Raw genomic sequence first — 72,089 nt, 5'->3', positions numbered from 1 at the left:
CATTTCAATTAATTGAGCAGTTAATCGAATTAATTGATATTTGTAATTTTTTGTACAAACAAATTTAATAAAAAATTATCTTCTTTTATTTGTTTTAATTCAAAGAAGTTTAAAAGAAACAAATAACATTAAATAACACAATAACAACGCTAAATTAAAAATATAATAACAAATGAAATGAAAAAAGTGTTGAGTGTTTAACTAGGAAATTTTAAGTTGAAAGGAAACATGGAAAACCAAAAACTTGAAGGAGAAAAGATAGAAGTCGATAACTTGAAATTAGAAAGAAACACAAGCACAAGTTGTTTACTATTTAGGGTTTCTTTCTTTTCTTTTCATTTTTAAGTTTAGTTTTAGTTTTTTTCAAATAAATTTATTTCTCATAATACTTTTTAAAGAATATTATAATAATGTTCATAAATTCATTAATTTTTATATATGGAGCTTATATAATACATTAAATCTATCTCTAATATACTAAACTTATCTATAATATAATGGGCTTATTATATATTATTAATAATTTTGGTTAATAAGTTAGTGTAGTTAATTATTCAGTTTCGAATTTAATTTGTAATAGGCCCAATTAGCTCGGGCCCATATCAAATAAATAGACCAAACAAATAAATAAAAAATAGAGTCCAAGTTACAGAGGCCCAAAAATTAACAAATCCCAGTGGCCCAAAACAATTTCAGAAACCCCTAGGGTTTCTGAGGAAATCATTAGCGCCGCAGCCAAGCTCTTCGCACGAACCAGATCTTCATGCACGCGCCTTCACCTGCACGACAAGAAAAGAAACAAAACAACATATGGAAAGAAAAAAATCAAAAGATTGCGAATCAAATCGATGTAAATAGATTTGTTTTCTATGTTATTGTTTTGTTATGGCTATAAAAAACCATTGATATTGTAATTAAAAGGGAGGAACAAACAGATACAAAATAAATAAATAAAAAGAGAAAGGATTAAAGGTGAAATCACGTCTCTGTTTTTTTTCTATTTATCTTCTTTTTTTCATAAACAGTAATAAAAGGAGAAGATTTTCAAAGAAAAAAGGGATTTTGAAAGGATTTTCTTTTTGATTTCTTTTTTCGGTTCTTAGATTCTGTTTCTCTGTTAAAAAAAAAAAGAAGGAAAAGGAGACCTTACCTGATACCGACGTGGTGTTCCCTTTGCCATCGTAATCGATGACTGGGGCAACAACTGAAGCCGTGGGACGGCCTTGCTTGGCAGCGGAGGCAATGCAGACAGCAAAACCCTAGCAGAGGGCTCCTCTGCTGTTTTAAAACAAGGGAAAAAATGAAAATTTTTTTTGTGAAAAATTGGTTTTATAATGGTCATGAAACGACGCCGTTTGAGGTCTGCTTCAGTGGCCTCAAAACGACGTCGTATAGGCCAAAACTCTGCGACCCGACCCGAAAGACACTAGATCCGCGTGTTTTTAAGCGGTGGGGTAAATTGCACTTTTAGCCCCTCCGCCTTTTAATATTTTTACAATTGAGTTTATTTTATTTCTGAAATTCGCCTTTAATTTATTTTTGATTTCAATTTGGTCCATATGGAACGACGCCGTTTAGAGAAAAAGGGTAAATTTCCCTTCCAGTCCCTCCATGATTATTCGCGCGTTCAATACGGTCCTTTGGGCTTTATTTATTTGCGGATTTACCCTAGATTTTTTATTTGCAATTCAATTTAGTCTTTTTATATTTTTCTTAAATTAATTAATTATAATAATGTAATTATTATTATTTTATTTTTATAATATTCATATGTAATTATTTTTTTAATATATAAATATATGTATATTTATTTTTTATGTACATATTTATATTTTTAACTAATATTTTCTCATATTTATATATATACACATATTTATTTATTTTTATTAATTTTGATAATGTAGATATTATTTAATTATTTTTAATCTATATATATATATTTTATATGTACATGTATACATATTTATTTTTTAAATGAATATTATTTTATATTTATATATATATACGTATATATATATATTTTTTGAAAATGTTTAACTACCTACTTATAATTTTAACACATATTTTATAATTTATGTATATGTATATTTATATTTTTTCTTTGTTTTCATAAATGCATTTCGTATTTTATATATAAGTTTTATAACCCAAAATTTTAAGTGTAAGTTATGTTTACGTCTTTTATTCTTAATTTCAATGTATATATTCGTACCTTTTTTCTTTATATTTTTTGTTTATTTCCTTCATTTGTTTATTGATTTATGTTTTTATTTATATTTTGTTCATTTATTTGATACTTTGCATGTCGTTGGTTATTTTTTATCTACATTAATTTCGTTTATTTATTTATTTATATTATTTCTATGTCATTGTTGTATTTATTATTGTATTTTACATTTAATGAAACATTATATCGTTTTTTACTCAAACTCACAAAAAATGAAAAATTTCACAAACAAAGGCAATGCTCGTATTTAGAATCTTCGAAAAGATTGAGCCCTAACATATTGGGCTCCAATTTTCTTCGTTGAAACTAATTATCGAGAATGTTTTTTTATCAAACAAAAAAACTTGTTGTCGGGAATTCAATATGTTGTGTCCTAATGCATTGGATGTGACGTATTGATTTCTCGAGACAAAGATTGAAAAAAAAATAAAGGAGCTGTTCAAAAATTAGGATTTTGAGAAATTGTGCCCTAATGCATTGGACTGCGATTTCTTCATAAATCCTAAACAATTCAATATTCTTTTAAATTTTATTACACGAGTCTTTTGGACAAACTTATCTTGAAGAAATAAAATGTCGTGCCCTAACGCAATGGGTGTGACGTTTTCTTTTTCAAAATGAGAGAGTCTCTATAAATAACTTAATTTAATTAAGGATTGTATTTTTCAACTCTCGACATTAAGACATTAATTAATCAATTTGGTTCCAATTTTTGGGCGTTATGAGGGTGTTAATCCTTCCTCGAACGTAACTGATTCCCGAACCTACTTTTATAAAAACTCGTAGACCAAAGTCATTTTAGGTGATCCAATCACACCTTAATAAAAGATTGGTGGCGACTCCAAATTTTCATTGACAACAAATTTTTGTTTTTTTCAAAAAAATAAAAAATGGTTTCGACAGCTTGGCGACTCCGCTGGGGACTAAAATAAGAGAGTCGAGCCACAAAGTTGATTAATTTCTGTCTTATGGTCGAAAAATAAATTTTAAAAATTCATAAGATCCTTTTGCATTCATTATTTTCTTGCTTAATTGATCTAAGTATTTTTGCATTGTACATTACATGAGTTGAATGATTTTACCCTTCTAAGTGGGAGTGACAAACTATTCTTTCATGAGGTTTTCACCTCCGTATAGGATAGTGGATCGCTTTCAGGATACATCTGTACCTATGCCATCGTGAGATTTTCATCTCCGTATAGTCATAGGGAAAATGTATTCCCCTGAACCGAACTTGATCTATATGAGCCTATAATGGGTGAAGATCGAGGAATCTGCTGGTTCGGGTACCTTTGCCCTAGAAGTCAAACCTCATATAGTGAACCTTTGGAATTCACTCTAGGTAGAACTACACTGAACCCTAGTAGATACCCGAATTGGTGTTTTATTATTTGTTGATTGTATTGGATTCTATGTTTATACATGATACTGACTTTTTGTGTTTTGCTTTGATTGCATGGCATTCCAACTACATGGAATTTCATTCTGAAAGGCGCTGGTTCATATTTGGTTGCTAGATAGAAAGCTTATCATGGAAAAAGGGTTTCTTGGTAAAGTGGAAGAAATACGACTACCCGAATATATTCCAAGAAATACAACAAAAGAAGGGTGATGAAGAAGTATACGACTTTGCTTCATGGCCCTACAATTCAAGTTGATTATTCAAGAGCTACCGACATCTAAAGAAGCAGATGAGCATTACGAAGACGGACAGATAATGGATCACGCAAAAAGGAGTTAGTAGTAGCGTCCATTGGAAATTTGCGTGATTTGTCTTAAACATCCAAATGAAGGAAAGATTGATGTTATTTCTTGGAATATGAGGGCGAGGCCATACATGCATCTGTTTTATGTAAAGAAATTTACTTTCTAGTAAAGTTTTCTAAATGAAATCAAATTAGAATCGATGCCTTTTTGCATTCATTTCATGCATCACATCATATGCATTAAAGACCATTAAAAGACTCTAATTGAGTAAAGTTATTTCAGCTAATCAGGAAAACTAACAGCCTTACGATACCCAAGCAAAAACTAGAGAAATGGACCAAAGTTTGGAGAAATTAGAGCGAATGCAAATGCAGATATAGGAGCAACTGACCAAATTTCAACAGGAAATGAGAGATCAGATGCTAGAATTACAGAGAACTATGATGAGCCAATTCAACCGATTGCTAGCTGGAGAGTTAGAAGAAGTGAAAGACTCGGTGGTCCACTTTGAGAAAGATAATGAAGACCCTGTTTATCCCTCAGGTTTTACCCCGATAAATGTCCAGCCAGATATGCATCCACAAGGGGCACCCCTTACTATTAAATCCCAACAATATCAGACCGGTACCTTATCACCAATGAATCACCCGATAGGCTCAAGATCCCATCTGAGGAACAATCTGGCTAATCCTATTGCTCTTAATAATCCAACAGAAACAAAACAGGCGAGGATAGAGTACCCGATACTATAAAGGCCCCAAAGAGGAAGGGGAATAAGGGGGATAATGCAGGCAGATATAACAAGGGCACTCAAAACCAATTGCTGTGGACCGGCCAAAGATAGAAACCACCAGCCATCAGAGCCCTTTAAAGCGAGAATCTTACACGAAGGAAAATACAAAGAGGCCTCAATTTACGCCTATACCGATGACATATAGCGAGCTATATCAAAGCCTATTTAATGCACTTGTGGTGTCCCCTTTCTACCAAAAACCAATGTTGCCTCCATTTCCTAAATGGTATAACGCAAATGCTCAGTGTGAATACCATACAGGAATTGCGGGGAGCTCGATAGAAAATTGCACCGCATTCAAAAATATAGTTGAAAGACTCATTAATATAGGCATTGTCAAGTTCGATGAGGCCTCCAGTGCAAAAAATTCGCTACCCAACCACATTGATAATGGGAAGAATGCAATGAATGAAGAAGTGTTGGGAAACATTTACATCAATGCCGTATATGAAGACGCAATTGAAAAAGGACCTTGTTAGATATCCACCCTTATAAACTTGAGAGTGCTCTAAATAATCAGATTTCTGTAGCATCTACAACTTATTTAGAGTAATGTTCAAAACACACTTGTTGCTTTTAGCCTAGAGGCAATAAGAATTCTTTTATGAAATAAGCTCATGTCTGAACATCGTTATTCTAATAAAATACATCTTTGCACTTATTTTTGAGCCAATATTTTCATTCTTTTTGAATAATTATTCTTTCATTCTTTTGGATTTTCGTCCACAATCATTCTTTTATAAATCATATTGTATAAATAATTATTCATAAATTCATATATTCTTTTGTAAATTCTTTGGTATTTACTAAGGATCCCCAGATATCAATGACATAAGTGACACTGCTACAGATTTCGAACCTCCTTTTGAGTGAGACAGGTGTTTAAAGGGATCTCATGACTTTGAAAATGACATAGATTGTAGCCTATTTTCTAACTTGTTGAGGATGGTAGAACAGGAGGACAGACAGAGCCTACCTCACAAGGAATCATTAGAAATTGTAAGCTGGGTGAATATTAGAATTAACCTGACTGCCATGCCGAAGCAAGACCTTGTTGAGTTACTTCTAAAGTTCAAAGATGTCTTTGTATGATCATACTGGGATATGCCCTGGGCAAGCACTAATAATGAATTCTACACAACAACACGATGTCAAAAGTTTGCAGTGTGAACAATGCAATGAAAATTCTTTGCTGGGGCAATGCCTTTCTAGTTGACTCAGCATAGCTTTGCCCATTTAAAGTCGAGTTTCCACCTCTTTAAGTTTTGTTGGATTTTATCTTGATTGAAGAGGAAGATCCAAAGTTTTCTGTCATAGTTTCACCCTAGGAGGCTCTATGAAAGAAACCTGATATCAAAGAAGATTCTTCGAAAGGGATAACAAGGACTTGCCTAACCCTACGAGCTCAGATTCGTAAAAAAAAAAAAAGAGGTCAAGGCGAAAACCCACAAAGGGCGCTTTGACCAAAAGTGGATTTTGAGATGAAAACCCGAAAAAGGTGACTCAAATTTTGAGCAAAAAGGGGCATGGACGTCATCATCATCAAGGGTTTCTTATGGGCATTGCTTCATTTTGAGATCATTAGTTACTTCAACAAACGGGCATTACCAATATCATCATATGCCGATAGAAAATTTCAGAGAGGATTATATTGGATAATGCATTGAGCTTGAACAATAGTACGACAGCTGAGGTCTGTAATCAATTCAAAATTAGACACCACGATTCATCACTAAATTTCCTAGAGGTGAATATCAAAATTGAAGGAAAATGGCTCAGACTTGCAATGACTGGCATGAGAAATTACCATTTTACCTTCCTTGCTTGTCGAAAATCTATCAAGATGTTCATCGAGGCAACATCTTTCTCTTTGGTTTACGGGATTGAGGTAGTTTTACATATTGGGATCCCCTCTCTCTGGGTATTAGTTGAGCTAGAGCGGGATGAAGCAGAATGGATCCAATCGTGATGTGATCGGTTGAACCTAGGAAAAGGGTTAAAAGCTATTTATCAAGGTGAGATGTACCAGAGATAAATAATACGAGCCCATAATAAACAAGGTCATTTTAGAGAATTCCATGAGAAGGCTGGATGTTGGAAAAGATCATTCCTCTACAAAGGGATTTTAGAGGGAAATGAATGCCAAATTGGAAAGGTCCTTATGCTGTAAGGAAGACCTTTTCCGGAGGAGCATTGATTGCCTAATCTTGAAAACTCAGATTCAGTCAAGAAACACTTCACTTAAAGAAAGAGAAAGAACTAAGGTGAAAACCCACAAGGGGCACTTTGAGTCGTAAAAAAATGGAAAAAATAAAAATGGAAAATTAAAAAGGAGAGGCTAGTGTGAAAACCCGCAAGGGCACCATAACCCAAATGGGATTTGAGTTGAAAACCCAAAAAGGGTGACTCAAATATTGATCAGAATGAGGCACGAGGTGATCAGAGCAACTCGAATATTGATCAGTATGGGGCATGCAGTAATCTTGTTATGCCTGAACTAGCAAGAAAGGGTACTCGACATCTTGGGGCATCGACAGAGTACTGTAGATCTCCTAAACACATGTCTTCAGAAAGTTTGTACAGAGAAGCTCAAGCTGCAATATCTGGGGCACCCAATTTTCATACTATTGAATTTGTTGTCCTTGGAATACTTCATTCTTTTCTAAGATACACATTCCCAATCAATTTCTTTGTTATCATTCTTTACTATTTGTTATAATTTATTCCTTTCGAGCTATGCTCAGAACTAAATTTATTCTTATCCATTGTTATGACCTTTTTGCAAGCATGTTGCATTGGAATAATGATTAATGGACTAATAAAACTTTCACAAGGGAAGTTTTGTATATTACTCTAGAAGTTTCTAAATAATACAGGAACCTGAAACAGGGCTATTGTTTAGAACGCACCATGTTTAAAGGTTGGAAATCTGAAAAGGAAGAGTTTAAATTAGGACTTTCTCTTTGGATTTTGTTGTCAAAAACATTGATTGAACAAAATGACAAGATGTCGTGTTGATGACAAAGCTTAAACAAACAAGAGGTTTCCTCGGAGAAGAAAGCCTTCATTTATGCATGAGCCTTTGGTACGATACACTGGAATGGTGTAAAGGACCAGAGAGATTTAGATTTTGTATCCTTAAATTGTGATAGGAGAGGATTGAGGAAAAGCCATATATTTCTACCCTTGCGTTACAGTGGGAGAACGGTGGTACAAATTTTTGTGCCCCAATGGATTGAACTTTGAGGTTTACAGTGGGGGGCAACCTGACTAAATGTTTCTTCAGAAAAGCCAGCCAAGCAAGAAGGCGTTGTAGCACGTCAGTGTAAAGCCTTAATAAACTTTGAGTAATGACAACCTAAGTGGGATCATTCTCGAAAAAAAATTATGCATTCATGCAAACACCATTCACACATGTTAGGAGCATTTAATTCATTTTATGTCATCCTAATCATTAGACATAATTAGGTTCATTATAACAGGTCATGTTCCCCAGAGAACATATTAGTGAAGATAACAGATCTTGCCCTCCTGCGTCAACAGCGAAGCAGATCGAAGACACCAGCCATGTCCCTAGGAGCAGCGAAGTAGATTGAGTGGAATTGAATAGCTAGGTGGAGCAGATTAAAGCTATGGGCAGCGAATCCTATCTCTTTGGCATTATAGTGGAACAGATTAAAGCTAAAGCTAGCGAATCTTATTTCCCTAGCGTTGCAGCGGAGCAAATTAAAGCTAAGGGCAGCGAATCTTATCTCCCTGGCGTTAAAGCTGAGGGCAACCAATCTTATATCCCTGGTGTTAAGACTTGGAATAGCTGAGGTGGAGTGGATTAAAGCTGTGGGCAGTGAATCCTATCTCTTTGGCATTATAGTGGAACAGATTAAAGCTAAACATAGCGAATCTTGTTTCCCTAGCGTTGCAGCGGAGCAGATTAAAGCTAAGGGCAGCGAATCTTATCTTCCTGGCTTTAAGACTTAGAATAGCTGAGGTGGAGCAGATTACAGTGGTGGGCAGCGAATCCTATCTCTTTGGCATTATAATGGAACAGATTAAAGCTAAACATAGCGAATCTTGTTTCCCTAGCGTTGCAGCAGAGCAGATTAAAGCTGAGGGCAGCGAATCTTATCTTTCTGGCTTTAAGACTTAGAATAGCTAAGGTGGAGCAGATTACAGCGGTGGGCAGCGAATCCTATCTCTTTGGCATTATAATGGAACAGATTAAAGCTAAAGGTAGCGAATCTTGTTTCCCTAGCGTTGCAACAGAGCAGATTAAAGCTGAGGGCAGCGAGTCTTATCTCACTGGCGTTGAGCGAATTAAAGTGGTGGGCAGCGAATCCTATCTCTTTGGCATTATAGTGGAGTAGATTAAAGCTAAAGGTAGCGAATCTTATGTCCCTAGCGTTGCAGCAGAGCAGATTAAAGCTAAAGAAAGCGAGCCTTATCTTTCTGAGCAGCAGTGGAGTAGGTTGAATATTGAAGACCTTATCTCCCTGAGCAGCAGTGGAGTAGGTTGAAAATTACAGATCTTATCTCCCTAAGCAGTAGTGTAGCAGATTGAAAATGGTGAATCTTATCTTCCCAAGGTAAAAGGGAAGCAGATTGAACCCACTAGTCCTATCTCCCTTGACAGTAGTGGAATAGATTGAAAATTACAGATCAAAAACCCTAGTCCTATCTCCTTGGACAACAGAGGAGTGGATTGAAAATTACAAATCGAAGACCTCAGTCCTATTTCCCTGGACAGCAGTGGAATAGGTTGAAAATTACAGATCTTATCTCCCTAAGCAGTAGTGGAGCTGATCAAAGACCCCAGCCTTGCCTCCCTGGGTTGCAGCAGAGTAGGTTGAAGATAACAGATCTTACTGTCCTATACTGACAAGCAAAGCAGATTGAAGCTGATAAATCCTATCTCCCTAAAGTTGTAGTGGAGCGGATTAAAATAATAGATTTTATCTCTCTGAAGTGGCAGCAGAATAGATCACATCAGGTCTTATCTCCCTGAGGTTACAGTGGAGCAGACTAAGTAAGCAGGTCTTATCCCCCTGAAGTTGCAGTGGGGCAGACTAAAGATGGCGGATTTTACCTCCCTGAGGTTACAGTGGAGTAGATTGAAGCCACTAATCCTATCTCTCTGAGGTTACAGCGGAGCAGATTAAAATAACAGATCTTATCTCTCTGAAGTCGCAGCAAAGTAGATCGCATCAGGTCTTATCTCCCTGAAGTTGCAGTGGAGCAGACTAAAGATTGTAAGAAGCTGCAAGCCCCATGTCCCTGACTTTGCAGTGGAGTATGTCCCTGACTTTGCAGTGGGGTATGTCCTTGACTTAGCAGTGGAGTGGATTGGAGCATAAATTCCTATACTTCTGAAGATACAGTGGGTTAGAATGAGGCTACTTAATACTAGACAGGGCAAATTGGTCATTCTTAAAAATCTTTGCTTCATTCTCGTTACACGATAACGAGCAAAGAGGGGCAGCTGTAATAGGCCCAATTAGCCCGGGCCCATATCAAATAAACAGACCAAACAAATAAATAAAAATATAGTCCAAGTTATAGAGGCCCAAAAAGTAACAAATCCTAGTGGCCCAAAACAATTTCAGAATCCCCTACAGTTTCTAGGGAAATCATCAGCGTCGTAGCCGAGCTTTTCACACGAACCATATCTTCATGCGCGCGCCTTCACCTGCACGACAAGAAAAGAAACAAAACAACATATGGAAAGAAAAAAATCAAAAGATTGCGAATCAAATCGATGTAAACAGATTTGTTTTCTATGTTATTATTTTGTTATGGCTATAAATAGCCATTGATATTGTAATTAAAAGGGGGGAAGAAAACAGATACGGAATAAAAAAAAGAAAGGATTAAAGGTGAAATCGCGTCTCCGTTATTGTCTTTTTTCTATTTATCTACTTTTTTTTCATAAACAGTAATAAAAGGAGAAGATTTTCAAAGAAAAAGGGGATTTTGAAAGGTTTTTCTTTTCGATTTCTTTTTTCGGTTCTTAGATTCTGTTTCTTTGTTAAAAAAAAGAAAGAAAAGGTGTTCCCTTTACCGTCGTAATCAGTGATTGGGGCAACAACTGAAGCCGTGGGACGGCCTTGACTGGTGGCCGCAGCAATGCGGAGAGCAAAAGCCTAGCAGAGGGCTCCTCTGCTGTTTTAAAACAAGGGAAAAATGAAATTTTTCTGAGAAAAATTTGTTTTATAATGGTCATGAAACGATGCCGTTTGAGGTCTGCTTCAGTGGCCTCAAACTAACGTCGTATAGGCAACCCGACCCGAAAGGCACTAGATCAGCGTGTTTTTAAGCGGATGGGTAAATTGCACTTTTAGCCCCTCCGCCTTTTAATATTTTTACAATTGAGTTTATTTTATTTCTGAAATTCGCCTTTAATGTATTTTTGATTTCTATTTGCTCCATATGGAACGACGCCGTTTAAAGAAAAAGGGTAAATTTCCCTTCCAGTTCCTCCATGATTATTCGCGCGTTCAATACGGTCCTTTGGGCTTTATTTATTTACAAATTTACCCCAGATTTTTTTATTTGCAATTCAATTTAGTCTTTTTATATTTTTCTTAAAATTAATTAATTTTAATAATTTAATTATTATTAATTTATTTTTTAATTTTCATATGTAATTATTTTTTTAATCTATATATATGTATATTTATTTTTATGTACATATTTATATTTTTAACTAATATTTTTCTCATATTTATATATATACACATATTTATTTATTTTATTAATTTTGATAATGTAGATATTATTTAATTATTTTTAATCTATATATATATATATTTTATATGTACATGTATACATATTTATTTATTTTAAATGAATATTCTTTTATATTTATATATATAAATGCGTATATATCTATTTTTTATTTATTTTTAAAATGTTTAACTACCTACTTATATTTTTAACACATATTTTATAATTTATGTATATGTATATTTATATTTTTTCTCTTTGTTTTCATAAATGCATTATGTATTTTATATATAAGTTTTATAACCCAAAATTTTAAGTGTAAGTTATGTTTACGTCTTTTATTCTTCATAATTTCAATGTATATATTTTGTACCTTTTTTTCTTTATATTTTTTTGTTTATTTCCTTCATTTGTTTATTGATTTATGATTTTATTTATATTTTGTTCATTTATTTGATACTTTGCATGTCGTTGGTTATTTTTTATGTACATTAATTTCGTTTATTTATTTATTTATATTATTTCTACGTCATTGTTGTATTTATTATTATAGTTTACATTTAATGAAACGTTATATCGTTTTTTACTCAAACTCACAAAAAATGGAAAATTTCAAAAACAAAGGCAATGCTCGTATTTAGAATCTTCGAAAAGGTTGAGCCCTAACGGATTGAGTTCCAATTTTCTTCGTTGAAACTAATTATCGAGAATGTTTTTTTTATCAAACAAAAAACTTGTCGGGGATTCAATATGTTGTGTCCTAATGCATTGGATGTGACGTATTGATTTCTCGAGACAATGATTTAAAAAAAATAAAGGAACTGTTCAAAAATTAGGATTTTGAGAAATTGTGTCCTAATGCATTGGGCTGGGATTTCTTCATAAATCCTAAACAATTCAATATTATTTTAAATTTTATTACACGAGTCTTTTGGACAAACTTATCTTGAAGAAATAAAATGTGGTTCCCTAACGCATTGGGTGTGACGTTTTCTTTTTCAAAATGAGAGAGTTTCATTAAATAACTTAATTTAATTAAGGATCGTATTTTTCAACTCTCGACATTAAGACATTAATTAATCAATTTGATACCAATTTTTGGGCGTTACAAGGGTGCTAATCATTCCTCAAACGTAACTAACTCCCGAACCTGCTTTTCTAAAAACTCGTAGACCAAAGTCGTTTTAGGTGATCCAATCACACCTTAATAAAAGATTGGTGGCGACTCCAAATTTTCATCGACAACAAATTTTTGTTTTTTTCAAAAAAATAAAAAATGGTTTCGACAGAATTAATCAATAACTGAAATTTTAAAATATCTTTAATTGTTCTATGTCGAATTAAATTCAATGACCAACTGATTAACTGTAGTAATTCGGTCTGACTAGTTAACTCGGTTGTGTTGAGTATGCCTTATATTTCATTCAAATAAGAGATTGCTTGCAAGTCAAGTTAAACAAAATATATTTTCTTTCTAGAATAGTTAGAATTTATTAGTATAATATATTTAGCATTTATTAGCATAATTTATTTGACCTATGAATGTAGCCTATAAATAGGCTCTTTTACAACCTTAGAAAATATACCCATTAGAGATTAGAACTCATAACACTTTTGGAGAATTTTGTATTTATGTTTTGAGGGATCTTTGCTTTTGGGTTTCGGAGTTTAGTTGTATCTCCATCTTTTGTACTCTTCGTTCTTTTCCCTTTATAGTAAAATCATCTTTGCCCATGGTTTTTTATCCTCTTAAGAGGGGTTTTTTCACGTTAAATTTGTGTGTTCAATTTCTCAATTTCTTTCAGTATTTTTACTTGTTCGTCGATTAATCAAGTTAATCCCCAACAAGTGTTATCAGAGCTAGTTCAATTTTCACAGATCAACCCATTCAGAGATGGAAACAATAAGGTTTGATATTGAGAAATTCGATGGTGTCAAAAATTTCAATTTGTGGCAAGTTCGGATGATGGCAATTCTAGTTCAGAATGGCCTAAAAAAGGTTGTTACCGGGAAAAAGTCCGAGAGTCTAGATCAGTCAAAATGGGAAGAGCTTGATGAAAATGCCATGTCTACAATCTAGTTGTGCCTCGCTAACAGGGTATTGCAGAAGATGTTGATGGAGAAGACCTCATTTCCTTGTGGAAAAGGTTAGAAACTCTTCATGCGACTAAGTCTCTAGCTAACAGTTTAGTTTTGAAATAACGCCTATTTACGTTTTTCATGAATGAAGGTGAGCTTCTTAAAGATCATATCAGTCAATTCATTACCCTTTTAAATAATTTAAATAATGTTGAGGTTTAGATTGACGATGAAGATCAGACTATGCAATTATTGTGTTCTTTACCCCCTTCATACAAGTCTTTCAAGGAGACCCTAATTTATGGGAGAGACAAACTCTCGTTTGAGGATGTGAAGGATCATTTGTTGAGTAAAGACAAACTCGACAATGAGTTTGGTTCAGATAGCAAGGTAGATAGACAAGCTTCCATTTTGGTAGCATAAAAAAAGCGAGACAAAAGGTGCCGCTATTGTGAGAAGTTAGGTCACGTCATAGCAATTTGTTATAAATTACGAAATAAAACGATTGCTGAGAGTAACGAGGAAGATGTAGCTGGTGCTAATTTGACTGGTGAAAGCGGTGGTGATTTTCTTGTTAGTGTCAACGAGAAAAAGCTCTGAGCTTACGTTCGAGTGGATCCTAGATTCGGGAAGTTCTTTCCACATGTGTCCCAATAGAGAATGATTCTCCACATGCAGTTCGGTTGAAAGTGGATTCGGTATTTGTACTGTTAAAATTAGAATGCACAATGGGATGATTAGGACACTCTCAGATGTTTGGTATGTACCTAATTTATGAAAGACTCTCATCTCTTTGAGTATTTTAGACTTGAAAGATTGCAGAATCAACATCGAGTCAAGCGGCATTAAGGTGTTTCGTGGGACTATCGTTTTGTTAAAAGGTAAAAGGACCAGCAGCATTTATATTCTTGAAAGTTCTACAATGAGTGGAAGTCAATTTGTTTGGAGTGGAGACAACTTGGTCATATGAGGGAAAACGGTATCACTGTTTCGTTGAAGAGATGTTCTCTTTTGGATGTAGGTTTTGATAAGTTAGGGCATTGTGTTCGTGAAAATTAGACCCGTGTTAGTTTTAATTTGGTAGTGCACAAGTCGAAAGCTAGAAGGCTACAAAGTTCTAACCACTTATTCGATTTAGTTAATTCGCTGCATAGTTCAAGATAGGCCCGTGGCGGGTTTTGGCAAAGATGGCATTGTGGAAATACGAGTCAAGGTGGATATTTGTTGAGTATGCCTAATATTTCAGTCAAATATGAGATTGCTTGCAAATCAAGTTAAATAAAATATATTTTCTTTCTAGAAGATTTAGTATTTATTAGTATAATATATTTAACATTTATTAGCGTAATTTATTTGACCTACAAATTTAGCCTATAAATAGGCTCTTTTACAACCTTAGAAAATACACCCATTAGAGATTAGAACTCATAACACTTTTGGAGAATTTTGTGTTTATGTTTTGTGGGTTCTTTATTTTTGGGTTTTGAGATTTATTTTTAACTCCATCTTTTGTACTCTTCATTCTTTTGCCGTCATAGTAAAATTATCCTCTTTGGAGGGGTTTTTCCACGTTAAATTTGTATGTTCAATTTCTCAATTTCTTCCGCTATTTTTACTTGTTTGTTGCTTAATTGGGTCGATCCCCAACAAGTTGAAACTGAAAAACATGCACACCCCTAGCTTTAAGGTGAGTTCTAAGGTAGTACTTTTACTTTTAAAATGTCAATTTTGATACATGAAGTTTCATTTCATTTGTCAATATAGTATTTGACCCTATATGGTTAAAAAATTTTATGATGGGGTACATTGGTCAATTAAAAGAAGATGTAACACTCAATACTCATCTTGATGACCCGAATGGATAGGAGATACTACCAAAGCATTTTCTTAATTAGTACAGAATTTTCCTTTTTATAAAACATCATTTGAGGTCTTAATAAAAATTCTTTAAAACAAATATCAACATTTAGGAAGCTTGAATACCTTTTTAGAACCATTTTGAAACACTTCATAGATGTTTGGACAAGTCCACAACATAAAACAAATGTTTGATGTTCTTCGGTTTAAAATGAGGTCGTTTAGATTGAATGAAGTATTAATTGTATCATAATTTAAAATTTTAAAGAATTTAAATAAAATCATAAAAATATATTAAAAATAATTCTGAAAGCTTTAAAATCATATTAAAAACCATTTAGAAAATTTTTACGACTGATCAGAGGTAGTTGGAACCCAAAATGGCCCCGAAAGATCAAAACAGCTTAAACCAATGCAAGGTTAAAATAGGGTGCAAGTCGTGACATTGAGACATCTAATCATATTTACCATCAAATCATACTTACCATTCCAAAACATCTAAAAAAATTCAAATCATATTTAAACATAATTCCAAGTCATAAATATGTTGAAACCAATTTATAACTCAAAAATTTCTCTTAACCTTTCAAGGAAGTCATAAGCAATACTTGGTTTTCTCTATGTACATGCAAATAACTTGTACAAATAAAATTTAACAATTAAATAACAACCTTGAAAAATTTGTAACACACCTTAACCAACTTGATAATTGGATCCGGAATGGTATATCACAACATAAAATCAAAAGAATTTAAACAAAGATTTTTAAAATAATTTATTCAAATAAAGCTCTGTAATACTTTACAGGTTTATAAATCTAAAATGTGGGATAGCCTATTACTTTAAAAAGGTTTCAGTGTATGTCCTTGGTAGTTAAAACAATAATCAAACCGTTTGGCGTATAAATTCAAAGTGGTAATCATAAAACCAAATATAATAACTTAAATTCAAGCATTTAAGTATAAAGATTCTTACAAACAAATATTTTGACAAAATAGTATATCATTATACAAGTTGATCACAAAATACAAATTTACATGCCACCCCCAGAAGATCATGCATGATACAAAACTAATTAGACGGCTGACAATATTAACAGTGCTCTCATGTAGTTCCTTCACAAAAATCCTTCCTTTAGTCAACAAGCCTGAAAAGGAATAAATAAGAGAGTAAGTTCATACGAACTTAGTGAGTTCCAAAACATAAATGAGTATATATAAGTCTTACTTTTAATGCTCAATTCAATATCAAGCATTTTAGAAGGATTTACACAGGATGAACACAAAACACCCAACGGCGTATATAGAACACAGACAAACTTAATACATCAATATAAATAACACATGGACGACTACTGTACAGCAACTTAACACGACATAGTCAACTCATCCTCATGCCAGCCTCGTACCTAGAATTCAGAATCATGAGCATATCTTACAGTCTTCTTCACATACATACTCCCTCTTAACTCCTCATATCATTTTCATTTAAAATAGCATTTTTCTCATGATTTGCTAGTCCAGTTGGCAATATAGCTGCTCTATCAAAGGCATCACAAAAATATCTCCCCTTCCATCACCACCTATCACATCTCATATATCACAAACCAGTGGTACTAACTTGGGCATGAATGATGGTTTTTAATTCATAACACATATAGACTAAACTTAGACTAGTGACACAATTTTTCATTACCCATACATATACTTTTCATATGTTACTAAGAGAGGTTACGCACCTTTCATAATTTATAATAATGGAATTTACAACACATGAAAGTAAAAAGGAATTCACAAGAAAACTCTAGTATAGTGATCTACACAACAAGTCGTTTGCCTTTGTCGTTGGGACCCTCGTTAGTTTCTTGAGCTAAAATAAAGATACTTATTCCTATCAGATCATCAAACTATCAAAACTTAACATGCATGCAAGAATCAATAACACGTGACCTAGAATCAGGAAGTTTCCTTCCTTACAAACAAATCTAATATATATGCATATCATTCAATACACACGTGAATTACATCAATAATAACCTAAAGGTTCACTAGAAATTACCAATAAGCTGGTACTAATGTGGGTGCTATCTAGGCTCTGCGAACTCTCTTCGAAGAAGCTCTCCATACTAAGGTTTTTCATAAACTTACAGAAAAATTCAGGGACAAGGGCAAAGGTCCTTAATGTTGGCCAGCTATAACCTTATATACACAAGCACAGAGACAAGGTTTAGTGGAAAAATCAGATAATTCTACTAACACCCTTGATTCTCGTGATTAAACGCACTTAACAAGTTTTAGATCAAATCATCTACAGTATTCTAGTTTGGTTCTAACTAAGTCTCAATTAAATCCCAACATGATTAACTAAGTCATTAAGCTCTAAATAAAACAAGTTTATAACAATTGCAAACATAACGAGTTCACTCAAAACATCTGAGGTGGGCAGATACTTAATAGAATAGTCCTCCACACCTTAGTGCTAGCCAAATGGTGAATCCCACAAAACACTCTACTTAGCCAAAACAAATACTTCACTTACTTAATTCTACCCTTAACTTTACCATCTATACACCAAATAGTAACAAAATTGTAAAACTCCTCACCCGGCCCAGTTGTCGAACTCGAGTTATAGAATGCTACAACAAACACCGTAATATTCACACAAAAATTATAACATTGAATTCAATTAAAATAATCAAATTAATCCAAATTCATGCATAATAGAAGTTATTGGTAAAGTAGAGACTAAATCTAACATAGTTTAATAGGTTCAAGTAAGATTATGGAGCAATTTAAAAATTTTTAAAACTTTAGAACTAGGTATCGATACCAAAGAAATAAGTATCGACATTTTTATGATAGATATCGATACTTATATAAATATTGATACCATTCTGGCGTTCTGTTTGTTTTAAAACTGTTCATATGGTCAAGTATTAATACCAAATATCAAAATATTGATACTGGAGCTAAAAAATGATTAAATACTATCTTTAAAATACCTATTTCATGCCCAAAACACCTAAATACTATAACACCCCATACCAGGTCCGATCGTTGAACCTGAACTATAAGGTGCTATAAGCAAATACCAACACTTGATTTTATTCCGTAGTCCAAAATATCAAATCAAAACCACATCACATAGCATAACATTTCCTTAATCATTAAATCATTAGGCATATAAACCAAGCTACCTAATAAGATAACGACATGGCTATTTCTATCACATTCATATACATTCATATATATAATCTTCAAATTCCAAATGAACAATGCAACCATAAGACATTTTAGGTACATGCCAAGTCCAAAATGCAATCATCATCAATACTTGAGTCCGCAATTGCCGCTAGATGTTGAATCGATGATCGTACTTGAGATTTAAGGTTCCAAACATGCATAATATACAAATAATCCCCAATACACCTTAACAAAACCAATATGAATGTCTACCACATTGCCTTTTTATTTCTTAGAGCTAAAATAAGCAAAACACCTACTATAATGAATAAAAAATAGCTTGGATCAATCCCTTGATGGCCACACCACTCACATTGAGAGCGCAACTACTCTACAAAGGATAAAATGGAGTGTGTGAGCTTAACAAGCTCAGTGAATGCCAAGATCAACCACTACGCAAACAAATTGTCATGCATCAACTAAGCAACATACAACATATTACCCAAAACGCTATTATATAAGTGCCATAATTCACATATTTCGTCATATTCCATGCATACTTTTACACTCTATTTATACAAACGTTAAGACATACATATATATATTCCGACACATATCAATCACATATAAGCACATATAATTACATACAAACACATTTAGTCATAGTGTATGATAATTGGCTCTTAAGTTTATGAAACATAAAATAGACCACTCATCGGATACACGGATCTCCAACACACCACACATAGACTTGTAGAATCAAACATATCCCATAAGTGACGCATATAGCTAACTCTCTCCAACACACCGCACATACATATCCTAGTGAAGAGAGCTTGACTCGCATTCCCTTATCTCTCCAAAACTGTCCATAGGCCTCAGCGCCCCATATATCACAACATAAATAAGTGAGTACACACAATCCTATAGCATGCCAACTGTTTCCAATGGTTTTATCAAGTCACAAGGTCAAAATATCTAGAATGTCATCAAATATTACTTATCGATTATCCACACGTATTCACCACATAATCATATAAATAGCACATTATACACGTTGTCACATGGCATGAATAACATACCCTCATATTTACCATCACAACAGTCATCAGAACATGTTCATATTTCATCACATTGTAATTCTCTTTATCAAAAGTCACAAACATATTTATCAAATATTTAGCATAAGTAAAAGAACACTTATACTCGAAATTTAGAGAAGGGGTTTAGGCTACCTCTAAATTCCCAAATACACAACGAATCATCTACGAGCAGTGATCCTAAAACACTCACCAATTATCATATTTTGTCGAAAACTGAAACCTTGAACTAGCTCTTCCTTCAACTCGTTGTAGGCTCTAATGAATCTGAGGCTTCACACACAACAATCACAAGATATACACAGTCAAGTAACAAACAATGACTCATTCAAACCAACTAAATCGTAAACACTCTAGTGGAAAACCTTGACGAGCTAGAGCAGTGTTGGCGATACGTTGTAGTGCTCCTACCATCTCAGACATGAATTGCACGACACGGCCCATCTGAGCATCATCCCGCGGCGGCGCATCGTCACCCATACTACCCCGATCTTGACGCGGAGGCATAACAACTACCGTATACTGAAGAGAAAGAGTAAAGAAAACATACCAAGACTGAGTAGCGGCAAGAGATCCAAGATTTAACTAAGTGCAGTTCCTATAGGGCATTGTGTTCCCAATCCTACCCCAAGAACAATTTATATCACAAAGATCATTTATAGACAAAAATACGAAATTTTTAATCAACACAAGCAAGCAAACATCATAATCCAAGATCATTAATATTCAAGCAACCTAGGATAACCTAAGTTTTTAAACCTAGAGCTCTGATACCATATAATGTGACACCCCAAATCCAACCGGGACGAACCGACCCGAATTCGAAGCAATACATTAGCCACTTCACTGACCCTTTGGCTAACGACCACCCAAGACACACCCACACCTTATAACACCTCAATCTTATCTAATTATTAGTTATATATAAATGCAAAAGCAAATTATGAGCCAATTTTAAACTTTTCCTATGTAATTGAACCTAAGAGCATTTTCGTCATTTTACCACGTATGGTAAAACTAACCTGATTTTAGATATAAGTGTTTAACGCCTTTATTTAGTCAAAGTTATGCAAGCCTAAAAATTTTAGCTTAATTTGAGTTCGTTTACTATGTCTAATCCAAGTTTTATTATTAAGGACTAAATTGTAACAAATAAAAACTATCAGAACCTATTTTAAATTATAAATTAAGTGTGTTTCTATCGAAACGAGACTATTCCTATAATTTTACCAAGTTTCTTTATCATCTAAGGCTCTAATTAGACTAGTCAATTTTCAAAACTAAATTGTAACTTAAACAAATTAGAATACCAAATTAAAAAGACAAAAATTCAAACCCCAAAACCCAGACGGCCATGTCCCCCAGATCGTGTGTCATTAAACGACCATGTTAACATTGTGAAAAACTTTTAGATCGATCGCACACGCCCGGGTGGAAATCCCACACGCGAACGTGTGATAGCTCGAGTCTCCACACGCCCATGTCACTTACCCACACCCGCGTGTAACCCTTCACACGCCCGTGTGAAAACCACTACACCTATTTTTGGAAAAACTCCTTTTAAAACTCGATTTTGCATATTTTAATGGCCAATTAAACCTGATTTAACTACGATTAATTAACAGACATATACACACACCTTTAATTGAATTTATCGACATCAATTAAGCCTCAATTATATAGAATTAGACAATAAATTTCATGCATAACAAACACCGGATAAATCAAACAAGTGGTGTACCTTAGTTGCTAGTAAACCACTCTATGGAAGCTTCATTTAAACAATCGTTAGTATAAATTTCATGCCTCATGCACCGTATTACCAATCATAGTGTTATCAAGCAACAATACACCGTAAATCATTCAATAATTAAACTCAAACACGCCTCATAAAACCATCCAAAATAAAATGTGCAATGTCCAATGTCCAACTACTACCAAAATTAAACTAATTCCTGAGAGTTCCACAATGCCTGATTACAGTCTCTAAAACGTGTAATAAAGTCTCTATCAAGCCTAAATCTCTTGGAAATCTCTTGCTCGGCTCCTCAGCTCCTCAAGCTCGATGATTATTTGCACGAATTGTGAGGGTGTGAGGTTTAAAAAACTCAGTGAATGTTAATAAAAATGAGTAGTAAATCAACATCCAAATCATGCTTAAATCACATCCAATCAACCACTAATTATCAGACATAATAATGAAACATGTCAAATTAATTTCCATATGCTTTATCAATATCAAGAATCCATTATTCGTGGCTTACAAACATCGAATGATATAACAATAATCAGACATAAATATATTGCCATACACTTCTCATGGCTTAATTGGGTGACTATACATCGGATAAACGGATCTCCGAACTCCCACAAATATCAAATACAGTCCACCGAGTTAAGTAGGCTGAAGCACATGCTCGTTTATAGTGCCTAAAATAACCTAATGTGTGGAGACTCATGCTCAACACAGCCTTATCTACTCCAAACAAATCAATCTACCTAGAGCCATATATTCATAATGTCACAAATAAAAGTGAGTACTCCCAAATCCTATGGCATGCCAACTATATCCAATGGATCCACCATGCATGTTGCCAATATATTCAGTCAAACATAGCATATAAATCAGTCATTATTATGCTCAATTTAATGTGACAAAATGCTTATGTGTAACATGTAACATAGCCAATTAACATCTAATTAAATCAAGCATTTCATTTGCCATTTTCCAATGTTCAATTACCAATTGTAACACCAATATATCATGATCAAAAAATCCAGTAAACATGCTTTAATCATCAATTATTTAGCCTAATTAAATTACACAAAACCACTTAAATGCTTACTTACCATTATTCAATAAAAATTAAACTTTTGTACATATAATATCAATCTTGCAAAAATCAGCCATTCAACCATAATTAATCAATTGACATCATCAATTAAGCTATTAATTAAACATAAATGAGGGTTAATTTACCAAATTGCCCTTAGAAACACTTACCACACAATTTATTCTACCACAAACAAGTGATCAACCAAGCAAACTCAAGCTTCAATTCTGGTTAGCTCAGTCCTTTTCAAGGTTTAGAGCTTCAACAGAGATAAAGTAACCATTACCATCTTTCCAATGATATAACGAACATGAATTTTAATTAACTATACTAACTGAAATCCTTTCACAGAGTTACCTTATCAGATTTGTAACATCAAGTCAAAAACTCGATTCCTCATAAAATCGATCTCCCTAGCCCTCCTAAACACTTTCAATCATGAATACTAGACCAAATACACTTATCCTAAGCATCAATTTCATCTTTAAATCAATTTCACAAAATTTTAAAAAATCAGTTCATGAAGATGATGAAATTTGGGTTTCTTTAAATTACCTCACAAATCATGTTTAATCTTGATAAATAAGATCAAAAACCTTCTAATAGATCCATTTTGAGTTGGAACATCTATTGATTTGTAGATTTCCTCTCAAAATTCAAATTCCACCATTAAAGAACCATGTGTTCTTAGAAGAAGATGACATTGATAAAATCCTTTAATTGACTCTCAAATCAAGTAAAATGTTTCTAATCATCATAAAAACAAGTTTAGGATTGAAGATTACCTTTGATTGACTTTAAATTTGTTGATTGAAAATCTTGATTCAAGAAACTTGAGAAATTTCAGAATATTTTTGATTACTTTTGAGAATAATTTTGGGTGAATTGATAAAGTATTTTGAGAAGGAAATTGGTTGGATCTATTCTTTGGTGATAAATCTTTAAAATCATGCAAAGAAAACAAATTTTAAAGATCTCTAATCTAATGTAAAATGTGTGAAAAATGGGCTAGATACATTAGTTTTAAAACTGAAACCACCTGCCAAAAATTAAAAAATTGGGACATTTGCCTAATGGTCACTACCACATTTCCCTTACTTTACCATTTAATCCCCTCCCTCTAAAAATTCAAATTTTAAGGTTTATTTGCCATATAAATACTCTAAATTTTCCCTTGTTTTACAATTAAATCTTATTTAATTAATATTTAAATTTTAGTCAAATTACACCTAATAAAAATTATTTTACAATTCTTTTTCAACCAAAATTATTTTCACTAATAATTATTTAAAATCTTTAAAATTAATTTTTCAAAAATATTTTCTTTTAATCGATTTCAGATGAAATTAACTTCCTAAATTAAATTAAAAATTACAAAAAACCCTATAAATTCCTAATTTCACACTCAGAACCCAAAAAATATGCCCGAAACTACTAGACTCGATTTAGGGATATTATAGATGCCAAATTGGTATTTTGACTCCCTGCACTTTCGTAAATACAGAGGTATCATTTTAAAGGCCTTTATATCGATACCTCTACTTTAGGTTACATAAATTCAATAAATAAGAACATTTAAAACATTCAAACTTAGTCCCTAAACATCATGCTTTATTCACCTAGTCACATAAGCACCAAAATGTCTAAACAATAAACCAAACACTATCTCCAAGTTCTCAAGCTTCCAAACTTACACAATATGCAAAAAAACCCAAATACATCTTAAAAAAACCAATAAAAATGTCCACCACATTGCATTTTCATTCCCTAGAGCTAGAATAAGCAAAACACCTAATATAGTGAGTAAAGAATGGTTTGGATCAATCCCTTAACGGCCACATCGCTCACACTGAGAACGCAACTACTCTGTAAAGGATAAAATAGAGTATGTGAGTTTAACAATCTCAGTGAATGCATAGAACAACCACTATGCAAACAAGTCGTCACGCATAAATAAAATAACATACAACAGATTCCCAAAACACCATTAACTAATTCTCATAATTTACACATTATCTATACGAACGTTTAGGCATACATATAGCAATATTCTGACACGTATCAATCACATATAAGCACATATAATTACATAATATCACATTTAGTCATGGTGTATGATAATTTGACTTTTGAGTAAATGAAACATAAAGTGGACCCTATCACCATTCGTCTGATACATGAATCTCCAACACAGCACACATAGACTTGTAGAGTCAAACATATCCCATAAGCAAAGCATATAGCTAAGGCTCTCCAACACACTAGACATACATACCCAAGTGAATAGATCTTGGCTCACATTCCTTTATCTCTCTAAAACTTTTCTTGGGCTTCAACGCCCTATATATCACAACACAAATAAGTGAGTACTCACAATCTTATTGCATGAAAACTATATCCAACGGTTTCATCAAGTCACAAGGCCAAAATATCCATAATGTCATCAAATATTACTTATCGATTATCTGCACGTATTCACTGCATAATCATATCGTTAGCACATTATACACACTGTCACATGGCATGTATAACATACCCTCATATTTACCGTCACAATAGTCATCATAACATTTTCATATTTCATCATTTCATAATTCTTTTTATCACAATTTACAAACATATTTATCAGATATTTAGCATAGGTAAAAGAACACTTACACTTAGAATTTAGAGAAGGGGTTTAGGCTACCTTTAATTTCCCAAATACACAACGAATCATCGACGAGTAGTGATTCTAAAATGGTCACCAAAATATTTTCTTTTACCAAAAAACGGAAAGCTGAGAAAAGCTTCCTGTTTCTTTTATCTCTACTCGATAAAGGTCCTATCTACTCCGACACTGTAACACCCTATACTCGAGCTAAACGGAAAAACCAAGTCTAGGATGTCAAGTGAACTTACCAGAAAACAGATGCACTTAAAGTCGATTTAATCATTACATAGATAAGTCATAAAACCACCTACATAATTCAATCTTAAAACTTAAAGTAAAAAAAATAACACTTTTAAACACACACACATATATATTTAAAATGGAATCATTAGGTGACCAAGTCCCACGTCCACGGATTGCTTGGATCTGGGATGTTCCTGAAATGCATTCAATCTAATTAGTACGTTGCAACCTAATGTAAAATATAAATACTCAACGTACATAAAATAACTCAGATATTATTGAGAATTCAGACAACACACTCAGTCTTATGCAATTAGATTAATAATTCACAATAGTTTCAGATACAGAGTAGTTCAAATACACAACAATCAGATACAGAAATATATTCAGATGTAATTACAGATAAAGAAATAGTTATCCTACCCCCATCCACTACACACCATCTCCGACCAACCCAACACACTAGTAGGTATATAATACTCGTCCAGCCCTACACACCTCATATTGTCAATACGACACGTTGCAGTGTTTACAGTTTCACTACCAATTCAGATATAAGTATAGGTTATTTGACCACCAGATTAGTACAAAACACTTCCTTAAATTCATAATTCCTACCCCATGCAAATGCAGAGTACAGATGACCTATATATATACTTATGTAGATACAATCATATAGTTCCAGTATAATAGAGGGTAGGAATTCTTGTGAATTGTCTTATACAGATATGTAGAACTAGTTTATAATCATAATAAAGCAGATCATACAGTTGACTTTAGTTCATACATATCTTATAGACAACTTACACTTGCCCATACAGTGATTATAGCGTTAGCAAAAATTTGGCGATTTAGGCTCACATGTTTATGCGAGTGCCCGTTTGACCCCACACGACCATGTGGTTCCCTGCGTGCCCTTATGTACCAAGTTAGAGAGTCACACAGTCTGGGCACATGCCCGTGTACCTCACAAGATCCGGCACACGCCAATGTCCCTTGCCCGTGTATTCCTGATACAAAAATAATGAGTCACACGGTTTAGACACATGCCCATGTGTTAGCCAGTGTGACCACTGCACCTTAATATCTCATGTACGGCTTACCACACGCTTGTGTAGCTCATCTGTGTGTCTCAAATCCAAATTCAGTCAGGTACACGGTCCACCACACGGCATTCCACATGGCCATGTGACAACCCATGTGCCGTCAACTATCCCGTTTTCAACGACAAAAATATAGAAAAAAAGGGTTTTGATACCCTACCTAAAAATAACGATGACCCTGAAACAACCCAGGACTCCCAAAGCTTAAAAAATCCAACTACTTAATTAACAAAAATTCAAGAGATACGTTAAATCGTAACAACAATCAATTCCAAAACCTTCAATGTACAAACCCGAAATGAACAAAACTTACTTACCGAAAGTTCAGTGGTGCACGATTGCATTCTAGATGACGATAAAAGCGTTAGGCATCTGTTAACCTTCCCCTAAGCTTCCGTAACCACGAGCAAACAAAGCAAAACAAAATTGATCAATGCCATCACCTCAGAATTTTGAGAAATTCGAAATTCATACATAAAAACCAAAATTGCTACGATTAAATCTTATCTTTAGGCACAGAAACAACCAACAGTACAATACGATTCAACGATTAACCCAACAGAACATTATACGAAGTGAAAATTCAAGAACGATGCCAAAAGAAAGAAGAAATGGAAAAATAAAAATAAAAATAAATAGTGAGGGAGTGTAGTTAACGTATAAGAACATTCATTTCAAATTCTAAGATTTATGGAGAAGTGCAAAAACATTAATCCTTAGTGCACACGCAAAGATTCGAACACAAGACCACTAACACAAACATATGCTTAACCATTGAACAAACAGACTCATTCTTGGAACCTCAATGCACAAAATCTAACTTAAGTGATACATGCAAGTCTAAAAGTTCAATTAAAGAATACGCAAAACTTCAAAAGATGCGACTTGAACCTCAAACCTTCAGTGAGCAACAAAAGCACATTAGCACCAAAACACCCACATTTCCATTGACATAACCTAAAAAGAAAACTCACAATTTTTGCGCTGTTACAGACACTTCAACAAGACAAACCATATATATATCTAGTCAACAATCAGTCAATAACTCACCTCAAAGAACCACAAACACAAGCCTAAGCTACATTCTTTTCTAACCAAAACCTTTAGCACAACAAACCTAAAATTCGAATAACTCAGTCTATACTTAATCTTTTTACATGAAACAAATTCCATTCATCTTCATATTCATCTACAACTAATTCCCAACCTTTAAACTTCACAAAATTACGCATTTTAAGGTATCAAAAATTTTTAACAAGTTTTGGCCATTGCAACGAAAATTCATTAAAACCCGAGAAATCCTTGATGAAATTTCAAAGTTCCTTTAGAAAGCTTCTAATTAGATTAAAACTAATTTTAAAACACTTTAAAACCAAGTTTTCATCCACAAACTCGAAATTCACCATTAAAGACCTAATTTTTGGCTTTTAATCAAAACATGCGACTTAACATCTAAAAATTCAGTTTTAAAGACCCAGTAACATTAAAAATTAATGAGAATGGAAATGGTTACCTTTAATGAGAGGAATAACTTGTTTTCAATACCGATTTGGGAAACCCACAACTGGAGAAGATTATGAATTTTGTAAGATTTTTGGATAATTTCTTGAAGATTTAGAGAGGTTTAATGCTTGGAAATGATAGAAATTGAAAGTATTATAGTTTGGGAGTCAAAAATCAATTGGGAGAGTGAAGAATAGCAGGGGATGACAACACTAAGGAGATAGGAAGAAGCATTCGTGAAAATAACTGAGAATGGGGGTTTATTAGGTTGATTTTGAAAAATTGGTTTAATTGCTTTATAAAGAGTCACAGTTTTGACCCTTTTACAAATCATACCCTTTTCTAAAATTAAAGACATTTAAAACTCATTTCCAAAAATTAACTTAACTTTACGAAAACCTTTGTCGAAAACATTATCGAGTACCAACGTTACTAAATTCTAAGCTCATATAGGCCAAAATTCGTAAAATACCCATAAAACTCTTAGGCCTATTTTGGGGTGTGACAACTCTCCCCCACTAAAAGGAATTTCGTCCTCAAAATTTACTTGAGCTAAAAAAATATAGATTTTGACATCTCATCGCTTTCTCAGTTTCCTGAGTAGCCTATTCCAATTTGTGGTTGCGCCACAAAACTTTAACCAACGAGACTCTCTTGTTTCGCAACACTTTCACTTCATGGTCTAAAATCTCTACTAGTTCCTCACCAAAAGTGAGATTAGGTTGAACCTCAATCTCCTATACTGACACAATATGTGACGGATTTGAACGATACCTCCGAAGCCTAGACACATGGAAAACATCATGGATTTGCTCAAGTTCCGGTGGTAACTTGAGTCGATATGCTACCGGTCCAACCCTTCCGACAACCTCATATGGTCCAACATACCTTGGACTCAATTTACCCTTCATACCAAATCTCAAAACCATTTTCCACGGGGAAACTTTCAAGAACACCTTATCGCCAACTTGAAACTTTATATCTCGATGTTTCAAATCCACATAAGATTGCTGCCTATCTGTTGCTACTTTCAACCTTTAAAATATCAACTTTACTTTCTCTTCAATCTTACGAAATAGATCTAGTCTGAAAACACACTTTTCATCCAACTCCGTCTAACACAAAAGAGTCCTACACCTCCTACCATACAACGCCTCAAATGGTGCCATGCAAATACTTGCTTGGAAATTGTTATTGTAAGCAAACTCTGCTAAGGGCAGATATCGCTCCCAATTACCACTGATCTCAATCACACGGCTTCACAACATATCTTCTAATACTTGAATTACCGTTTCTGATTGACCATCAGTTTGGGGATGATAAGCCATACTGAAAGTAAGCTTCGATCCCAAATCCTCCTACAAATTCTTCCAAAACCATGAAGTAAACCTCGGATCCCTATTAGAAATAACCAACTAGAACCTATTTAAGATGAACAATCTCAACAATATACAACTCCGCCAAGTTCTGCAATGAGTAATTGGTATACAGTACTAGGAAATGTGTACCCTTCAAAAATCAATCTACTATAACCCAACCCGAATCTTTCTTTAATGGATCAATGACAAACCCGAAACAAAATCTATAGTAAGCCTTTCCCACTTTCATTCAGGAATCGTAATAACTTACAACAACCCCGAAAGAAATTGATGTTTAGCTTTCACCTTCTGACAAACCAAACATCGAGCCACGAAATCCGTAACGTCACACTTCAACTCAAGCTACTATGCACCTTGGTAAGGATCGCTTGCCTTAAATCCACATCTTGCAGCCTACATAATCTACCTCAAAAATTTAGGATAGCATCGTCGTCTACATGGAAATCCCCCTTAATTCTTTGCTCAACCTTCCGAATCCACTTTACTAAATCCCAATCTAAGGTTGTTTTTCCTTAATCTATTGCAAAAAAGTCAACCTTACTCGAAGTTCAACACACAAACCACCATCACTAGCTACACTCAAGCATGCAAACATAGCTTTCAACTCCGTCATTGATTTCCTACTCAAATCATTAGCAACAACATTCGCCTTGCCAGGGTGATACTTAATCACACAGTCATAGTCCTTTAAAAGCTCAATCCAATGCCTTTACTTGAAATTCAACTCCTTTTGGGAGAGGAGATACTTAAGACTCTTATGATCGATGTAAATCACACACTTCACTCTATGAAGATAATGGTGTCAAATCTTAAGTGCAAACACCACAATAGCTAACTCCAACTCATGAGTAGGATAGTTATGTTCATGCGTCTTCAACTGCCTTGAAGCACAAGCCATAATTTACCCTCTTGCATCAACACACAACTGAGCCCTGTATACAAAGTGTCACTATAAACCACAAAATCTTTTCCAGGTTCATATTGAATCAACATAGGTGCCATTGTCAACACTGCCTTAAGCTGATCAAAACTCTTCTGCATTTCATCAGTCCATTCGAATACCACACTTTTTTGAAGTAGTTTCGTTAAGGGTGCAGCAATGAAAGAAAACCCTTCAATGAATCTATGACAATAACCAGCTGAACCTAAGAAACTCCAAACTTCAGTAACACTCCTAGGCGGCTTCCACTCATCTCACACTTCTATGGGTCCATACTAATCCCTTCTTCCGAAACCACATGACCTAAGAGCGCCACTTCCCTAAGCCAAAATTCACACTTACTTAACTTTGTATATAGTTGTTTATCCTTGGAAATATGCAAGACAACCCTTAGATGCCCGTCGTGATCCTCCTCAAAACGAGAACACACCAAAATATCATCTATGAATATGACCAAAAACTGATCCAAGTACGAATGAAATGCTCGGTTCATCAAATTCATTAACACATCAGGGGCATTAGTTAATCTAAAAGGCATCACCAAAAACTCATAATGCCCTTACCGAGTTCTACAAGCAGTTTTCAAAACATTTGACTCATTCACCTTCAATTGGTAATAACCAGATCTTAAACCAATCTTTGAAAATACCATTGCACCTCAAAACTGATCAAACAAGTCATCAATTCGAGGAAAATGATACTTATTTTTAATAGTTAAGTTATTCAATTGTCTATAGTCAATTCACATCCACATCATACCATCCTTTTTCTTCACAAAAAAATTGGTGCACCCCATGGAAATACACTAGGTCAAATGAACCCTCTATCCAACAACTCTTTCAACTAAATCTTTAACTCTTTGAACTTTTATAGTGCCATGCAATAGGGTACAATGGACACCGGTACAATACTAGGATAAAGCTCAATTCCAAACTCCACTTCTCTTTCCGGCGGCAAGCCAGGAAACTCTTTAGAAAAATCTCTAATGGTTCGAATATCCTGAACTCTCAACTCCTCACTAACTAAATTCATCACATAAGCCAAATAAGCTTCACAACCTTTACCCATCAACTTCTCATCCTTCATAGCCAAAACAATATTAGACATAAAACCCGATCTTTCACCCACAACAACAATTTCCAAACCATAACTATCTCTCAAGGTAATTCACATAGTCTCAAATTCACCTTAGCCTTATGCTCAGTTAACCAGTCCATGCCCAAAATAACATCGACCCATAAAATGGTAGTTTCATGAAATCAACAGAGAAAACGTGCCCTTGTATCATAATAGGACATCTAAATTAAACTCTATTCACAATAACACTATCTTCAAAGAAACTAATTACAGTCATCCCAAATCAGTTATCTCTACAGAAATCCCTAGTTGACCAACTAATTCACTCAAGATGTACGAATGTGTAAAACTAGAATCAACTAAGGCAAACAATAGGATAGATCGCAAAGTGAAAGTACATACAATAACATCAGTCGGATCTTGATCCTCAGGTTCCCTAACAGTATAAACCTAGGTCAGACCACCACACTCAACCTGTTAGGCAACAATGTGAGCAACAACCCGCTGCCCAACCAGTCTCTCATTACCTCTACCAAGACCTTAAGCTCTAGTAGGTATAAAAATAGGTGTCGAACTCTAAGTCTGCGAAACCTCTACTCTATTTGGGTAATCCCTCAAAAAATTTTCCTTCAAACCATACTTATAACAGACACCAGTCAACTTACAACACTCTCCAGGATGCCTACGATCACAATGAGCACAAAGCGGCCATCTAGAACCACCAATGCTATTCACCACTTTACTCTGTTGCCTAGACTGACTCGATCGAGACCCACATCTCACACCTCTACTAGAACTATAATTATCACGTCCTCTCTTGGGTACACGTCCCAAAGCACCATCAAAAACTGTCTTACCAGTCTTAGTCACCACAGAGTGAGCTGGCTCAGCCAAAGTCTCCTCAACTGCCTTGGCTTTTTACACAAGCTCATCAAACAACTCTGTACTCTAGGCCACTAGGTAATCTCGAATCTCATAATTGAGCCCAAAAAGGAACCTCTTACAATGATCCTTCTCAATCAAAACCATCTCATAACCATTATGACTAAGGCGCACAAACTTTGCCTCATAGTCAGCCATAGAAAAGCTACCTTGCACAAGATTTAAAAATTCCTGCATACGAGCTTCCATATACTACTCGCCCATAAATTCATCCTAAACACCTTTAGGAAATAATCTCATGTTAAACGAATAATGATTGTACCTCTCTTAATAGTATTCCACCAATGATGCACCTCCCCACCAAGTAGGGACACAATACACCCCAACTTCTCCTCATCAGAACAGGACATCTACTCGAGGATCCTTTCCACTTCTTCTAACCAGTACTCAACTATGGTCGGATCAGTCCTTTTAACCTCAGAAAACTCTTTACCACCTAACACTCGAAGATGTTCAAATATAGCCCATGATTCACAAGTGCAGGATTGGCAGGTGCAAGAGCAGGGTTAGCACCAGCAATCCACTGAAACGCTCCAATTATTGCTTCCATCAGAGGGTGTATGCACTCATCAAGTATATTCACCCTACGCGACAGCACATGAGGTGTAGAGAATGTACCATCCTCTTGAGCAGTAACTCTCACATTCATATGTCTAGGGGGCATATCTAATTATCTGGCATACACACACAAACAAATAAACGATGTGAGTGGTGGGGAGATGATCCAAATCTCATTCCTACAAGAAAGATTTGAAATTAAAGGCAATGTGTACCCATTCCTACACTACATACATTACAATCAAGAGTTATCACATGCATTTCAAACAGATTCATATCAGTCACTTCATGAAAGCTAGGAAATTTAAACTCATGAGTTTCAAAACTCCAAACAAAAAACAATCACCTAGGTCTGAGAGTTATTGAACCTAGGCTCTGATACCACCAAATATAAAAACCCATACTCGGTCTAGACACTATGCCAAATATCAAGATGCCACACTATCGTCTTACATCAATTTTATTGTAATTACCAGAATTAAAATACACTTATTTTCGTTTTACTTTAATTACTCTAACATTTATGAGAATATCAAGTTATGCAACCTTAGTTTAGCATTTAATCATACTTAGATACGAAAAAAAAAACATAAAATGTACATATCTCGAGCATTGGGGCCACTTAGTAAAATTTCCCAAAAATGTTACGTAGGCATCTATACCGCCTTTGTAGTATCGATACTTCCTTTAAGTAGTATCGATACCACCTGGAAAATCGATACTAAACTAGCATTCTGTTTCTCACCAAATTTCAAACATCAAAAAATATTGGTACATTTCGTAAGGTATCAATAATTACACCCCGAGTATCAATCCTCGGGCTAAGGTATCGATACCAATATTCTAACTCCCTACAATTTTGTAAATACAGGTGTATCATTTTAAAAGCCTTAATATCAATACCTTTGCTTCAGGTTACAAAATTTCAACATATAAGAGCATTTGAATCATTCAAACTTAGTCCCTAAACATCCTACTTCATTCACCTAGTCACATAAGCACCAAAATATCTAAACAATAAACCAAACACCATGTCCAAGTTCTCAAGCTTCAAAACTTACACAATATGCAAATAGTCCTAAATACGTCTTACCAAAACTACTAAAAATGTCTACCACATTGCCTTTTCGATCCCTTGAGCTAGAATAAGCAAAACACCTATTCTAGTGAGTAAAGAATGGCTTGGATCAATCCCTTGATGGCCACACCGCTCACACCAGGAATGCAACTACTCTGGAAAGGATAAATGAAGTGGGTTAGCTTAACAAGCTCAATGAATGCATAGAACAACCACTACGTACAAAAATCATCATGCATCAACCAAACAATATACAAAATATTCCCCAAAACACCATTAACTATGTCCCATAATTCACATATTTAGTCATATTCCATGCATTCTTTTAAACATTATCTATACGAACGTTTAGGCATACATATACCAATATTCTGACACATATCAATCACATATAAGCACATATAATTACATACAATGACATTTAGTCAGTGTATGATAATTTGGCTTCTGAGTTTATGAAACGTAAAGTGGACTCTATCACCACTCATCGGATACACGGATCTCTAACAAACCACACATAGACTTGTAAAGTCAAACATATCCTATAAGCAATGCATATCGCTAATGCTCTCCAACATACCACACATACATATCCTAGTGAATGGAGCTTGGCTCACATTCCCTTATCTCTCCAAAACTGTCCCTGGGCCTTAGCACCCCATATATCACAATACAAATAAGTCAGTACACAGAATCCTATAGCATGCCAACTGTTTCCAACGATTTCATCAAGTCATAAGGCCAAGATATCTATAATGTCATCAAATATTACTTACCGATTATTTGCACATATTCACTACATAATCATATAATTAGCACATTATACACACTATCACATAGCATGAGTAACATATCCTCATATTTATCATCACAACAGCCATCACAACATGTTCATATTTTATTACATCGTAATTCTTTTTATCATAATTCTTCATGTTTATTCCTTATATCAAGTTTATATTATTTACTAGATCCATGAGAAACTAATCCTCCTATGGGGAATTAGCGAATAGAGGAATGATTAATTAACTATTTTGTAGGGGTTTTTAATGGATCAATTGTTCAGGAAAAGAAGAACCTAAAACCCTAGTCTTGACAACCCTAGGAAGTCATTAAGGTGAGAATTAACCCAGATTTGGTATGGCCTATTCTTGAACACCTTAACTCTGAATCGGTCTGGATTGTAGGGTCGAGAGATAATTAGTTCTTACTGACTCAATATTCTAGTAAAAGAATCAAAAGATCCTGTTGGGGTATTGACTAGTTGATTGAACAAGAAAACCTGAGATGACAATTGATAATGATTATTGAAGCAAGCTAATAACTTATACCCAGATTTGATACATTTTACTTTTTGATTTCCAAATTTAATTTATTTTCTTTCTTTCTTTACATATTATTTTTAGTATAGTTTACCATAATCATTCTTTTTTATTCTTCGTACTATAATCTAATTAAAGTACTAATTAGATCTATGTATGTTTAAATTAGAATTAATTTAGTGCTCGCCTCCCTTAGGTACAATCCTCAAAGTACTTACCTACTTTATTGTAACTATATTAAAGTCTTACCCATATACTTGTAGATACCACTTCTCATATCTTTTGTGTAGGATTTCTACTCTAGACATTAGTACGTCTGGAGGCAGTCAAGTTATTGACGTCATTGCTGGGGAGGTAACGTCACTATATTAATTTTAATTTTTGCATGTTAATAGAATAATTAGGAAATCTTTAAGTTATAGCAACGAATTTATTTTTCTTATTTTCTACTAAACCTGTATTTCTAGGTTTAGTGTATGACTCGAAGTAGGGAAACACCTATAGAGCCAATCATAGATCCAGATACAATAATCTGAAGAAATCGTCGACAGCAACAACAATAGCAGCAACAACAAATGCAAAATCAGTTACTTGTTGGAGGCAATCTACCTCCACGTGAGAATCCATTGTTCGAAAAGGCTAACAATAATAATTTAGAAGATCCACCATAACTACCCATAAATATAAATATGGATTGTAACAAGAAGACTCTGAGAGTGTATGCGCTACCGAATTCAGACATGGTTCAAAGGAGTACAACGAGGCCAACCATCATGGCCAATAATTTTGATATTAAGGCAGCTATGATCCAGAATAATTTACAGTTTCACGGAACAATGACAGAGGATCTGAGCTAACATCTAAAATAGTTCTTCTAGTTTTGTGATACTTTCAAATGTAATGGGATCATTGATGACGCTATTCGTTTTTGGTTGTTCTTCTTTCCATTAATTGATAATGCATTTTCTTAGCTAGATTCACAGGCACCAAGATCAATCACAACATGGGATGAACTCGTAAGGAAATTCCTACAAAAATTCCTCCTCATTAGCAAAACAGTCCAACTAAGAAGGGAAATTTTGATGATCAAACATTTAGAGGGGGAAAGTTTTCATGAAGCATGAGAGCATTTTAAAATGTTAATTCAGAAATGCCCACACCACGGTTTGCCTGAGTGGTTACAATTGCAAATTTTCTATAATGGGTTGGATGTGCATTCAAGATCAGGATTAGATGGAGCAGCAGGAGGTGCCCTAATGAGAAAAAAGTATGAAGATGCGTACGAATTAATAGAAAGTATGCACTGAATTCCTACCAGTGGCCAATTGAATGATATACATACGGCCAAAGACCATCTACGGTGAAGGTTGTCCAGGAGTATGATAGATATCAACAATTAGTGAATAGAATCAACCGAATAGAGGCTAAGAAGAATACATTATTTTTCTATGAAGGACTCAAAATGATCTTCCACTACATCAATAATCCTACAAAGGATGTGAACTACATCAGAAATAGGGGTAGAAATCCCCATTCGAATACATACAATCCCAGATGGAGAGATCACCTTAACTTGAGATGGGGAGAAAATAAAAAAGGAGGTAATAGTTCTAACCAAACTATCAACCTCCTTATTTATAGAAACCTCAGGAAAGGGCCAACCCAAATGACCATACTGTATATGGTTAATGTCTTGATAAAATCAAGGGGGAGATGCAGTCAATGAGAACAAATGTGAAGCAGGTGCAGTCTGAGTGCACCAATTCAAAGAGAGCATTGACTAAAGTTGAATATCAGATGAACCAATTGATGACCATTATGGGTGATATAAAAAGATAAATTGGCACATGTATTCCTAGTAATACTAAAAATAATCCTCGTAGAAAAGGGAAGGAGCATGTGAAAACAATAGCATTCCGATCAAGTAAATTACTGAGTAACCCAGAGAACCCAACTCAAGAGGTAAATATGGAGAATACTAATGATCTTCAAGAAGAACCCCTAAAAGCTGATGATGAACCAGAGTCAGAGGAAGTAGTTACAACAGCAGTTGAACCAGAAAAAGATACAATTAAAGATTCTACTGTTGCAAAAATATCGTTCCCTCCAAGGTTAGAGGAAAAGAAAAATCGAGATGAAGACAAGTTTGTAAGTTTTCTAAACTTGTTAAAAACATTAAATCTCAACCTGTCTTTGATTGAATTGATTTAAAAATTTCCCAAGTACACTAATTTTTTAAATAAAATTATGTCTAGGCGTAGAAAAATTAAGGTATGTGAACAAGTTAATATAAGTGCTTCCTGTAGTACTACTATTTCGAGACAGGTTCCCCAAAAGTTAAAAGTTCCTGGAAGTTTTACTATTCCCATAAAGATAGGGAGCATTCATTTTAATAGAGCTCTATGTGATCTAGGAGCTAGCATTAATTTAATGCCTTTATCTATTTATGAAAAAAATCAGGTTAGGGAACCTTAAAAACACCCAGATAACACTACAGTTGGCTGATGGATCCTCAGTGTATCCGAAATGAGTACTAGAAGATGTGTTAGTCAAAGTGCGCAGCTTTATCATTCCAACTAACTTTGTAGTCCTAGACTTTAAAGAAGATCGAGAGATACCAATCCTGTTAAGAAGACCTTTCTTAGCCACTTCAAGGTCTACCATTGACCTAGAAAACAAGGAATTAATAATGAGGAATAATGGTGAAACCAAAATCTTTAAATGTGGTCACCAACAGAGTAGGGAAGGTAGGAGGAGTGGCATAACGGGCAATGGACTTCCTCTAATCCATGCAGGTAAAAAAAAATAGGTCCAAGGAAATAGATAACTGTGCAAAGGTGGAGTGGAGCGACGAGCGATGGGCTAATACTAAAAGAACCAGAGAATCATCCTTATATTTTTTAGAAACCATAATACTCTAGAAATTAGAATTTTAGGTGAAAATAGAGCCAATATTGCCACACGGTAACTCCGTGTCGCAACACCAAGGGCAGAATTGATAAAATTGAGAAAATAATCTTGTTGTTGCGGCATAGACTTTGCGTGTCGCGAAACCAAAGCCAGTATACCCAGAATTTAAAATTCCAGAGTGTGTAGCAACATTGAACCCCTGATGTCACGACAATAGTAAACTTACATGGATGTTGTGACACGGGACCCTCGTGTCGTGACATCGCTGTAATTTTCTAAAAGGTTGACCCGATCCGTTTTCATAACCCATTGGGCTAACCTAATATTATACCCAATTTTTAACCCCCAAAGTATCAAGTTTTCCCTAAAAACAACCTAACCCAACATTTTAACCTTTCTTAAAACTGTAAACACCTTAAAAACTCTCTCATATATAAAACCCCTTTTGTATTAAAACTTTAAATATAAAACCCCTTTGCTATTAGTTAAATATAGGATTACCACAATCGGGGGAAAACAAAGCACTAGAAGGAGTAACCACAAATGAATAGTATAAGCAATCCATTGCATTTTCTTCTATGGTTAAGGTTTCCTAACTTTTATTTTTACTATTTCATTGGAAACTTTGCTTGTTAATTCGTTAGTCATTGAACTTGAAGAAATATTCAAAATGCCTCCATGAAAGGTTAGAAGAACTAATGAACTAGAACCTTCTACGGTTCCAAACCCTTTTAATTTTTTAAACCCAAACGTTGAAAAATAGTTTGTAGAACTTCAAGGAACAATGTTTATTCAAGAGAGGGGCTTTGAACCATTGATTGTTCTCTGTCAGGAAATATGGCATTTAGTTAGATATCATAAATGGGAACGTTTTTGTATAATCCCAAAAGACTTTGTTGTGGTTCTGATAGTTCAGGAATTTTATGCATCATTACGGGACCAAGAGCCTAGAAAAATCAAAGGTCATACATGGGAATTAATACTTGTGTGAGGGAAAGATGTACGAATCAACCCTCAAGTTATTTGTGAATTTTACAATGCTCTATTCTATGAAAAAGATTTTATAGAAGAAACTGATTTGGAATATTTCCAAGACATAGATATGGGTAACATTATAAAATTTTTAACATAGGGAATGGGTGAATGGAAATGTCACCTAGGTACCGATATCCCAACCTCCTTTAATCAAGCAACAATATTTCCTGAAGCAAAAATGCGGCTACAATTTCTGTTCACTAGAATAACTCCTGCTTTGAACATTTCTAATGTCAATACTTTTCGAGAGGTTTTGCTTTACTCTATTTTGTAGAAAAAAAATATGCATCGAAATGTTGATTTACCAAAATATGAAACGATGTGTTAGCGGCTGTGTTACCAAAATAACTATAGTTGTAGCACTCGATGCAACACACGACTACTTTCATTTCCTGAACTGCAGTTGGTCTCTTCATTGTTTTGATCATATTATTTAAAGATGATACCTAGATAGTCAATAAAGTGATTACATCAGGTTCCATGGTGCTAGCAACTTTCTTGCCAGTCTCAACTCGCATGGTAGGATATTAATAATCATTGTTGGCAATCCGTTCTAAAATATCATACGCTTCATTGTAAGATTTACCCAACAAGGTACCATTGGTAGAAGCATCAACTATCATTCTCATATGTTATTCAACCCATTATAAAACATCTCCATTTGTGTCCAGTGATGAAACCCATGCATCAAACAATTATTAAGTAATTCCTTAATTTGTTCCCAAGCTTCATATAGTGTTTCATCCTCTAATTGCCAAAAAGATGTGATGTCATTTCTATGCTTAGCATTCATATTTGAGGGATTATACCGTAGTAAAAAGATCTGGCAAAGATCATTCCATGATGCCATTGTTTCTAACGGCAAAACATTTAGCCACGCTCTTGCACGATCTCTCAAAGAATATGGAAATAGTTTAAATCGCAAAGTGTCTTCAGGAACACCCTGTTGTCTAAACGAGTCACAAACCTCTAGAAAAAGTCTTAAATGTAGTCTTGGATCTTTAGTGGGTAATCCACCAAATTGTCTTACTATTTGCAACATTTGAAACATTACCGGTTCAACTCAAATTGCTAAGCTTGTATGTGCAATCTGACTATTCCTGGATTCAAATCCTCTAAAATTGGAACAACATGCTCTCGAATTGGTCTGTCACAACCATCTATCACACGAGGAATAGGAGGATTAACATCCTGACCATTTGTATTATCATTGAGAATGTGATCATTCAGACTAGGATCATTCCCTTCTCTAGCCATGTTTCACAGTTTTTTTCTCCTTCTTCATAAAGTTCTATCGATATTTGGGTCAAAAGAATATTCTTCATTAGTAGGAATGCCTCTTCTTATACACTGATGACAAACCTGTAAATATTAAATACAACTAAGTTAAATAAAGCTAATGGAACTAAGTAAAATAACAAAACCAAATTTCACCAAATTGTTGATGCTCGGCAATGGCGTCAAAAACTTGTTGCATGTGAAATGGTATGTGAATTGTGCAAGTATACACGTCGAATCAAGTAATAAAGTGATAAGTGAGATCGTCTCCATAAGGATCTGTTAAGTATAAAATGGTTAAGTTATTATACTGAAGTACGATTAATGTTATGGCAAAAATAATGTTAAGACTGTAGTAGTAATTTGAAAGAATAATAATGTGTAATAACTGATAAATGATGGAAAATGCTATGACAAGACAAGAGTAAAAATGTAATGGTAATTACGAGAATAATTATGTTAATAATATGCAAACAAATAAATAAACAACTGAGAATGCTATGGCAAAGATATTACGACAAATAATAGAGGTTAGAGGGTTTACGATGTTGAGTTGAAAGGTCGAGATTACTAAGAATCTGCCCTTACTGATAGTAATGCCTTGGTAAAACTGTACTCAATCTACTACTCAAAAGAGTTCTAAAATGGTCTTCTTCTTTCGAGAACAAAAGCTCGAGTTACCTTGCCTTAAGGGATATATGTCTATAGGCCTTTAACACGGTACCCTGCATTGATTTGTTTTCTTTCCATATGAACGCTACTCTATATCTAGATGCTGCTACAAGTATTCGGTTGAACACTTGCTCATATCATTAAATTTCAATCTCATTAACCTAACCTTGTCAGAATTAGATTAATTTAATGAACATGATGTACACCCATCTATGTCAAGAGTTTGCAAACATGCAATTTTGTAAAGAACCATTGAATGAAATAGTATATTTAAAATAGATCCATGCTTCAGTCATTAAAGAAAATAAAGGTTTCATCTAGTAAGCTCAACCTAATGAGATTTAGCTTATGGTTTTGCAGTCAAAATTCAAATCCAAAATATCATTCAACATTGTTTCAACAAATCAATTAATGAAGAGCAATCAAGAAATAATGGAAAAACTTTGGGATGATAGCTTTCGCTTATCCAACCTATACTCTAGCGATACAGTGTCCTGTGGTGGCTGAGAGGGTCTACCTCTGTCTTCCTCTTCTCGACTCTACTCAGCCACGACCCTCTATTTTTGCCTAAGGATCTCCCCTTTTTGTTGTTTTCCCTTCTTTAAGGTGTCCTCTTTAGGCTTTTTATAATCTTTTTCCCTAGGGTAAATCAAATAGCCCATGATTTTCTTCCCTCTTTTATAGGCAGATTTTTCTGGTATAAGTACAGTTGGGCTGAAACTGATATGCGTTGAGTATTGACTCAGTCTTCTTCCTAGAATTGTCACGGCATCCATGTTGACAAACTATCCAACCTTGTGCAACGACAAACCTTCACTCCTCTACTCCCTTTCCATATCTTGCACTTGTCGATTACTACAAAACAAATCTTTCCTGCAGACAATTAAAAGTAACATCCAAGCTTCTTATACAACATTCTAAAAATGCTAAAGTAATATCCTAAAATGCAAATAAGTTAACTTAAGTACAAATAATTGACCCAGTCTAAAGGCATGAATTATAACTCTTTTCAAGAGTTATTAACTATATTGGTTTCCATAGCCGAGCCATGGTCTTACACCTTAAACCTCTTGGAGGTGTCACTCCGAATGACCTTACTGCCATCACGGTGTCGCCCCATAAAGCCTGCTAACTGTCATCACAATATTGCTCTATGGAACCTAATAGCAGTCAGTATCATCTCATCTTGTATCCACCTTGATGCTCGAACACCAAAGTGGCCCTCCTCCAGCAAGGCCCGGAGCTTCACACATCACAGTTTGCTCCTAGCATTCACAAATAGAAGAATCTTAACGAAATTCAAATTTCTCATTTTCCTCAATCAATTCATCCATTTGTTGTCCTAACCTTAATGCTCGAACATCGCAATGTTCCCTCCACAAGGTCTGAAGCTTCGTACATCACGGTTTACACATAACAATACCATATGGTGGTATGTAATAGAGTTACACTTTTTCGCATCCTAACTTCATCTATCCCGTCAATTATTTCCCTACATTTTAATAATGTGATATATGCATTTCACTTACATACCAATATAGAATACGTTACAACTTTAAACATGCTACGTATATTGCACTACTTTGGTGAATACCCATACATCAAGCAAATTTCATGCAGACTTCTCATACACAGCCAACAGAGTTCATTTATCATCACCGCACTTATCACAAAGTAAAGACAGTTGCTAACCGTTTTAACAATGGAGTACAAAAACTCACCTTGCTTTCTTGGCCTCGACAACTTAGCTTGTCCAATGCTAGAGCTTCTTTCGTTCTAGCAGCTAAACGTGTCAACCATTCATCGGTTAATCTAATGGTGGTCAATCTTTAGAAACCAAAATCCTTAAATTATATAGACGCTTGGAGAGTCTTACTCTACTCATTTCTTTAATACATAAACCTGGATAGAGAAAACGAAGCATACTAGTTCCTCAATTTCTCTACCACCAGACTTAGATTCACACCCTGACTACGACATGCAGAACTTTCTTCATCTGCCTCCCCTTCTTCTTCAGAACGACTGAAGAAGATGATGCTACGGGGAGGAGAAGATTTATAAACAAAATTGAGAAAATTTTATCTCCATTCACGCCCTTATATATACTCCTTAGGCACAGTCCTTACTTGCCTTTCCCACCATCCATTCCTAATCATTTTGTCTCTCACTTTGGAACCAACTAGTTCCAATCTAACTGAAGTGGAATCAAATTCCAACTATTTATAATTCAGCTGCTAAAATTTTCTAATCTCCCATTGGAGTCCCACAATTTACTAGTCCTTTCAATTTAATCCTAGCTTTCCCAACTTTCGGGGTAATTAGGATAATCGGGAGTTACACACTCTCACTGTACCAATTGTTGATACAAAGTATAACAAAGGAGGAAGACAAGATGGAACAAGGAGGAGATCAAGGTGATCTAGTGGAGGCCGGTTCATCTGTAGAGATCGAGAGCCAGAATAAGGACAAAAGGACAAACTGATTGAAAAGATAATGTTTTTGTCTCTCACTTTGGAACCAGCAAGTTCCAATCTAACTGAAGTGGAATCAAATTCCAGCTAGTTATAATTTAGCCGCTAAAATTTTCTAGCCTCTTATTGGAGTCCCGCAATTTACTAGTCCTTTCAATTTAATCCTAGCTTTCCCAACATTCGGGGTAATTAGGGTAACCAGGAGTTTCACACTCTCACTGCACCAATTTTTGATACAAAGTATAACAAAGGAGGAAGACAAGATGCAACAAGGAGGAGATCAAGGTGATCTAGTGGAGGCCGGTTCATCTGTAGAGATCGAGAGCCAGAATAAGGACAAGAGGACAGACTGATTGAAAAGGTAAATGCTTAGACTAACTCTAGGGTATAAAAATGGTTGATCCCTTTTCTATCATTTTTCGGGGTATTTATAGGAAAAAGTCTCCTTGTCTATTGGTATGATATTGGCTAGATAAGTATTTAATCCCGTTAAACGTGTAATGAATAATCATGGACACATATTATGGGATTCTATCAATATGAGGTAATTAAGCCTAAATAGACTCCTTATTGTCTTAGAAGTATGTTCACATTAGGATAACATTCTCCTATGAACACGAATAGTAGGTTCCGTTTGAAGTGGGTCGAATGATTATACTTAAAAAATCAATGCAAAGTCAACAATACCTTTAAAGTTCTACACATGGCGAAAGGAATACCAAAGTTAAAAGCCTGCATGTTATCAAATATTACTATAATAATCAGTCAATCGAATTAATAGGAATATATATTTTTTAAGAGAAATGATATATGTATACACACAAAATACAAAATAAAATGCTTTTTTTTTTTTGAAAACAAAGGAAATGTCATTATAAAACAGTTATATGCATATATTTAGGTGATTGTGTACATATAAGATGATCACCTATTTTTGCTTACATACATTACAAGTTAGCCTTCAGAAAAAAAAAGTAATTCAAAAGAAAATAATTGAGAAAGTGTTTTTTTCTCTCAGCATAAAAATTAAATAGAAATGGAAGATGACCACAGGAAACAGTGGAAACTGAAAGATGATAAAACAGTTCACTCCAAAACAAAAATCACCCATCGATTAATTAAAAATTTGTTTTTGGTGTTTTATTAATTAGTCCCGAATATTAGTCCCGTGGTTAGGTATTAGGTAGCCAAACGAATGATCTTTAGATCGAAATTCTATAGAAATTAAAGGAATAAAATAAATGATAAAATAATCATTCACTTGTCGAATGTGTTGGAATGTAGTCAACATGTCAATATTCTTCAAGTCATCAACTCTCCAATAAATTATTGTGATTTGGTAATAACACTTTTATCATTAAAAAGAAATGTGATTAAACAGAAATAAAATAATTAGTGAAACCAAATATTGAAGTTGATCAAATATTGAATTTGGTGAGCTTAATTCAATTATAAAATTTGATATCCAAATATACTATTTGTAATACAATTTTTTCTGTTCAATTAATCTACTTTCTGTATATGTAACATCGATCTTTTATCTGAAGATGATCATAGCTCTAGAAAAGATTATTGATTGCTTCAACTAACTAGATTAATATAAGCATAGGTTCATATATATTACTATCTGGCTAAAAAAATAAATAGATAATAAAATCGCCAATATCTAAGCATGATTCAGACGGAAAAATATAAATAAACCTATTGCTACAAAGTTCAAACGTGGTTATATGATGAGATCTTTGTTGTGTTGGTAAGCAGAGGCTTTAGAATTTTGGACGTTCAAGTTCAACTCCCTTTATATATTCATGTGTAAGTTCTTCTCCAATTTTATCCTTAATTTTTTTAGTAAAAGTTAAAATTTGAACTTCCTAACTATTAAAAATTACAAACAGTAAAAGTAAATCTGAAGCTTTTGGGCAAAACTGAAAAGACGAGGAAATTTCCATGTAATGGTAGGGAAAGAGAGGGAGAATCTTGAAATCTCTGTTAATGGCGGAAATCAACGACAAGATCATGCAAAAGAAAATAACTTTATTAATCTTAGCTAGAGTAAGCATTAAAACAGTTTATGAATGAAACCCTAGTTCATGCCATAAAATAAAAAGAAAAAAAAAAGCAAGAAAAGAGTTGTTTTCTTTTTTAATTCCCTACATATTAAACCCTACAGAGCTACGCTTGCCTAGGCGCTTTGACAAGTTTTGCATGACCAAAGTGTTCAGTATTTGGTTGAACTGATGATTTCATGTCAGGTTCCAAGGAGCTAATGTTGATCCCATGTTGTTCTCTCTGCGAAAAACCACCACTAATGTTTCCAACCATTCCTCCAACGCCTAGAAAATCCAAGGTCAATTTATCAGTCCCGCCTATGCCTGCGGCGAGATTTTGATGCAACTTTGCCTCGTTAACGTTGCAAAAGTTAGCATTACTGCTTTGCGGTTCTAGTGTCAACCCACTTCCATTGAACCCTCCGAAGTTGTTATCTTGCCCATGGCTTGGGCCGCCGTCGAAAATGGAAGAGTTACCATTTGCTGCAAGTGAGTTCATTAATCCTTGCAGATTGCTATCATCCTCCATATGTGATCGTAGGGTTTCACTTCCATTGCCACCCTCGAAATTACTGCCGAAGTTAGGGGAGAAAACAGGTCTGTCGGATTTAGTCCCACCTGATAATGAGCTTCCTAATCCCCTTAGCAAAGTGGAAGTAGTGTTGTTGCTTGTAGTTGAACCTATTTGAGCAGCTTTTTGAAGCAATGCAGTGGCCGACATATGTGGAGAGATGTTCTCATGTTGCATTGAAGTGGTATAAAGAGAGGACATTCCTGAACCAACCTGATCTCCCATGTTAGAAGGGAACAATGCGGGCCCTTGACCGCCACCTATTTCACTGGTACTTATGCTGCTTGTAGCACTGGTATTGGAAAAGAAGCCTAAATTGAAAAAATTGGATGAAGTGGGGGAATTGTTTGTACTTCCTTGAAGGTCAGGAAGTTGCATAAGCCCATGCAATGGTTTGTTGGGATATAATCCGTGCCCATGGTGAGATTGATGGTCTTGATGAAAGCCTTGGTTTGCTGCCTCTGCCATGAAGAACATAGACGATGGCATGTTCTGTAATGAAGAAGGGTTTGATGGAGAAATAAGGTGATCGAACTTTACCGCTCCAGATGTACTTCCCAACCTCAACAGATTTCTCGACGGTTGAACTTGATTCTGGTCTTGCAGTGGCGGAATTTGAGAACCAACATGGGATAACCCTAAACTCATGTGATGATTACCTCCAAAGAGGTGATGACTGCCCATTGTGCTTAAGTTGGTGGGGTGTCTAGCACTCTCTTGAGCCAGTGCATCGCAAAAGGCCCGGTGAGTAATAAAACTATCACGTCTGCAGTAGTAGTAAAGATAGAAGATAATTTTTAGTCAGCTTTGATCAATAAGGCCCAAAGTTAAAAGGGGATTAATGTCTAGCCATTTGAGAAACGAAACTAGCCTCATTGTAGCTAACAAATGCTTGGGGATGGGGGACCTTTACATTGAAGATCATGTGTGACCATTTGCACTAACTTCCAATATTTTAATTGAAAACACACAGAGAGAGAGAGAGAGAGAGAGAGAGAGAGAAGGATATGGCGGGTACCTAGAAACAAGAAATCACAAGAAAAATAAATAATACGACAATATATAGACTTCCATTTTATTGAAGTAATGGTGCTGTTTAAGGTGGAAAATAAAGCTGAACAAGTAAAACAAAATGAGAGGTTAATTCATGAAGAGAAAATTTAAGTTTCCTAAGAAAAATAAGAAGGGACAAAAATTCTTGGTTTAACCTGAAAATGATGAATGAATTCAAAGTTGAATTTCCATATTGAGGAATGGGTGTTTAATAAATGAAGTGGGGGAATCATTTCCTGGTTGATAAAAATCCAGATATCTCATAGAAACCTATTAATTCCTGGGACTGATGTCTGCCATAAGTGGAAGAAAACCCTGAACAGTAGTCAATCATTCATGCAATTAAAAGAATATTTTTCCATAAACGTGAAAAGCTTTTAATGTAAATGACAAAAACGTTTTCAGTACCCTAATGCTAGCTAGCTTAATCGATGTTGACTTTCAAAATGACTGGTAAAATAAAGCACACACATTCAAATCGATCCACGAGCTGCTCAGTAAGGGAGAGAAGAGAAGAGACCCACAGGCCAAAAACCTAATATCTTTGTATGTATTTTTTTTACGGTGGGCAAAAACCAAGGAGTTAGCAGCAAAGGGCAAAGGGGAAGATCAAACCAAGGCGGTAAACATACGTACAGAAAACTCACATGAGCTTCCTTCCTGACAACGTTAATGATTAATTACCTTGAGAAAAGAGTGCCACAATCACATCTGTACTCTCTAGTGCCGCAAGTCTTTGAATGAGCTTTCCAATCCGATTGCACGGCATACCTCTTGGAACACTTCTCACACTTCCATTTCTTCTCACCATGTTTTCTTGAGTAATGCTTTTTGATGCCAGTGAGGTCGCCAAGTGCCTTAGAAGGGTCATGGTGGACGCATGTGGGTTCTGGGCAAAGATAAACTTTCCTCTTCACTTCTTTTGTTGTCTTTTGTCTTAGCTTCCAAGGCAGATTGTGTCCTCTTCTGTGGAGCTGTAAATTTTGCTCCCTTTGGAACCCTTTGTTGCATACCTCACAAATGAACCTGTTTGTTGCCATTAGAGTCTTGGGAGATAGTGCTATCACTTCCGCATCTGGATCTGCTATTGAGAAATGACAAACAACAAATCATTAGAAAAATAGGGGATGAAAAACAATATATATATATATATATATATATATATAAGGCTTAATCGAGGGAGTGAAAGAATAACCATCTGAGAACTGTCAAGATTAAATCATGATGAAAACTGACAAATTTTTAGATTAGGGTTCATTGAGAGGTAATATTCATTTTTTTAATAAAAAAAGAAAGAAAGGAGTGAACAAGAACAAGAACATAAACCCTCTTTCTCTATTGACTTACTCATTGGATACGTGAGCTAAAAAGCCTTAGGGAAAAGAAAACAAACAAACAAACCATAATATTTTTTTTCTGCTCAGCAAACAGACCATAATCAGATGTATGTAAAGAGATACTTGCATGATGTTCCAGGGTGATTTCTCTTCCTCTTCTGAGGTGCAGTGGTTGGAGCAGTTGACGAAGTGGGTGTAGCGGTGGATGATTGTACTTGCATCATCTGGTTTTGATTTTCTTCCCTGGTTCCAAAAAAAGGTGTGGACGATGAGGCGGCGGCCATCTACAAAGCTTATTAATTTTATTAGCTTGCTTGCTATGGTTTCTAGTTTCTTGTGGTTAGCCAAGCTGCTATTTCTTTCAGTTCTTCTTCTGGGTCCTTCAATACCAGCAAAACCAGAATTCAGAAATCACACAAAATTACCATAAACATAAAAGATTTCAGCTTTTTCTCCTATGGTTTAACCAAAGCAAAACTAAAATAAAGGGCTTCTTGCTCCCTTGTAGGGGAGTTTTACCTCCCTTAACTTCTTTGAAAATCTTTTCAATCCACTAAGAAACAACAACGCAAAAAAAAGAAAAACTTAAGAGTAAAAACCCAACAAAATACGAAGAAGAAAGTATATAAGGAGACAGAGAAAGAATCAAAAGCTATCCCATATGCATAAACAAATACATACATAAGGTCATCCCATATGAATAGTAAAAGTAGGATCTCTCTTTCTCGATACTCTGTGGTCTAGTTCGTAGTAGTAGTAGAATCTAAGTTTTCCTTCTTTTAACCTCCAAAATAATCATTTCAAGTAGAAAAAGAAATGAGAGTAAATTGAGGGGATCGATCGAAAAGGTGGGTTATTTGTGTCACTGTTGAAGCAGCTAAAATTTATGTCGTGATTCGTGATGCGGGGCGATACGTTGGGGGGCCACCGATCGAGCTGTAAGCCTTACCTTTTGAGCGCCCATCTCTCCTTCTCTTATTTCGCATCTTCTTACATAGCATCAAGACAAGCCTCCCTTTCGTCATTCCTTCCCTTCTCTTACATGTTCTCTCAATATCTTTTTTTTTTTTTAAATTTATTTTCACCCTTTTTATGTATATTTTGTGTACCCTTTTCAATAATTTTCTTTTCAATATTTTTTTGGACGGTGAAAGGTGTATACTTTTTTATTGTGTCAATTTTGTTCTAGTTTTAAATTTTCTATGTTTTCTTTTAAAATTATTTTAAACTCATTCATGCAACATGAGTCTTAATATTAATGAAGATAATCATGTGGTATCCGAATAAATTTGTTACATGATATATTTCGTATTTTATCCAAAAGAGTATTATGTATTGCCTTGCTAATGAATTTCAAATAAATTTATGAGTTAGTTCTTGATATATATTAGTAAATGTTATTTTTATTTTATTTTATGAGCAGTTAAAATTATCATATGTTATATTTATTTAAATATTTATTATTTATTTTCTATTATACCTTAACTTTCTTTATTATCAGTTTACTTTTGATTAGTGTGACAAATATTTTTAATTAAATTTAATAAATAATAAATTAAGAAATTCAATTTAAATACAATTACAAATAAAATATATCTAAATAATTATAATTAAATAAAATAAGCACAAAATACTACAGCAAATTAAGTTTTTAGCGACGTTTTTAGTGGTGTTTGAATCGAAAACGCCGCAAAGGTCAAACATTTAACGGCAACTGTATTGAAGAATGCCACAAATATATACCATTAGTGGCACTAACCAAAAAACGCCACAATAAGTCGTTATATGGTGGTGTTTGTTGAAATAGCGTCGCAAGTAGTACATATTTAGCTGCATTTTATACTACGCGCCGCAAAGGTACACCAAATAGGAACAGTGTTACCGGCGTTTTCCCCATAAACGCCACAAAAGGTAAAACAATAGCAGTGTTTTTTGCATCAATGCCACAAAAGGTTAAAAACAATTGCGGCATTTTTATCATAAACGCCTCTAAAGGTAAAGCAATAGCGGCGTTTTACCCATAAACGCCGCGAATACTTTTTAATTTTTATTGAAACGATGCCATTTTTATAGCTAAGCCCCCAACTCTTATTCCCCAAATCATTTTCCCCAAATCCTTAACTTAATTTTTTCTTTTCCATCCATTTGCTGCTGGTTGTCTATCCAGTGATCCGTCTGCTACATCACCGTCGACTGTGCATTTGCCATCGATCTCTGTCTCCTTCGTTGATGTTGCTCCGTCCATTGCAAAAGGATTTTGGATCCAAACTTGCTTAAAAAGAAAGTACATTCTACTTTTCTGCATTTATTTATAGGAGAAAATTCTCCTCAGAAAATGTTTGGATTCTAGTTCTCATGGAATTCATTTTTTATGCAGCTAAATGATAAGAAGCTTGCAAAAGAGTTGTATAAGAAGTATAGCGCGGTAGCTGATACTTTTCTCTTCATTCTCTTCAGGTTTCTAATTCTATGTTTCAGATTGGTCGGAATGCTTATCTGTCCTATTATATTTCAACAGATCCATAGGCGAAAAATACGTGCTTGGCAAATGATATGTGTTTTGTCACAATTTGTTGATGATGATATAGTTGGAGAAGTCACACAGTGCTTGCAAATAGCTCTCTATGTAAGTAACTGTTGCTTCTTTTAGAAAATCTAATAGTACTTTCTTAACTTACTATAGTTCGCTTAAGTTTCATAATATGGTAAGTTTGATAAGTTGTTTAGGAGAGAATAACAAGTAATTTTTTGGTTTTGAAAGAAATTTCATGAAAGCCTATCTCGAATATTTTTCCTTTTCCTGAATGCCTGCTCTGTGTTCTTGTATGTAATGTTTAGTTTACTTTATACTTCCAAAACACTGAATGCTTCTATTTGGTGTCGACAGAGGTTATTGTTAGGTGGTTCCATAAATCAGGTAGTGTTAACACAGTAATTTTCTTATTTTGTTGCATATCCCTGGTAAATGTACTTGCTGTATGGTGCACTTTGTAGATTAATTCATTGGCTGCCATTGCTAGTTAGAAGAAACTGATAATACTGAATGGTCTTTAATTAATTATTTTGACTTTGGATTGTGTAACATATCTCCACTACTTTCTGGTCATATCTCTTTTGCAGAGAAAAAACTTACCTTCTGTTCGCCAGTATTTGGAAACATTTGCAATTAATATTTACATGGAGTTTTCCTCTTTGGTAATGCACCGTCTTAAATTTATTTAGTAAATAATAAAGCTTAACATTCATGCATGAGATGTGTGCAGAAACACACATATTCCAACAGTTCAATCTCCACGACTGGTATCAATCATTCAAATCAATAGTTCTCTGCCCAAATAGTAAAAGGAAACCAAGGCAGTCCCCATTACCAAAGAAAAGAAAAGGCATAAAAGAAGCAGAAAGCCAGAGTGAAGCTTCTCTACAGTATCCTTTGCTGTACCATTCTTCTATATTTATTTTCAGTAAGTTGGTCTAGTATATTTCCTTTGCCATGCATTGCAGCTGGTTGAGAGATGCAGAGTTGCACTCTTGACTGATAAAAAATTTGCATTCAGTCATATTTAGGGTATGTTTGATTGAATGGGGAAGTGGAAGGATGGAAAGACTAGAGTGGAAAGATGGAAAAGTAATAAATTTCAAGCATGCGTGATAAGAGAGAAAAGGAAGAAGAAAATATGAAAGATGACTATTTTTAATTCATAAATCTTTTTAAATTGGAATTATAAGAGAGAAAATTATATAGATAAAAATTAAGTGTGCATATTTTATTTTTTGGAATTTTCATTTTCTTTAATATCTTTTTTTTAACTTTACTAAGCAATGAATGGAAAGAAAATTAGATAAATAAAATATGCACCTTATCAACCATGCAATGTTTGTAGCAAGGCTCTTTTACAGCTAGATGTATGTTGGACCATTATCTCTACTTATGAACTGTGATTTATAAAGTGTTTACTTGAAAGTTTGCATCTTTGTTTAGATCTATCCTTTCTGCCTCTATTTATGTTTATGTATGTATTAGCAAGTGTTCTTCGTGTGTACATCTTTAAATTCCAACGCATGCTTATCTTCCACGGTCATTTTTGTCTTCTAGCCGTATTGATGTCCTACGACTCTTGGCCTTTGATTGACATGCTTGATCATAGGACCAGTTTTATTTGCCTTTGATGGTCTAGACAGCCTGTTATATCCCAACTCATGCAGGTTTATTCATGGTGTTCCTGTTGGACCTGTAAGTGATCAGTTCGGAGGGTTGATTTTTAACTTTATCTATGTGAAGGTACGCAGTTGCTTTGCGGCAGAGAGCTAATGCTATAATATATATATTTTGTTTAAATTTCTTTAGTGTTGATTGATTCAAAGTAGGTGACTGCTGCGTTTTGGGCTTGGTTCTATCTTTTAATCTCCTTTCAAACCCTAATAGGAATGGGTGATGATGAGCTGTTTGCATTTGGATGTCACACTGTACTCATAATTTTTATTTTCTTTATTTAGCTATGTGTTCTTTGTTGTTAACTACTCATTTTTAATTAATTTGTAATTTAGCTTCTAATTTGAAATCATTATCATTTTAATTTATTCATTATAGGATAAATCGGTCAATTCTCTTAAGTCTCTACCAAACAATTTTCTTTTTGGTTCTATTTCAGTTCCCTTTTCTCATTAGTCCCAAAATTTTGACACATAATATTTGTCAATGGAAATAATATAATTTTAAGAAAAAAGGCTTTCAAGTTAATAAAAATTAATAAATGTTTTTTATCCCATATATATATATAAGAATATTTAAAAATAGTCACTGAATATATACTAGAGTACGAGTTTTTTATTTTACAACTAGGACTAGAAAATCATTTGCGGCCTTTAACTTGAAATTTTTGAGAGAGAAATTTGTATATAAGTTTGTTGCACAAAGGGACTATGCGCTAAAGGTATCATTGTCTTAGATTTAAGTCAAATTAATGATCGAACTTGAAATAAAACAATGAAGTAAAAGTGAATTTTGAGTTCTTAAATTTAAGTCTTATTGGAGTGTATTCAAATTTTGTTCAATGATCGAACTTAAAATCAATATCAATTAAGAACTTGATTATTATTATTGAAAGTATTTTCTCCGCCTTTATTAGTTCAGTTAAAGTATTTTCTCTGAACCTAGTCTTGTGTAGATTCTGAAGTTGAAATATTTCTAAATTTAGCCACTTGGTATGCATGGATCAACTTTGTACAATAGTATATTATCTTTATCAAAACTTGTTTTATGCAGTTGATTTTGTTTTGGAGATGATGTTGACTTTGGTTTGAATGCAGCATATGCATCCCAAGTTAATAATTGAGAAGAGTTCAGATCTGAGTGCGGCAGGTACATGTGCAAGGCTTAATTCCACTATGCATTCACCAATTTGCAATTTTGCATATGCATCTAACTGCTTGGGATTCAATAAATTTAAATAACATGAATTAATATATATTAATGTCAATTTATCTTATCATTTATTTATTATGTTTTTATTGAAACAAGTGAATTGGATCCTACAAAAGAAGTATTCGATAGGCTCATTTGAATTGTCTAATCAAACAACTTCATTTTAAGCTCTCCTTAATTGCATTTGTAAGTACTTCTTATTACTTACATGTTTTAATTTAATTGAATTAAAATTTGAAATTGCTTGTTTATTTCATTTGGTTGTGGTAAATTTATTACTTATATGTTTTAATTAGAAATATAGAATTAGAAAACAACCGAATTAGATACTTGAATTATAATTGAATTCAGTTTGATTTTAATTAAAATAGTTAAAAATATTGAATTCAATTTATTTCTTATATATTTTTATAGTTTATTACTTATATAATTGAATAGGTTTATTACTTCAATTTATTACTTGAATTATAATTGAATTCAGTTTGATTTTAATTAATAATCTATAAAAATTTAGACTATAAATATATATGAAAAATATTTAAAAATATTGAAAAATATTGATACACCTGAAATGGTATTCCAAAACATGTCGGTACTGGAGTGCACCAGTACCAAGACAAAAATGGTATGTCCACTAGTACAGTAGTGTCTGCCTTGGTTTCAATTCACAACCAAACCTTTCTTTCGTTAAATTCATAATAATAACTATTGAATTAATAAAACCGATAGCTAATTATGTTGGATTATTATTCGCTATATTGATACTAGAGTTTTTTAACTCTATAAAGAAGGTTAATGGTCTATTTATTTTCTGCAAAATGACTTTCAAAAAATATATTTCTTATTTTCCATGTTTGTGTTGGAGCTATTCTGGTTGCATGTAGTACAATAGTTACAATTGTGCCTATAACTGCTTAGGAACCATAACTTGCCATATTTGTTGTTGACAATATTTTGAACAAAAACAGTTGGGTCATGATTAAGTTGATCTCGTGGAAGTGTGTTGGCCCGTCTATGAAGATTGGTTTTATGGAGTAATAAATAAAAGAAGATTAGATTCAACCAAATCATATAAATCGAATCCCTTGTTTGATAGAGATTGGATTAGATGACTTGAAGAATGTCTTGAAAATCTCTTGTTTATCCTAAACTTTATTAGGATATTTGTAATCCTATTTTGATGGTTACTTTCGTGGGGATTTGTATGGTAATTTATCATTATCTCAACAAGCCTTAAATACATATACATTGAGACTTGACTTAGTTAATATTTATGAGATTTTAACACTTTATTTTGTTCACAAGGAACCTATTTAGTGAGTGCATTTTGCAAGTAAAACATAAGAAAGTCACTTGGTTTTAAAGCTAAGTTTTTATGGGGTGGAGAGTAATCTAGATCTTAAGTACAAGTGTAAAATTGCTACATAGTGAGTTGTAAGACTTAAATTATTCATTGCACAAGCTTAAAGATAGTAGATTGTCTCTCTCGGCAAGCCTTACAAGCATATGTGAATATCGAACTACATAGCCAATCATCTTTTTGTTTTTATTTAGTTGTTATATGCCTCAGTTATAACTGCTCCTATATCACTTGCAAAAACCAAATGTATCTTCAATTTAGGATTAATGCCTAACACTGAACGTAGTTAGTGGTGTTCATGGTGGTTTTTTTTCTAGTAATTTAAGGTTAATTTGTTTCACGTTCCCAAATGTTGGATAGATCCAACTACTTGTATTAGAATGCAAGGATGAAGGCCTTTATTATGTTTATGAATGAATAGGCCAGGCGTATAGTTTGTACTAGATGAGAGCCACCTGCAACTAATCGAGAGTCAGAACTACCATATCTAAACTCACATATGTTAGTAATAGTGCCCTAGGCTTATTGTATGGACGCTTTATTTTGATTAAATGAATTTATTATTATTATTTGCATGTTTAATATATAACAACATCCTTGAATAATTTTATTCTAAATGTCCTTAATCGGTCGTTGTTGTGGGAACAACAATGAATTAAGAGTAGTATGGAATATGATAGATATTCATGTGATGAATATGTGTTTGAGAAACAAATCATATTGATATGTATTTGTTGAGAATGAATATTGGACTGACCCATTTTGAGATTAATATATGGATCGAAGTCATAAATTAAATCTCTAAACAGTTGTGTCATTAAATCATTAGACCTGAAATCACTGTAGTTCTCAACATGAGGAATTTTATGTTTTGACATAATCAAACGTTGTCTTTAAACTAAAAACTATAGAAGTTATGCTTGAACATAATTAGAATCATGTAGTGAGATGTGAGTGATTAAAATGGAATTTGTCCCTCTTATTATAAGAGAAATATCTTTGGTCCCTTAGAAGATTGAGACTGAAAAATGCATGGCCATGCTTGAATGAAGATGGAGATCAATGTCATTCGTTTTGTCAGTCGAATTGGGTATCGAGAAATTAAAGATAGAACGATATAAGGTTGACTTTATCCATGCCTTATACTCTATCTAGATATCGCGAGACAAAAGGATTATGTCATGAGTTATTTTTAGGCCAACGTTAATTGAACCTATAGGGTCGCAGATTAAGAATAAACAAGAATGATTAAGTTTATCACTCTCTTTAAGTAATTTAAAATGATACGATTTTTTTAAATTACGAGAAATAATCGATTATTATTTTTATTGAATTTAATTTTGAAAATTTAAATTTATAGTCAAAATGATAACAAATAGCAATTTTGTTACTATTTCTGTTAAATTGGATATAATAATAAACGAGATAAAAAGGTTTGATATATTCCTTATTAGATAAGGAAATATAATTTAATTATTATTTAAAAGAGTTTTATATAAATAATAATTAAAATGAATTTAATTATTATTATTTAAAAGAGTTTTAAATAAAAGATAATTAAATTCTATTTAATTATTATTTAAAGAGTTTTGGATAAATAATAATTAAAACATAATTTAATTATTATTTAAAAGAGTTTTAAGTAAAAGATAATAAAATAGAATTTAAATTATTATTTAAAAGAGTTTTTAAATTTCAAGATAAAGTATGATATTTCTTATTAGACAAGAAAAGAGATTTTGAATTATTTAAAATAATTTTAAATATATATACAACCTCAAATCCAGTTTTGCCCAACCCTATATATATGTGATATAGGTACACTTCTCCAGTAACACAAGTTTTTGGCTATCAGCCGTTTGAGAGAATAAACCAAAAACATTTTTGAGAAAACGAAGTTGGAATTAGCATTCCATTCGACCATTCGTCGTTCGTTCGAGTGCGGATACTTGTAGAGGGCAGTCGTCTTTCAACAATGTAGTACCTTTGGAGATCCGATTCAAATCAAGCGTTAGTATCTAGAAGTTTAACGAAACAAAGGTAATTTTCATTATTCCCTTTTCGATTTGCATGTATTGCATGATACCTTTGGTAGTTTATGGGATATCAATTTTATTTTCTGTCGCAGTATGTTCGTATGAGATTTGAGCTCTATCCCGTATCCCAATATGGGTATCAGAGCATCTTGCTTTGCGTATTTATCGTGCTTGCGCTATGTTTGAATCGCATGATGTAGTATGTAGTGTTGCCTATTGCATAGTGCATAGTATGGTCTTTTAGGTTTATATGAATGCCATATTATTTTGTTTTTTTACAAGGGGTTGTAATTTTTAAATACGGCCTACATGTTGTCTTGTTTTATTGTAATTTTATTTCTCTAATAGAAGTAAATTTTATTGTATTATATCAAGAAGACATTGTAAACCCCTTTGGAGTCATGCCATCCGACCATGATGATGGAGGAGCTAAATGACGATACACAAGTTGGTGGTCTAAGACGATGCCATGGAGATGCTTATTACCTTAGGTTAACTTTTTATTTTCATTTTTTATTATGAAGATCAATTTAGATTAAGGCCATACTATGTCACGTTTATTTTAATGCATATATGTGATGTTATGAACATGGAATTCCTTGGATGATATCTATTAGTATGTGATACTCATATTTTTTAAAACATATATACTAAATATTAAAAAATCAACAAAGATCCCTCATATAAAATTTTAAGTTTATATACCATCTATTTTAGAATACTTGTCAAGGATTTTGTCATTTTAATGTGGGTTCTACCAAAGTAGGAGTACATTAGGTTATATTAGTAAGACAAGATGGGTAATGGTGTTACTCATATATTTAAAGTGGTTTAACTTAATTAGACTATCTGTAATAACCCGCTTTTAGTAAAATCGAATAGTGGTTTTAGGACCAAAATTTGAAGTCGAAAATTTGTTTTATTATTACTTTATCGCCTACAAGATGATAGTATTACCGTATAAAATTTCATTAAAAATTTTACCATTTACATGCTCAATTTGATAAAAGGACTAAATCGTATAAGGTGCAAAAGTTGTGTTCTAATGGCTAAAGGTATTAAATAGCTATAGAACTTAAAAGTGGAAGTCCTTATATGATAATTACACCATAAATAGTGATAGTGGATGTATATGGCTTAACATTTGTGTAATTTGTGAAGTTTTTAAAGGATAACTAAGTAATTAGGTAATTAAAAATAAATAAAATAAAAACAAAACTTCATCTTTTTACTTTCATCTTTCAACTGAATTTAAAAGAGAAGAATTGCCATTGAAGAAGCTAGGTTAAATTGTAAGTTAAATTGTAAGTCATTCGAACTTACTAAGCTTAAATGCTTACTCTGTGTTATTTCCGTGTTTTATAGTGAATCAGAAGCTCGTTTGGGTTGGAAGCTTGTCGAAGCTATTACTTGATTAAATGGTAAGTTAAATTCTAAGTTACAGGAACTTACTAATCTTAAATGCTTACTCTGTGTTACTTTTGTGTTTTATAGTGAATCAGAAGCTCATTCGGGTTGGAAGCTTGTCGGGGCTATATCACACTATCCATCGGCTCTTTTGGTACATTTGGATGTTTAATTTTGGTTATAATGACATGTATAGGTATTTTTGGCTAATGTTGTCCTATGTGTTTGAAGTGTTGTAATGGCCATTTGACTTTATTGAGTTTTGGGATTTTGATGAGATAATGGTTTAGTTTTACATGTATGTGAATAACTTATTTATGAATGATGATATTATAGCTCAAATATGCAAATGATAAGTGTCACTATGATGTAGGTGAATATGGTATTTTGGTGCACTAGATATTTGTGAATTATGTGACTAATTAGAGCTAATTTTTGTATGCCATATATGGTACATTTTGGTATAGTTTTGGTCAAGCCTTTGTTGATCAAAAGATCAAATTGTGTTCATAGTTATACATATATATATTCATTTGAGGTTCCTAAGGGCATATTGGTTGTATGTGATCATACCATATGTATTAAGCTAAAATATGCTTGGTTTTGGAACCTTATTATAGCTTGTATATGTGTGTATTTGTGATTGTAGAAATATACCAATTTGGGTGAGTAAAATGACTTGAAAAATAAACTATTTTCGTCCACACGGGCATGTGTTTCAGCCATGAGTGACACACGGCCAAGTGACACGGCCGTGTATCCCTTGTAGCTTTAAAAAGGTTGCAAGTCAGGCTGTTACACAGCCTAGCACACGGCCTGGCACACGGGTGTGTGAGGTTGTTTTAGAGGGTATACGGCCTAGCACACGGGCGTGTGGCTTGGCTGTGTGACCAAGTCAGAGAGTTACACGGGCACGGACACTATCTGGGACACGACCGTGTGTTCCCATTTCGAATGCTCACACGGCCTGAGACACGGGCGTGTTTCCTGGCCGTATAACCCCTGCAGTATTGAAAATTTTTACTATTTTTTGAAAAATTCTCTAAGTTTTCGATTTAGTCCCGACTCATTTCTAATGCATATTTTGGGCCTCGAGGGCTCATATATGGGAAAATATGAATGATTTTGATTGGTTTTTTATATGAATATTGATATGTTTTGAAATGTTGAAATTTCTGTCTGTTTGATCTGTAAACTCTAGTAATGATTTGTAATCCTATTTCGGTGACAGATACGAGTTAGGGGTGTACATTTATTGGTACTAGAGCTACGGTTAAGTCAATTCTCGAACTGAACATAGAATGTAAGAGTCTAGCTATACATGCCATTATATAATCTGTGATAGTGTGATATTACTTGACCTTTTTAAAACAAGTTTTCATATAGCAATGACATCCAATCGAGCTGACTCCAATGAAGTAGAGAGTAACGCTCAAGCCTCTATTCACGGAGTACATTGATCGGTACAAGGCACGTATCTGAGGGTTGGAAGAAGAGGTTAAAGAAGCATTTTTTCAGATAATGAATGAATGGTTTACTGAGTTTGTACGGACGAATCTGGCTACTCAACAACCTCCACCCCCTCTTGCTCCTCAACTGGTTCCCGTTATGTCTCAAGGTATGGAACCAATCCGAGTTAGTAAGCCACCTGTCGATAAGATTTGTAAGTACCGGGTTGAAGAATTCTGAGCTACTACTGAAGATGTTCTCAAGAGAATTAAATTTTGGTTAGAGAATATAATTAGGGTTTTTGATAAGTTATCTTGTTCACCAGCTAAATGTGTTAAATGTGCAGTGTCGTTATTGGAAGATTCGACTTACCAGTGCTAGAATACATTGATTTCTATTATGCTGAGAGAACGGATCACCTAGGAATTCTTTCAAACCGAGTTCCGAAAGAAATATATTAGTCAGAGGTTTCTAGATCAGAAACGTAAAGAATTTCTTGAGCTTAAACAGGGCCATATGACTGTGTTAGAATACGAGTGAGAATTTTTCAGACTGAGTAAATATGCTCGTGAGTGTATTTCGACCGAGACTGCTATGTGTTTGAAGAAGGGCTGAACGAAGACATAAAGCTACTAGTTGGAATTCTTGAGCTGAAAGAATTCATTGTATTGGTTGATCGAGCACATAAAGCTGATGAGCTCTATAAAGAGAAAAGAGTGCTGATTTTGAAGCTAGAGACTCAAGAATGAGATCGACTAGGAAGTCCTATCAGTTAGTATTAAAGAAATCAAAAGAACATTACAATTTTTCTACAGCTTCTATTGGTTATTCTAGTAGAGATAGAGGTACCCGACGCTCTAGTCCAAAACCTCAGGCTACATCTGTAGCAAGTGTGGGAAGTGTTAGAGATGTTTGGCCCGAGTGCAAGCATTGTAAGAAACCACATTATGGTGAGTGTCAATTAAAGCGTGTTTCAGGTGTGGCTCCTTAGACCACTATCTTAGAGATTGCCCAAAGAAATTTGAGAAAGAAAAAGCTCAGACCATGAGGCTGAGCAACACTGCTGCAAGAGGTAGACCACCTCATAATCCGGGAAATGTGAGTGGTAGCCATGGTGTTACAAAAGATTCTGCTGTGAGATCCATGGCACGAGCACCAGTTAGGGCTTATGCTATTCGCACAGGAGATGATGCTTCTGTGCTAGATGTTATTACTAGTACTTTTTCTAGTTTTTTATACTGATATTACTTCTTTGATTACTCTGGGATCCACTCATTCATATGTGTGCACGAATTTAGTGTCTAGTAAGAATTTAAGCACCAGTTAGGGCTTATGCTATTCGTACACGAGAGGATGCTTCTGCGCCAGATGTTATTACTGGTACTTTTTTTTATTTTTTATACTTATATTATGCTTTGATTGATCCGGGATCGAATCATTCATATGTGTGCATGAATTTAGTGTCTAGTAAGAATTTAAGCACCAGTTAGGGCTTATGCTATTTGCACACGAGAGGATGCCTCTGTGCCAGATGTTATTACTGGTACTTTTTCTATTTTTTATACTGATATTACTGCTTTGATTGATCCAGGATCCACTCATTCATATGTGTGCACGAATTTAATGTCTATTAAGAATTTACCTATTGAGTTCACTGAATTTGTGGTTAAAGTATCGAAACCTTAGGTCAGTATGTGTTAGTTGATAAAGTCTGCAAGAATTGTCCTTTGATGACTTGGGGTTATAATTTTCTAGCTGATTTGATGTTGTTACCGTTTGATGAATTTGATGTGATTTTGGGCATGGATTGGCTAACTCTACATTACGCTATTTTAAATTGTAGACGAAAGCTTATTGTATTGAAATGTCAGAACGGTGAGACACTTCCTATTGAATCAGATAGTCCGAGTGGGTTGCCTATGGTTATATTAGCTATGTCGGCGCAGAAATATGTGAGAATGGGTTGCGATGCTTACGTTGCATATGTACTTGATACTAAAGTGTCTGAATTGAAGCTTGAGTCAGTACTAGTGGTTTGTGAGTATCCTGATATATTTCCAGATGAGTTACCTAGATTACTGCCGGTTGAGAGGTTGAGTTTGCTATTGAATTGGTACCGAGGATGTCAGCAATATTGATAGAACCTTACAGAATGGCTCCTACTGAGTTGAAAGAGTTGAAAGCACAGTTGCAAGAATTGACAGGTAGGGGTTTTGCTCGACCTAGTTTTTCACCTTGGGGTGCACCGATTCTGTTCGTTAAGAAAAATGACGAATCGATAAGATTGTGTATAGATTACCATCAGCTCAACAAAGTTACAATCAAGAATAAATATCCACTACCCTAAATTGACATTTGTTCGATCAGTTGAAAGGTGCTACAGTATTTTTGAAGATTGATATTCATTTTGGTTATTATCAGCTACGAGTAAAAATTCGGATGTACCGAAAACTGTATTTAGATCCAGTCTTGTGATGCCATTTGGTTTAACTCATGCACCTGCAGTATTTATGGATTTGATGAATAAAATCTTCAGACCGTATTTAGACAGATTTGTTGTGGTATTTATTGATGAAATTCTAATCTATTATCAGGACGAGTCCAAACATGCTGAACACTTGAGAATTGTGTTGCAAACTCTATGTGATAAACAACTCTTTGCTAAATTTAGCAAATGTGAGTTTTGTCTTTGAGAAGTCGGTTTTCTAGGACATATAGTATCAGCTAAAGGCATCAGAGTTGATCCGAGTAAAATTTTAGCAGTTGTTGATTGGAAACCACCTAAAAATGTATCCGAGGTCAGAAGTTTTTCGGGATTAGCTGGTTATTATCGAAGGTTTGTTAAAGGGTTCTTGATGATAGCTACACCGATGACATGACTTTTACAGAAAGATGTGAAATTTGAATGGTCTGAGAAATGTCAGCAAAGTTTCAATTAGTTGAAAGCACTATTGACTGAAGCACCAGTTCTAGTTTAGCCTGAATTGGGTAAAGAATTTATAATTTTTAGTGACGTATCTTTAAATGGTTAGGTTGTGTTTTGATGCAGGAAGATAAAGTAATAGCTTATGTTTCCAAATAGTTAAAGCCACATGAAAAGAACTATGCGACAGATGACCTAGAGTTGGCAGCTATCGTGTTTGTGTTGAAAAGTTGGTGACACCATTTGTTCGGTGAAAAATGTCATATATTTACCAATCATAAAAGTTTGAAGTATTTAATGTTGCAGAAAGATTTGAACCTGAGACAACGTAGATGGATCGAACTGTTAAAAGATTATGAGTTGATCATTGATTATCATTCAGGAAAAGAGAATGTAGTTGCTGATGCTCTGAGTAGGAAATCTTTATTTGCTTTGCGAGTGATGAATACACGATTGGCATTATCTAATGATGGTTCGATCTTAGCCAAGTTGAAAGCTAGATTGATGTTTTACAGCATATCTGTAAAGCTCAGAAACGTGATGATGATTTGTTAGCTAAACGGACACAATGTGAGTCAACTTATGATTCAGAATTTCCGATAGGATCCGATGGTTGCTTATTGTTCAGAGGTAGAATTTGTGTACCGAAGAGTTCAGAACTCATTAAGAAAGTCTTACACGAAGCTCATAGTGGTAGCTTGTCTATTCATTCAGGAAGTAATAAGATGTACGGTGATTTAAAATAGATGTACTGGTGGCCAGGAATGAAACGTGAGATATCCGAATTTGTATCTAAATGTTTAGTACGTCAGCAAGTTAAAGCTGAACATCAGGTACCTTCTGGATTATTACAGCTAGTAATGTTACTGAAATGGAAATGGGATCGATTTATTATGGACTTTGTATCGGGTTTACCCTTATCTACGAGACAGAATGATGCCATTTGGGTTATCGATGCCATTTCAGTACGTACAGATTTCTCCCTTGACAGATTAGTTTAGTTATATGTTTTTGAGATTGTCAGATTACACGAAGTGCCAGTCTTCATTATTTTGGATAGAGATTCGATGTTTACATCATGATTTTGGAGAAAGTTACTGGAAGCTCTTCGAATACGGTTGCATTTCAGCATTGTATTTTATTCTCAGATAGATGGCCAGTTTGAGCGAGTAATTCAAATTCTCGAAGATATGCTTCATCGCCATGTTTTAGAGTTTGAGGGCAGCTGGGAGAAATATATATCGTTGGTTGAATTCGCGTACAATAATAGTTTTCAATCGAGTATAAAGATGGCATCGTTTAAGGCTTTATATGGCCATAAATTCTGAACTATGTTATACTAGACTAAGCTCAGTGAGAGAAAGATATTGGGGGTTGATTTGATTCGTGAGACTAAAGAAGAAGTTACAGTGACCCGAAATAATTTGAAAGCAGCTTCAGATCTTCAGAAATCATATGTGGACCTTAAAGTAAAGACATAGAATTTTAAGTTGGCGATAAAGTGTTTCAAAAAGTATCTCCCTGGAAGAAATTTTTTCGGTTTGGTCGGAAAGGAAAGCTAAGTCTGGAATTTATTGGACCGTATGAGATTATTGAAAGAATCAGACCTATTGCGTATCGATTAGCTTTACTGTCAGAACTAGAAAAGATTCATAATGTCTTTCACGTATTTATGTTATGACAGTACCAATCTAGCACCTCACATGTTATCTCTCCGATGGATTTGGAAATTTAGCTTGATATGTCGTACAGTGAAGAACCAATCATAATTCTGACAGAGAGATGAAAGAATTAAGAAACAAGAACATAGCTTTAATTTTCTGACAACGACACGGTATAGAAGAAGTCACCTGGGAACCCGAGGAAGCTATGAGAAATCAATATCCAAACCTTTTTTCTGGTAAGAATTTTGGGGATGAAAATCCCTTTAGGGGGAGAGTTGTAACAACCCGTTTTTAGTGAAATCAGAATAGTGGTTTTGGGACAACAAATTCAAAGTCAAAAAAATTATTTTATTATTGTTTTATTTCCTACAGTATGATAGTATTACCATATAAAAATTTTATTAAGAAATTTTACCGTTTACATGCTCAATTTGATAAAAAGGACTAAATTGCGTAAAGTGTAAAAGTTGTGTTCTAATAGCTAAAGGTATTAAATAGCTATAGAACTTAACAGTGGAAGTCCTTATATGGTAACTAGACCATAAATAGTGATAGTAGATGCACATGGCTTGGCATTTGTGTGATTTATAGAGTTTTTAAAGGATAATTAAGTAATTAGGTAATTAAAGATAAATTAAATAAAATAGAAACAAAACATCATCTTTTTACTTTCATCTTTCAACCAAATTTAAAAGATAAGAATAGCCATTGAAAAACCTAGGTTTGGCCAACTTAAATCCTTGTGCATGGTATGTATTTTTGTCCCGTTTTTATTGATTTTTATGTTTTCGGGATCGTTGTAGCTTAATTTAGCAAGCTCGGAAACTAATTTGTGAAATAGTTAAACTATTAGGGTTTTGAAATTGTTGAGTACATATGATTTTTGATTTTTGATGATAGAAAATGGATGGTTGTTATTAGATAAACAACTTTTGTAAAGAGATTTTTGATGAAATTGTCAATTAGGGGTTAAATTGAAAAATGTGATAAATTCATGTAATAATTTGTAAATTTATGAAATAAATGGGATTCTATAAGTTTTTATAGTAATCGGCTAGGCTTGGGTAGGGGTAAAATTGTATGAATTTCATTTCCGAGCCCAGGGACTAAATTGTAAAAAAATTAAAAGTATAGCGGTAAAATGGTAATTTTTCCAAAAATATGTTTTGGATTAAATTGAATGGATTATATGTTGAATTGAGTTAAATTATTTGTATAGATCCAGTTAGACCTCGTACAGAGTTAGATTGGGATAAAAAGAAAGTCTCGAATTAGTCGCCTACGTATCTATGTTTAATCGTCGAGGTAAGTTCGTGTAATTAAGTTGTGTTTATATGTTTTAAATTGAAATATATATAAGTTATATATTGTTATAAGTTATTACTGATTGCATATCCAATGATGTACGACGAGTACCGAGTCCGGTTTGAACCATAAGAATTCGTAGGATACAAATGACATGTCATTAGGGTTACATGATTTGGTTGAGATGCTGCATGTGTTGCAGATACTCCATAGCTCGTAAGAGCATACCGATTTATAGTTTGTAAGAGCATACCAATTTATAACTCTTAAAAGCATACCGATTTATAGCTCATAAGAGCATATTGATCTATAGCTCAAATGAGCATGCTGATTCATAACTCATATGAGCATACGCGTACATGAATTGATGGATTACGGTTAATGAGCTAGCACACTATGTGTAAGCTATCCCGAGCATCTAACGGTATTCTAAACTATTTAACGCGCAATGTTCTGATACTAAATGATATGAGTTCGTTACAAACTATTACAGGTATACACATGAAATACATGGAAATGATGTTTTATGATATATAGATATATGAAATGGATGATACATGTATATGGAACTTGATTAATTGTTGAGCTCATCCATGATTATTGGTTCATATATGTATTTATCTGGCTAATATTGTAGGTAAATATGTGCTTAGGCATTTGGCCAAAATGTGTTGGGATATGCCTTATACTTACCTATTACTTGATTAAATGGTAAGTTAAATTCTAAGTTATACGAACTTACTAAGCTTAAATGCTTCTTCTGTGTTATTTTCGTGTTTTATAGTGAACCCAAAGCTTGTCCGGGTTGGAAGCTTGTCGGAGCTATTACTTGATTAAATGGTAAGTTAAATTCTAAGTTATACGAACTTACTAAGCTTAAATGCTTACTCCATGTTATTTTCGTGTTTTATAGTGAATCGGAAGCTCGTTCAGGTTGGAAACTTTTCGGAGCTATATCACTCTATCCATCGGCTCTTTTGGTACATTTGGATGTTTAATTTTGGTTATAATAGCATGTATAGGTATTTTTGGCTAATATTGTCCTATGTATTTGAAATGTTGTAATGGCCATTTGACTTTATTGAGTTTTGGTATTTTGATGAGATAATGGCTTAGTTTGACATGTATGTGAATAACTTATTTATGAATGATGATATTGTAGCTTAAATATGCAAATGATAATTTTTGGTGCACTAGATATATGTGAATTATGTGACTAATTGGAGCTTATTTTTGTATGCCATATATGGTACATTTTGGTATAGTTTTGGTCAAGCCTTTGTTGATCAAAAAAGCAAATTGTGTTCATAGTTATAAATATATATATTGTCATTTGAGGTGCCTAAGGGCATATTGGTTGTATGTGATCATACCATATGTATTAAGCTATAATATGCTTGGTTTTAGAGCCTTATTATAGCTTGTATATGTGTGTATTTGTGATTGTAGTAATATACCAATTTGGGTGAGAAAAATGGCTTGAAAAGTAGCCTATTTTCATCGACACGGGCGTGTGTCTCAGTTGTGTGTCAGGTGACATGACCGTGTGTCCCCTGTAGCTTTAAAAGGGCTGCAAGCCAGGCTATTACACGGCCTAGCAGACGGTCTGACGTACGGGCGTGTGAGGTTGTTTCGAAGGGTACACGACCTAGAACATGGATGTGTGGCTTGGCTGTGTGACCAAGTAAGAGAGTTACACGGGCACGTATACGGGCTACGACACGGGCGTGTGTTCCCATTTCGAATGCCTATACAGTCTAAGACACGGGTGTCTGCTGGCCGTGTGGCCCCTCAGTATTGAAAAATTTTACTATTTTCTGAAAAATTCTCTGAGTTTCTGATTTAGTCCTAGCTTGTTTCTAATGCATATTTTAGGCCTTAATGGCTCGCATAAGGGACATTATGAATAATATTGGCTGGTTTTTTATATGAATATTGATATGTTTTGAAATGTTGAAATTTCAGTCTGTTTGATCTGTAGACTCCAGTAATGCTCCGTAACCCTGTTCAGGCGACAAATATGGGTTATGGGTGTTACACTATCAAAATGGTTTTGGGCCTAAGGCATAAGATGAGATTTAAACATGCCGGGACATATGATGTCAAAAATTTCATAGATTTCTAAGTGTTACATTAAATGTAAATTGTAAGAGTTACTTACCTAAATAACTTAATTTTAATGTCATGCCAAAGCTAAATTACAGTTGAGTGAAATATGAATCTTAGGCTCACTAAATTGATATGATTATTCTTGAGGGTTATGGATTTAGTGGAAGCTTTTCAGTTATCAAAATTCTTATTAAACTTTGAATTTTATTGTAGATGACCAATAATAATAATTCTACTATGTCACTACAATCGGTCCTTAAGAAGCACAAACTTATTGAGACTAACTTCCTTGACTGGTATCAAAATTTGAGAATTGTCCTCAAATAAGAAAGGAAGCTTTATGTCCTAGATGAACCTCACCTTGAGGAACCAACTAAGAATGCTACTAAAGCTGAAAAGAATGCTTATGAGAAGCATAAAAATGAATCTATTGATGTTGCATGGTTAATGCTAGCTACCATGAGTTCTGAAGTTCAGAAAGATCATGAACACATGGATGCTTAAGATATGATTTACAATCTAAAGGAAATGTTTTAGTAACAGGCAAGACAAGAAAGGTATGAAACTACCAAGGCACTGCATTTTTGTAAGATGGCTGAGGTTATTTCAGTTAGCGCTCATGTCCTAAAGATGAAAGGCTATATTGATCACCTTGATGGACTTTGATTTCCATTAAGCCAAGGGTTGGCAACTGATTTGATTTATGAATTCACTACCTAAAAGTTATGACCAGTTTTTCATGAACTACAATATGAATGAGATGGACAAATCAATTTCTGAGCTACATATGATACTTAAAACTACTAAGTAAAATATCAAGTCCAAGTCTAATGATGTTCTAATGGTTCAAAAGGGAAATGGATCCAAGAAAAGCGGAAAAAGAATTGGTAAGGGAAATGGAAAGGCTGGAAAATCCAATGCTCACCCCAAGCCCACACCTAAACCCAAGGCTAAAACCCCTAAGGAGGGTGTTTGTTTCTTTTACAATGAACATGGTCAGTCGGAAAGAAACTACAAAATATATTTAGAGGATCCAAATAAAAAAAAGACTGGTGAGACCGGCTCTTAAGGTATTTATGTTATACATGTTAATTTTTCTCTTTCATGCTCCTGGGAATTAGATACTAGATGTGGATCTCACATTTGTACAAATGTGCAGGGACTCACAAGGAGTAGACAATTGAAGAAAAGCGAAGTTGACCTATGATTTCGCAATGGAGCAAGAGTTGCTACTTTAGTTGTAGGAAGTTATGAACTTACTTTACCTAGTGGACTTTTGCTAGATTTGAACAATTGCTTTTATGTTCCTAGTATAAGTGGGAATATCATTTCAGTTTCTTGTTTGGATAATGATGGTTTTTCTTTTATTATTAAGAATAATAATTGCTCCAGTTATTATACAGACATATTCTATGCAAATGTCGATTTACAAGATGGTTTATATTTTGAATCTTCAAAAATCCAACAATTCTTCAATCCATAGCATAAATACTAAGATATTTAAGTCTAACGATTTAAATCCAACCTATATTTGGCATTGTCACCTTGGCCATATAAATGAGAAATGTATTGCAAAACTCAATCAAGATGGAATTTTGAATTCATTTGATTTGTAATCATATGATATTTTTGAATCTTGTTTGTTAGGTAAGATGACCAAGAATCCTTTTACTGGGCACAGTGAAAGGACCAATGAATTATTGGGCCTAATACATACAAATGTATGTGGATTGTTAAGTTCAATAGCTAGAGGTTACAAGTACTGCATTACATTTACTGATGACTTTAGTAGATATGGTTATGTCTACCTAATGAGACATAAATCTAAATCATTTGAAGTGTTCAAATGCTTTCAAAATGAAGCACAAAACCAACTTAGTAAGATAATAAAAGCCCTTCGACTTGATTGAGGTGGAGAATATTTGAGCCAAGAGTTTGATGACCATATTAGAAATTGTGGAATTATTTCAAAATTAACTCCCCCTGGAACACCATAATGGAATGGTGTGTCAAAAAGGAAATATCAAACCTTATTAGTAATGGTTTGATCTATGATGAGTCTGACAAATCTTTCGTTTACATTTTGGGGTTATGCACTTGAAACAACTGCATTCACACTAAATTGAGTTCCTTCCAAAGTAGTTGAAAAGACACCATATGAGATGTGGACTAGTAAGAAGCCTAGCTTGTCTTTTCTTAAGATTTTGGGTTGTGAGGCTTATGTGAAACGTCTAGTTTCTAATAAGCTAGAGCCTAAATTAGACAAATGTCTTTTTTTGGGGTATCCTACAAAAATTGAGGGATACCACTTTTGTAATCCCACCGAATACAAAGTGTTTGTCACTTGGAATGGTGTTTTCCTAGAAATGAAATTTATTATTGAAGGAACCAGTGGGAGCAAGATACAACTCAAAGAAGTTCGAGAACCAGAAAATTACATTGACCGTCTTTGGATACTCAGAGTCAACAAAGCATTGTTGACACTTCTCTAGTAACACAAGTATTACGTAGATATGAAAGGACACGTCATGAGTCGAGAGATATGGATACCTTGTAACTAATAACCATGACACAATATTGGTTGATCAAGATGAACCTACTACCAATCAAGAGGCTATGTCAGATCTGGACTCTAAGAAATGGTTAGATGCTATAAAGTCTGAAATGCAATCCATGTATGATAATCAGGTATGGACCTTGATCAATCCACCTAAAGGTACAAAGACCATTGGGTGCAAATGGGTTTTCAAGAAGAAAATTGACATGGATGGCAAAGTGCATACTTACAAAGCAAGGTTAGTTGCAAAAGGTTTCAAACAAACTTATGGTATAGACTATGATGAAACTTTTTGATCAGAATCCTCATTGCCATTGTTGCATATTATGAGTATGAGATTTGGAAAATTGATGTCAAAATTACATTTCTTAATGGAAACTTACTTTGAGGATGTGTACATGACACAACCCAAGGGTTTTGTACAACCAGAGAATTTTGGTAAATTATGCAAGCTTCAAAGATCCATTTATGGTTTGATGCAGGCTTCAAGGAGTTGGAACCTTTATTTTGATGAATTAGTCAAAGAGTTTGGATTTATCAAAAGTGAAGATAAACCTTGTGTTTACAAAAAAATTAGTGAGAGCGCAATTGCATTTCTTGTCTTATATGTCGATGACATTTTACTCATTGGGAATGACATTCCTACCTTACTGAATATCAAGGCTTGGTTAGGGAAGTGTTTCTCAATGAAAGAGTTAGGCGGTGCAGCCTACATCCTTAGGATAAAGACCCATAGAGATAGATCTAGAAGGTTGATTGGTCTAAGTAAAAGTGCTTACATAGAAAAAATACTGAAAAGGTTAAGTTTGCAAGATTTGAAGAGAGGATTCTTGCCTATGTCGCATGGTATTAATCTTAGCAAAACTCAGTGTCCTAACACAAAAGATGAGCAAGACCACATGAGTAAAAATCCTTATGCTTTAGTAATAGGATCCATCATGTATGCCTTTTCATACACTAGACCAAAGGTCTCTTATGCTTTAAACATAATGAGTAGATACCAATCAGATCCTGGTGAGAGTCACTGGACAGTAGTAAAGAACATACTTAAGTAATTAAAAAGATCCAAAGATATGTTCTTCATGTATGGCAGTTTGGAAGATGATCTAGTTGTAAGAGGTTACACAGATGCAAGCTTTCAAACTGACAAAGATGATTTCTAATCACAATCAGGATATGTGTTTT

General features: G+C 34.2%; 1 protein-coding gene, 2 long non-coding RNA genes and 2 other non-coding genes across 7 annotated transcripts; 3 read left to right on the top strand and 2 right to left on the bottom strand.

Annotated features, from left to right (window-relative positions):
• Positions 1-36,358: 36,358 nt before the first annotated feature.
• On the bottom strand, positions 36,359-36,465 carry LOC128040181 (small nucleolar RNA R71). The gene has a single exon (XR_008194839.1). It is a non-coding gene; the product is annotated as a small nucleolar RNA R71 (small nucleolar RNA).
• Positions 36,466-39,919: 3,454 nt separating this feature from the next.
• LOC128040224 (small nucleolar RNA R71) lies at positions 39,920-40,026 on the top strand. Its single transcript, XR_008194882.1, has one exon. It is a non-coding gene; the product is annotated as a small nucleolar RNA R71 (small nucleolar RNA).
• A 5,654-nt stretch (positions 40,027-45,680) lies between these two features.
• Positions 45,681-49,526, bottom strand: LOC105794382 (protein indeterminate-domain 5, chloroplastic). 3 transcript variants are annotated; one of them, XM_012623535.2, is made up of 4 exons: positions 49,354-49,526; positions 48,800-49,052; positions 48,020-48,419; positions 45,681-47,048 (listed from the first exon to the last, which is right to left on the bottom strand). In XM_012623535.2, exons 2-4 carry the CDS (start codon positions 48,954-48,956, stop codon positions 45,836-45,838), a joined length of 1,770 nt encoding a protein of 589 aa, XP_012478989.1. In that variant the 5' UTR covers positions 48,957-49,052; positions 49,354-49,526; the 3' UTR covers positions 45,681-45,835. The 3 variants fall into 3 exon arrangements, with proteins under 3 accessions (XP_012478989.1, XP_012478991.1, XP_012478990.1); XM_012623537.2 differs by having other exon boundaries at positions 48,020-48,416; positions 49,354-49,524; XM_012623536.2 differs by lacking the exon at positions 49,354-49,526 and adding an exon at positions 49,192-49,343.
• Positions 49,527-51,345: 1,819 nt separating this feature from the next.
• Positions 51,346-54,031, top strand: LOC128032051 (uncharacterized). Its single transcript, XR_008194072.1, has 3 exons — positions 51,346-52,133; positions 52,876-52,951; positions 53,980-54,031. It is a non-coding gene; the product is annotated as an uncharacterized LOC128032051 (long non-coding RNA).
• A 3,260-nt stretch (positions 54,032-57,291) lies between these two features.
• Positions 57,292-59,157, top strand: LOC105794381 (uncharacterized). Its single transcript, XR_008194123.1, has 4 exons — positions 57,292-57,494; positions 57,869-57,981; positions 58,856-58,911; positions 58,985-59,157. It is a non-coding gene; the product is annotated as an uncharacterized LOC105794381 (long non-coding RNA).
• The last annotated feature ends 12,932 nt before the right edge of the window (positions 59,158-72,089 follow it).

This window comes from Gossypium raimondii, chromosome 3 (genome assembly GCF_025698545.1).
Source record: "Gossypium raimondii isolate GPD5lz chromosome 3, ASM2569854v1, whole genome shotgun sequence".
Taxonomy (NCBI): Eukaryota; Viridiplantae; Streptophyta; class Magnoliopsida; order Malvales; family Malvaceae; genus Gossypium; species Gossypium raimondii.
Note: the sequence above shows the minus strand (reverse complement) of the source record. Positions and strands in the feature narration are given on the sequence as shown.

Coding starts and splice junctions, on each gene's coding strand:
- LOC105794382 (XM_012623535.2), bottom strand. CDS start 48,956: ATGGCCGCCGCCTCATCGTCCACACCTTTTTTTGGAACCAGGGAAGAA. Junction 48,420..48,799: donor AAATCACCCTGGAACATCAT/GCAAGTATCTCT, acceptor ATTTCTCAATAG/CAGATCCAGATGCGGAAGTG. Junction 47,049..48,019: donor TGTGGCACTCTTTTCTCAAG/GTAATTAATCAT, acceptor CTACTACTGCAG/ACGTGATAGTTTTATTACTC.